Below are 72,089 nucleotides of genomic sequence, written 5' to 3' on the forward strand. Positions count from 1 at the left end.
TGCCTCTATTTTAAAGGCTAGTAGTCTTTAGGTATTTCTGTTGAGACTTTGATAGCTAGAATCATAAACATCTATTTTTAACAAGTTTCATTTAAATATTCATTTATCATTATTACTTTATAGGATGTCTGGAATGGCTTTGGTGCCTGAACAGGATGTGGCACTGTAAGATAGGCTTTGAAAACCCAGGAAGCAGAGTTTCTTCACCTTGAGACCTTCTAGTCTGAGCTGGTGACATGTCTGTACTCCAGCAGCTGCCAACCTGCTGTGAGGAAGATGAAGTGAGGACTAGTGCTTCCTGACAGATTCCTCTGACTGTCTGAGCAGCAGTCTGTTAGTCGTGCAGACCTTGGGTCATATCCCAAACCCGAAAGTCCAAAGTTAGACTTAACTTTTGAAAACACAGTCTCCAGATTGTGCTTACTGTTTCAGCAAACTTTAATCAGCTTGCCTTTTCCTATTGTAATGAAATAACACTCCCTGTTTTGATAGTCTCTGGCTGTATGGAATGGAAAGTAAAAATAAACAATGGAGACCACACTGAACATTCTAATACACAACCTCAAATGTTTACTTAATTCCTCAGCCTAAACTAGACACCTTATCCAAACATTTCCTCCTGTTGATTCCTTCTGTCCTCCACAACATCCTGGGTTACTAGATTTTAGATAGGAGCTTCTAATACACATAACTCAGATTGAAAGCAGAGTTTCATTAGCACAAACTTCCCTATCATAATTGTAATCTACAGTAAATGAATGCAATTAGCCCCACCAGGGTCTCCCCTGAGCCCTCCTCTCCTCTGCCATAATCTCTTGTATAAAAGTAGCACGCTGCATTCACTGCAATAGCAGCAGGTCTACAGGGTTGCCCTTTCCAGGACCATGTCACTGCTTCTCCTTCAGATGTTAGTGCTGTCATGTCTTGGAGCCACAGAGCTACAGAGAAATTCACAGCAAAGGAGAAGCAGAGGGCCATTTCAGCACTTTCTCAACCTGGACAAAAATCTGTTTGAAAGTCAAAGTTCTCCTGAGCGGATAAGCGAGAACCCAGTAGGAATTGAAGAGACCCTGAAAGTACCAAGCTTTTTTGTATCAATTCCACAGACAGCATCTGGAAGTGAGAAGAAAGAGGAGAAAAAAATGTCCAGATTCATACTTCCCAGTGCAGGACTCCACGCAGACCAAAACCCAAGAACCTGGGTTTCATCCAGAGAGACCTCTCCTGTGGAAAACCTCTCTCCACCCCATCATTCCAGCAAGAGAGAGTCTGAAGTTCCCTACAGAAAAGATGCCAAGAAATTCTGGGACCATTTCATGTTAAAGAAAAATTCAGCATCTGAAGAGGTTGTCCTGCCAATCAAGACCAATGAAATGCACCAAGAAAACTGCAGAGCCCTGCCTTTTGCCCAGGTAAGAACAAGCATCCAAGATCAACAAACACACCTTCTCCCCTGTCTCTTGTAATCAGTAACTAAAGGGACATGGGTTATTTAAGTGGCTTAGTCAAAGGGCTTCAGAACACTTGCTCAAAAGTGGCTGAAAGACTGTGATGAAAAAGTTTAGTCTGATGAGGCAAATTGCTAAACTACAGCACTGGAAAGCTGCAGACTCCATTTTTATAGAGTTATTTATTATTTTTATGCACAGATATTGGGACATGGTGTAAACAGGCAGGAAATGGATGAGTAATTATCCATTCAATAAATATACATCTTGACTGTTTGTAGATCTGAATTATGATCTCTCTCTCTCTCTCTTTTTATATATATGTATAGCTATACATATGTATGTGTATACACACACATGCACGTGTGTGTGCATACACAGACTCCCAGAACAAATATTAACAAGAACTGTCTCTCTCTCTTTTTATATATATATGTATAGATATACATATGTATGTGTATACACACACATGCACGTGTGTGTGCATACACAGACTCTCAGAACAAATATTAACAAGAAAAGCTGGTTGTTCTCTTACGCCTAAGCAAGGATTGTTTTCTTCTGTGTTTAGAAAACTGATGCTTATGTCTAATTCTATGCTAAGAATTTTTGAGAACTGGTAAGTTGTCCCATGCATAGATGAAGCTATTCTGTCATATTGTAACATTAAGACAGGCAAACAGTATAGGTGAAAGTGCTGTAATTATTGTAAATCACTGTCAATTCTCAGTGTTTCTGTAATCATGATCTGTCAAGGAACAGGTATTTTCACATCCAAAATGAAATTTATTTCACACAGACATGCATACTTACAGATGTTGCTTAAAAATCTGTACTGTTTGTTCTGAGAAGAAAAAAGTGCAGTAGCTTTTTTTTTTCTCATGCTTTCTAACAAAGTCCATGGGCCATTTCTGCATCAGAAACATTAAACTGCTTTTCTGTTTCAGGGTGTTACACATAACAGCTGTGAGAAGGTGACAGTACAGAATAATCTGTGTTTTGGAAAATGCAGTTCTTTCCATGTTCCTAGTTCAGAAGATCATCTTTATACCTTTTGCTCTCGTTGCTTGCCCAGCAAGTTCTCCATGAAGCGCGTGGATCTCAACTGCACTGATTCTGCTCCAGTGGTCAAAGAAATCATGATTGTAGAAGAGTGTAAATGTGAAAGTCGGAAGATTAAAGACCCAGTGTCTGGATATCTACTGTCAGACTTGTATGAAAATGTACATGAGCACAATTAACATGTGCAAAGTACCTCTTAACTTGATCATAAGAATTTGCCAACAAAAAAATTCAAACAAGTTGTCATCACTCTAGTACAAAAAACCATAAAAAATATCGACTTTCTACATGATCTCTGTTTCAACATAACTTCACCTAAAATGCAACAAATGTTTCCTTGCAGCTAAGGAAAATGAGGTGAAATTACTGGTCTTATGTGTAAAGGTCTTTAACAAAGGAAAACTTTAAAAATTTTCCAACTTTCCTATCTGTTTCTAGGATGTTAGTAAACAAAGACTGAATTAACATGATTTATCTGTGTAAAACCCAAATGTTGACTTGTTTTCCTTGCCTTTGCTTGTGAGGAGTGCCAATATAGCTCTATTGGCAACAAAGATGAGATCTTAGTACATTCTCTACAAAAACAGGTCTACTTTTACAGCAAGACAACGGCAGGAGAGTGTAAAACATAAACGGATATGAGGTACATAGAGAGCTGTGACTGATCGATCTCAGTTGGAGTTCACTTTTCATTGAAAACTAATATACCACACAATTTACACCAATAAAGGGGTATTTTACCACAGAAATCACTTGCTCTCTTTCCCACATGCCTGCATTCACTCTGTACCTTTATTTTTACTTAAAATGTTAAACTGGAGAAGGAGAAGAAAAAATAAAAGATGCTATACTCCTACAGAAAACATCACAGATAAACACACTGTTATTATTTAAATTTGCTGTGGAAAGACAATACACATTTTCCAGCCCGATGAATTTTCACATTGTCACTGAATCTAAGATAAAATTTAAATAATGTTTTCAACTCTTGAACTAAAGCAGAAAAGGCATTTGTGTGACAGAAAATCTGCGAAGGACTTTATCATTATAGCAATACCTTAACAACTTTACAGGAAGAGCTTAGAGAGCCCCGCCAGGAAGCATTGGAGTCTACTGCTAGGAAACAGAGCACTAGTGATTATTAGCTGAACTGCTGGCTTTTGGCTCTCTCCAGCTGCTTCTCCCTGGATTTCTCTTGCAGACCTGGCACACCAGACAGAGATCAGCTTCCAGCAGAAGAGTTCAGCATATTTGTATGCCAGTTTTTTCAGTCCTCTGGAAATCTGCTCTCAGATCTGAGCCACTGTTGTTAAACTGTCTAAGCTCTTCTTTAGGAAATCACTATTGACTTAGATTATTCAAGGGCTGGGGTAAATGATTCCTTGTATTTGAACTGCAATGGAATTAGAAATATCTTAATGTTCTTTCAGAAAACATGTGCAGCATGGCTTTGGAATCCAAGGCCCGTGTTGAATATTTACTAAAAATAGCATCTGAATTATATTCTGATATTGGATGTGAAGCTGTTTTCTTTTGCAGGTCACTTGCAGCGAACAAACTAAAAATTAGTATATAGATAGTTACCTTTCATTACACATAAACCTGTTTGTAAATAATAAAAATTGTGTACCAAAACTCAAGCAAGTCTTCTCTCTGTTCTTTTAAATGAAGGACTGATGTGAAAACTATACTTGGCAGTTTATATGCCATATATGATGCCATTCCAAGTAACTAGATATCAAGGTCTTATAACCCCGGTATTGTGTGTGAAAACTGGTGTACATTTTTAATCAAGCCTAAGGAAGAAAAGCCACACAGCATTAAAGTTCTTGATCTTTTTTCCTTTATTGATGATTTTTTTAAATCTGAATAAGCCAAGAGTGTTCTGAGATGTTTCACTCAGAATTTTTGACATGTTTTAAAGCTGTCTGATTATATAAGAATGTTCATCTTGTTGTTGTTGTTGTTTCCTGAAATGCAAGTATGTTTTTAGGTTTGCAGGCAACCACTTGAAGGTAGGACCTACATATACTCCCAGTAAAATCACATCAATTAGAAGGAAAAATCTTCCAATCTTGTAATTTTGACAAAACTGATGGATACAGTATGAGTTTATCATGACGATGTCTGAATAGAAGCTATACTGTGGACTGCAAAGTATTCAGCCTAATTTTTAAAGCTTCTTCTGTGTGCTGAAGCATTACTGGGGTTGAAGTAAGGAGTTTGCAGGACGAGATTCTTGGTGTGAATTTGCACAGCTTAAAAGTAGGTGAAAAGAGGTAATGACAGCTGTAGTAATTGCTAATTAGATTAGTGCTGTAGGTTTTTTGGATGCATGTTTAATTAACCCAGCAATGACTGGTTGCATGCAATTAGCACAGTATTTTGCAAAATCAATCAATGTGTTAATTGGATCAGATTTCTCAGCGTTTAAAAAATCCAAATTAGGAATATGTTTTATCTAGGGCCTAAAGGGAATTTGCTCTCTGGGCATAATGATTGCCTCTACAAGCAGAACACTGTGGATTAGAAAGGTGAGGGGTAGGATCCACATCACTATATAGATGCTTTCAGTAGTAACGTTATAGCAACAAACTCTAGCTGTGTCTGCTCAGAGCTTGTGTTCTGTAATGTGTTCTGTAATGAAAGCTTTTCCAGTGCAGCTATGCTGACAATATAAGTGCTGCTAATGCAATCTATTTTAGAGCACTCCTTGCGCAAACCTAATTACGGAACAAGACTGTAGTTGCAAAGCTCTCTGAAAATTCTAATCAATTCCAAGCAGAATTTCTACACTTCTGCCCTTTTATTTGTCCCCCTGTCTCTTTTTCAAATGGGTGTGCTTTGTGTAGAAAATAACTGAAGTGCTGTTTTTTCCTACTGCTTCAGCAAAATAAATCTTCAGTCCAGGCTATTCCTTTAAGTGTAGATGTAATGCAACCAGCTTTAATGCCTGTAAAAACATCAAATACCAGGGTGATATGAAACTCTTATTGAATTCTGCACAACCATATATTCTAGGGTAAAGTCTCTGAAGCTGCACTTCATGCTGTGCTTGGTATTTTTTTCATCGCCTATGAAACATTCACAACTAACCTGGCTCTCAGCTGACTAGCTTTTACCAGCAGGTGGTGAAATTGCTTGCAGTGCTTTCTCCTAATTGTACTCACTCGCTCCTTGCTGCAACAGCAAAACAAGACTCCTTACTCAGACAGAAGCTCTCTGCCTGCTGCATAGTCATGTCTGGAATCATAATATGCTGAGATGGAAGGGACCCCCAAGGTTCATTGAGTCCAACTTCTGAGCCTGCACAGGATATCCCCAAGAGTCACACAAAGTACCTGAGAGTGTTGTCCAAACACTTCTGGAACATTCAGGCTGGTGCTGGGGGAGCTGTAGAGCTGTTCCAGTGCCCAAACACCCTCTGGGGAAAGAAACTTTTCCTAATATCCAACCTCAATCTCCTCTCACACATCTTCAGGCCATTCCCTTGGGTCCTGTCAAGGGTCACTACAGAGAAGAGATGGGTGTCTACCCCTCCCCTTTCTTTCACAAGGAAATTGTCTTCTAAAATGAGGTCTCCCGTCAGTCTCCTCAGTCAGGCTGAACAGACAAGTGACCTCAGCTGTTTCTCATAAGGGCTCCTTCCCTCCAAGACCCTTCACCATCTTCACTGGCTTCTTTTGGATGCTCTCTAACAACTTAGTATCTTTCTCATATTGAAGTGACCAAAACTGCCCCCAGCACTCAAGGTGAGGCTGCCCCAGCTCACAGCAGAGCAGGACAATCCCCTCCCTTGCCTGGCTGGCAATGCTGGCAAACCTGGGCCCGGTGCCACCCAGGACAGGGCTGGCCCTCCTGGCTGCCAGGGCACTGCTGACTCACGTTCAGCTTTTCACTGACCAGGACTCCCAGGTCCCTTCCATGGCGCTGCTTTCTCTTGTTGAACTTCATATGGTTGGTGATTGCCCAGACCCCTGATTTGTCAAGGCCTCTCTGCAGGGCCTCCCTGCCTTCCCGGGCATCAACTCCTCTCGGTTTTGTATCACCTGGGAACTTGCTTAGTATCCCTTCCAGTCTTGCATTCAAGTCATTTATGAAGATGTTGAAGAGCACAGGGCTGAGGCTGGAGCCCTGTGGAACCCCACTAATGACAGGTCCCCAGTCTGATGTCATCCCATTCACTGTAACCCCTTGTGCCTTGAGCCAGCTGCTCAACCCTTACATGATGTGTGTGTGTATCTGGCTGTGTGCTGGACATTTTGTCCAGAAGGATCCTGTAAGAGACAGCATCAAAACCTTTCCTGAAGCCTAAAAGGAATACATCGACTGTCCCTCCTTGATCACCTGGGTGTGTTACCTTGTCATAAAAGGAAATCAGGATAAGCAGGACTGTCTTCTCATGAAGCCATGCTGGCTGTGACCAATGACTATGTTGTCCTTCAGGTGTTTTTCAATACCTCCCAGCAAAATCACCATAACTTTACCAGGCACTGAAGTGAGACTGACAGGACACTGCAGTTTCTGTCTTCTGCAAAATAAATTCTTTTCTTGCCCTTCTTAAAAAACAGACAATGTTTCCCAGCTTCCAGTCAGCTGGAACTGCTCTGGATTCCCAAGACCACTCAAAAATCATTGAGAGAGGCTTTGCAATGACATCAGCTAGCTCTGTGAGGATTTTCAGATGAATCCCATAGATTTGCAGGGATCAGTCTGGAGCAGCAGATCCTGTGCAACGTACTCAGAAGTGTGTGCTGTGTCAGATGGTGCATTTTTAAGAGGTGTGGAACTTGGGCTACTTTGGGTCCTCCATCAGACAGTTTACCAGCAGAAACAGGAAACACTGGTAAAGAATTTTAAATATATTGCATTTTCTGTCGTACTAAACCTAACTGTTTGAATATTGGTATGTAACCACCAACTTCAGCTCATCTGAAATAATTCCCTGACAGCTGCGCACACTCCTTCTGCTCACGTAAGAAAGAATGGGGATGAAAAGACTCTGCAGCTGACCCTAATGCAAGAATATTGATAAAAGGTTAACTGTCCTCATTGAGAACAACATTGTCCTGTTTAGAGCATCTCGGGCCCCATGGCATCAGCAAACTGCATTTTCACTTGAAAATTAAAAAAATAACCAGAAGCTAAATGCTACTACTACTACTACTACCACCACTACTAATTTAATAATGATAATGGTAATGATAATAAAAGTAATAATAACTATTAATAATAATTATTATAATTACAACAATAATAGATTAAAAAGGGCAAGCCTGATGTTTCTCTAAGGGCTTTTCTGAGGCATTTTAATTTTTCCTGGTTTAACTGCTCCTTTTACCAGTCATTTAATCTGACATTCTGCTGGTGGCTGCAGCCCACAGTCAGGGTGTTCAAACTGAGAAGGCAAGTCCCTAAGCTGCCTTCTGAACAAGGCTATATCTGCTGAAGCTTTTTCAAACCCACCTCACTGCAGAGATGTGGAAGATTCAAGCAGTCTGTTGCCCTGCCTGGCATTCAGACAGCAACTCTTGGAGGAAGAGAGGCATTATAAGAACTAATATTAAGACATCTGCAGCTGGACACTATCTGAGCAGAACTCCTCACACCACTGAAGTGCCTAAGGTGAAAACTAACTCCCTAAATTAGACTATTGCCTGGTCTACCTTAGTACTCCACTTAATCTATCTGGGCTGCAGGATCAGGAGATTTCACCATGTCCACATTTCATTGAGGCAGGCAGATTACAAAACATACCTTGCATTTGATTTTTCTGGCTATTAAGTAAGAGACAAAATGGAGCCTGAGACATATTTTCCTTTAACACCTACATCCTCAATATCTCACATACTGACTTGTGAGCCACAGCAGGCTTTGTTTCAGCATGCTGTTTCATTGACACAGACTTTTTTCTTCATGATGTAGATCTTCATGACATCAAGAATTCTGTTCCCATTCTAGAGATGAGAACTGTCTTCTATGTATGTCACCAAGGTTTACATGAAAGTGAGCAATGCAGTGCTGCTGCAAAAATGTGGTAGCAACAAATTTTAGAAGGACCCAGGAAACTGAGTACTGCTGAGAAGGCTGACTTCTCAGCTCAGAATGTATCTGTGCACAGAAAATGTCCCTTCTTTCTGCATGTTGGTCAAGGGGCACAGTTGGGCTAAAAATGAATCCTGGAAAACAGCCTCAAGAAGCAAGGGGCTTGCAAGCTGTAAGAATCGTGGGAGTCACAGTGCACACCTCCTTCTTGCACGTGTTCCCCATAACAGAGCCTCAGCTGTTACTGCACATGGCTTGATTTTAGCAGGCTGATTTAATATTTACAGAGTGCCAATAAAATTTATAGGATGACAGCTGGTGGCTCCTGTGGTAATTTATAAACAGCAACAACAACACAACACAGACATCAGAAAATCCAAGAGGAATTCTATGCCATTGTGCAATATTCAGCATTGAAGAAGGTGCATAATTTTGCAGACTTCTAATGATCTTCCTGTAATACATCCATATTGGATTTTATTTAAATCCACATTATGCAAAGCTAGGACTCCCATAGGTATGTTTATCCACACAGAATGTAGTTCATCACAAAGACTCATTATCTATCTATCTTTTGATATTCTGGCAAAAGAGTCAGGTAATACCTCTAGGTCAAGACTTTTCAGTTGGAAAGTCCAGCAGACAACTGCCTGCTTTTCCTCCTGCAATGTGCTTGCTTTCTCAAAAAAAAAAAAAAAAAAAAGCATTTACAAGATAGGAGTGCTGTGCTATGACTAAGCCAGAAAAGACCACTGCCCTTGTTCCACAACCTACGTTTACATAACATTCCTGAATAGAAAAAAATATAACCTGCCTGGCAGGACTACAGGGCTAAAGACTGGACATTAGATGTGTACCACTGCAGAAATGCAAATGCTTGGTACTCAAATGGAAGACAATATTACTGACTGATTCTTTTTCATTCCATATGAAACCTTCATTGATCATACTATTATTCTTTTCTTATACTTCCATTTTACTTACCAAGAACATGGTTTCCTTTAAATTTCTTGTTTGTTTTGTGGGTTTTTTTTCCTTGAAATTAATTCTTTCAGTCAGTAAAAAGTTTTCACAGCTTATTAGGTCTTTTACACATAGACATAAATATACATATGAAAGTTGTCATGGAATAGATCCAGAGGTTGGCTTTTGTTATTTTTAAATATTTATAAAACAACAACTTCTTCAGTTTTTGTTTTCCCCTTAAAAGACACATTAACAGTCCAATTAACAAGTCCATTATTTTCAGTGTTATCTGCTCCTATTGACATATAGATTGTTTTGAAAGATCTGATCTTCTCTGATTTACCTGGAACATGTTTCTTTCTCCTTCCAGACAACCTCCAGTTTCTGCTACAAATACCTCTATTCAGGTTAGAGCAACTTTAGGTTGAAATGTTAACAATTGCCCTGTGTAATAGTTTCTTTTTTGATTTTTTTGGTTGTTGTTGTGGGGTTTTTTTTGTTTGTTTTGCTTTTTGTTTTCCCTCAGAATAATCATGTTATGATTAAGTTTTAGGAAGAATTTGATCAGTAATAAAGGTGAGTTTTTGGCATTGATAATCTTCACAACATTACTCTTCATCTATTTCATCCATCATTGTGAAGGAAAACTGCTCTAAGGTAAGAACACATCAATTTACAGTGGGAACGATGCCACTCACACAGATGGGGTACCTTTAGGTAGCCAAAAGATCATATATGTTCATCAGCAGTAGGTGCTCGAGGCATGATTCCCAGCTGGGAACACTGAAAATTCTGTCTGTTACAAGCTGTCTGTGGCTCTTACCCAAAGGTAATCCCTTGCAGGTCTGAATTATCTTTTCAAAATGAAGATTGGCTTATGTGGACAGGTAAGGGTTCTACGTGAGCAAGGGGCACAGCACAGCAAGTGACCTGAATGTCATAAAAATGTTCCAGCTGGTCTCAGCTGATTGAGGAAAGAGGCAAGGATGCAAAGTACAGAATTACAAGAGTAGCTCTTCATTCACGAGAATGAAGCTTCCCATTCAAATCAGGGCACACTGTGTTTAACAAATGGTTCTTTTATCCCTTTCATGCATTTATATACAACATCATTTGACCACTCACCACATAACCCACATTCATGCTGCTGCTCTGGAAAACAGCAATAAATCAGTGGTGTCACCATCCAGCTGATTCTTTCTCAATTTAGGTGTCCCGGAGCTGGTCTTCCTATAGCCACCTATACCAGATAATGGCAGGGTTTTGCCAGAGGTGTTGAAAGTACCAGGATTCTGATGTTATCTTCACAGTCCAGAGGCATTTTTCTTCTTCATGGGTGGCTTTAACACACTGAGAGACCAGACAGAGGATAAGGGGTCCTTATCTGCAAGGTGGGGGGCGTCTTCCTCCTTGCAGTGAGCTGGGACCTTTCACTTACCATGAAACCATGGTTATGTGGTATGCAAGGTAAAACAAGCCCCTCTTAGGGAACAGAGTGTTAGCTTATACTATTAAGTTAATACAGCTTCAAGCTATGAGGCCTAGCTGGGGCAGCTGCCAGCTTCTCCCAGAAGCAGCCTGGAGACTGAGGCAGAAGCCTTGCCTGCAGGGCTCATTTTTCACTGGGATTTCGAAGGGACGCTGCAAAAATAAAGTACGGGAAAGGGCTCATGCTGACTGCAGCCTGTGCTCGGGAACGACCGAGTGACAGCGAGCTCCAGCCCTGGGGAAATCTGGCTGATGGGTCACACGGGTTTCCCACCGGGCAGGGTAGACCACCCCTCCAGGGCGGCTCCTCCGGCGCTGCACACACTCAGCCGTGCCCGCCGTGGGCGCGCCTCTCCCACTCGAGGCGAGACGCCCACGCCCCGCGGCCGCGAGGGGCCGCCGGGCCGGTTCCGGCAGGTCCGAAGGGCGGCTCTGCCTCCGCCGCTCCCTCCCTGAGGGGCGCGGTCCCGCCCGCCGGGGCGCTCGGAGCGCGCACGCGCGGCTGGAGCGGCGGAAGCCCACGGTTGGTTCCGCCGCGTGCCGGGGCGGGGGGCGGCNGGCACGGCAACCGGGCACCGGCACCGACCACCGACACCGGGCACCGGCACGGCCCCGCAGCGGCGGGCGGGCTCCTGCGGGGCTGCCTCCATCCCTGCACTTCCCCTCCAGCCTTGCTGTTGTCTGTGCAGGGAGCTGGGCGGGCAAACCCTGTGCAGAATTGCCGGGTATCCCCTCGGCTGTGAAATAAGGAAATGGTGCTGTCGCTTTCAGGCAGGTCCAGGGTGCTGGTTGCCCTGCGGAGGAGGCGGGTGTTTGCTGGTGTTGAGGTGGTAGTAGGAGAGGCACGAGGTTTTGATGACCTGTGTGTTCCCGCAGCGCGCACAAGGAAGTGCGATGGCCTTGGCGTCCCTCGGTTTCACACTTTCATTTCCCAGCTCCAGTAGTTAGTCAGATGAAATAGCAGGTCTTCGTTCACCTCGGGCTGATGATCCAAACAGTGGTGTTCTTAAAGCAACATACTTATCTGTGTACAAGTGGCTGTTTGGTCAGCAGTAGGTGAAGATAGTTTTGATGGACTTACGATAAGGAGGGTAAGGTGTGCCGATGTTAATGTCAAGCTATATCCCTCTCCAAGCCCAAATCGCATTTTTTATAAAGGCAGTAGGTGTTTGCAGGTGTGCTTTGCAAGATCCTATCAATGAAAAGTAACTGGGTGGGAATGTCTTGCCTGCCTCCACAAACCTGTCAACAGCCACCTAACAACCGCTTTGTGCTGCAACCATCCATTGTATAAACACGAGAGATGCCAGGTGTGTGGGGTTTTGTCATAGCACAAATATGCTGTTGCTCATTTTGAGTATCTGGCTATTCAGATATCTGTTCTGTTTTGTTAAACAGAAATGTTGCAAAAAGCTTAATGACAATTCTGTTCCGACACTTGATAACGTGACTTCCTTAAAATCTGGTTTGTAGTAGAAGTTTAGTTGATTGCTTGAAGTCCACCTTGTTTTTTCCCATTGAAGTCTTTTTTTTTTTTAGTATCAGTTATCTTTGGCAGTAATTCTTCAGATTTCAGGAAGGTCACTGGTGTAAAAATGCAGCTGGATCCAGAAATTGGGGAAGGCTGTTGATTGTTGCTGCCTTGCCCTAGTTATCACAAATATTATGAGAAGTGTGGCTCTCTTGTGTTTCTACTCTTTGTTCTTTTTTCTGACTTGCTTAGGATACAGCCTTTTTAGAAAGTAGTGTTTTTTCCACTCTCAGAATGTGTATTATGGAACATGTTCAGTTTGTGTGGAGTCTTAAAATTGTCTTTCATGGTGAGCAATAGAGTAAGTTACTGATCTGTGTTGTTCTGCACTTGTTTAAGGACTTGTGAAAAAAGTTCTGCAAGTCAGATTTCAGAAGTCATACTTTTCTTAAGAAGCAGGGCTACAGTGAGGCACAGTTTCTAGTTGTGTATCAGTGCAACACCCTTGAATGTGCAAGAAACAAGATGTCTGCAGACTGACTGTTGTGCTTTTTAGGGTGAGAAATTGAGTACTGCTCACGTTGGGTGTATTTATGGAACGCAGTTTTCTAAGTATGTTTTGGGACATTCTTGATGCAAAATGGTATACTTTTAATTTTTCTAAAGTTGCATTCAAATGAGTCTGTTAAAGCAATTTATATTTCTCCTTAACATTTCTGGTTAGCCCAAAGCTTTCTCATTTCTTGGAACTGACTTTCTGCCTGCCTGACTCATTCTGTGGTCTCATTATTCTCATTATTCTGTGGATGTCACACGAAGTGTCATATTGCAGGTGGTTGTAGTGAACAAAATACTGAGTTTATGATACCGTTGATGGAACTGGGCAGAAAGAAAAGGGTTAGGAAAAAATGCTGTCCAGGCAAGCTGTAATAAAAGTATTTTTTGGAAAGGCAAGAACAATTCCCAGTAACATAGGAGAGACTCAGTCGTGTTCTGGTGCAGCTGAAACTTTCCACAGGCACAGCGACTGTTGGCTTTCAAATTATTTGTATTTGAGTTATTTATGTAGAAGAAATAGCTATAAATTAGGGCACAAAGGAAGAAAACCACAAAAGCTCTGACATTAGTGCTTTGTATTTTCTCCTAAATTATTTAATTAGAAAATTACTTTGCTTGGAGAATTTCATTGCTTTTATGAATCCTGAGTGTATACAGATATAAATCACTTAATTGTTTCTCTCCGTTTATTTGCTGTAAACATTTTCATAGAGTTTTTTTCTTTGCGTGTTTTAGTTTTTCTGATCAGATGTTATGATTTTTGAAGAAAAAAATTATATGAGATCAGTCGTCTCTTTTTTTGGCACTGTGTTTGAAAGAGTAATACATTCACTTTGTTTGTGACTTAAACTTTAATCTGGTACTTCCTAGTTATCCAATTTTTAAGCTCTTTCTTTTTTTTTATTCCTCACACTTTATATATTTATGCATGGTACATAAACCAAGAGAAAGAGGGGAAAAAATCCCCTTGCCAGAGTAAGTCAATATATTGACATCATTTATTTGCTATTGCTGCTGAAGTATAATGAAAAATGTAAAACTTAATTTACCATTATGGAAAACAGGAAGTAAATGTGTGTAACTGAAATACACTGGCACTTCTGCAGTTTTACATAGACCTTTCTCTGAACTCTTCCATCCTTTTAAATATATATTAAAATTGTGAAATGGCCTAGAAATGAGATTTGAGAAATGCTAGTTAAAATTAACATGTTGGTTTCAAGACAGCCCTACTCAGTGAGGTGGGGTTTGAAAAGCAGAATAGAAATTAACCTGTTATATGCTGCCTTTCAAACAAGTGATAATGGTTGTTTGCGTATCACACTGTTTTTTGTCTCTTTCAGGAGATACAGAAGACAGATGAAAAATCACCCTGTCTTGAGAGTGAGGCCTGTATTTGTGTAGTTCTCGCTTAATTCTGGATTTTGCCATCCAAGGTATGGTTTTGAACGTGGCTGATATTTGTTTTGGTTTTCTAGTTATAAAAGTGAATATGGTCATGCAGGCAAAAGTGAGTTACTGAGGGATAAAAATTTGGAATATATTTTGTTGATAGATGTTTTCTACTGAATCCCTCTCACTGCTTATTGCTCACACATCGTACAAATAGGTCACTCAGGAGCAAGTATTTCAGTAATTAAATCTCTGTATTTTTCAGTAATTAAATCTCTGTTTTGTTTGTTGAGCTGTTATTTCCCTTTCTGAGGAAGTGTTGTGAAGTCATGGAATCTCTTCTGCTCTGGTAAGATGAAAAACAGACGGATTCTTCAGTGGTCAGCAGTGTTTGTAGCTACATTAGTGGTTTTTTTGCCTCTATATTTCTATTAGTCTGCATGATTTTCCCTTTGTAAATTCATGGTGATTACTCCCATTCCGTTTCTTGTCCTTCATGTGTCTGATAGTAGTTTCCAGGATTGTTTCTTTTACCTTCCCAGAGACCAGGGTGGGGCTAATAGGCCTGTAGTTGCCTGGCTCCTTCTTCTTGTCTTTGAAAACAGGATTTTCATTTGCACTTACTTTCTTGAATGTCTCTGGTATGTCGTCCATCAGCATAAATCTTCCAAACAAAGAATGACAAAACCAGCTCTCTCAGCACTCAGGCTGGCATCTCAGCAGGTGACATGAAAGTATTAGGTCTAGTTCACTTAAAAATTTGTTAATCTGATCCTCCCTTGCTCAGAGTAAGTCTTTGCTCCTCAACACTTTCTCACAGGTCTCAGGGACCTGGGATTCCAGAAGGCAGGTCTTACCTATGAAAGAGCAAGATAAACAAGGTGCTTTGACATTTTTGTATGATTTTGATACTTTCAGCAGCAGGCTGATGTTTCCTCTGTAGCCATCCTTATGCTGCTCATGTACTTGTACAAATCTCTCTTGAAATTTCATATCCCTCATCAAATTCAACTCTAGGATGACTTTGGTTTTCCTAACTCTATCCTAGTGCACCTAAGTGGTGTTCCTGTGTCAGTTGTGTGCACACACTTGGTGCAGCCCCACTTCACCTTGGTTTGGTTGATTATAAGATCTCTGTTTTCCACATCATCCTGCATCTTTTGCTTGCAAGCCGTGACCACCACTTCCTTGCTCATTCAGAGGTCTCCACCTTCCTTTGTCATCATTCCTTATTTAAGCATTCTCCAAGCCGAATAATTAGCCTCTTGGCAAAGATGCTTTTACCCATATAATTATCCATATAATTTAATATAATTTGTTCCCTTTCACCCTCAGTTTTTGAGCCTCATCAAGGGTTCTATGGATGTAAATGCTGCACAACCACTTGCACATTTGCAGGATCTGTCTGCTTCTCCTGAAGTCCTCCCCCTTCATCAGCAGCATGAACGAGACACCACTTGGCTACTGGACTTTGGTCAGCACCCTGTTGACTGTGTAGTCATGTTTGGTGAACTCCTGGTCTCCCCTCTGGCTCAGTCCATGGTTCCTGAATGGAAGAGCAGCTGAGGGTAATAGTCTAAGGGCCAGACCACTACCAGCCGTGTAGTAGACAGTCCATGGTATCCAGGACCCAGCAGCCTGGCAAGCAGCATACTTTGCCAGGTGACAGGTTGAGCCAGCAGAAGTGTCTCTGTCCCAGGAGCAGGGACCCACCACTGTTCCTTACTCCATGCTGTTGCTCACCCCAGTAGCCCAGTATGGGTACTGCCGTAGGACTCGGGCACAGGTGGCTCAGAGGCTTTCCTTGACAGTTTCCTTTCCATGTGTGCTGCCAGAACTTGCTCTGTAGATCAGAGCTGCAGGCAGAACAGGAACTGTCCTCCTGGTGCTGGAGCTTAGAGGCTTGACATGTCCGGCTTGACAAGCTGAGGCTCTGTCTGCTTCTCTTCTTGTGGTGGGGGTTTCTGTAGCTGCAAGAACTTGGTGGGGATCTGAATAATACGTGGTGGGGATCTGAATAGGAACACTCCTATGTTACATTAGAAAATAACAAACAAAGGGTGATATAAATAACACAAAGGAGAAGTGTGGGAAAATGACAGCTTGTTTGGGTGTGATTTTGATTAAACATCTAACAGAAGAAAAGAAGACAATGAAATTTGTGAATAATTTTGAATTAAATTTTGAATGCAACTTAGGACAGTAAAACATGAAACAAGTAAGCAAAACCCTTGGAAACAGAGATGTTTGATAAACAAAATTTCAGTGCAGCAAGTAGAAGCTGAAAGGAATTGAAACCATCAGAAATGAAACAAGATTCCTGAAGCCCAGAAACTGGGGAAACTAATGGGTAAGAGAGGAGATTGGGATTTGTGTGTGCAGTGCAGTAATAAAATATGTGTATGAAAGTAGTCTGACAAAAAAAATAACAGCAATAATCCCTTCTGTGATAGTTGTGCTGAATGGTGGTTAGGACCTGAGTGCTGTGTTGTTATGGAGAACAGTTTATGAAGCTCGGAAGTTCACATTGTAGGACTTGGTGAGGTTTCTTCAGCCTAAAACCAAAAGGAACCCAGCCCCAGTAAAGGGTAAGGATGGCAACCTTGATGTTTTAAATGTGATTAATAGAAAATGTTCTATTGTGTGATATTTTTAATAATCTGTGAAAGATGTCAGGATAATGACTCCTTTTGACATTGGTTTGCTATTAATGTCATGAAGGACTTTTTAAACAAGGAAACACCGAATTCTTAGTGAAGCTTTTGACTATTTTAGCATAAAAAATTTGTAAGAAAACAACCATGAAATACAGGGGCAGACTATAATAGATAGGTGGACTGAATCTTTGTGGAAATAAATAATTCCCTATATTTCTTATTTGCTTTACAAACTTTTTACTTTGATGGAAGAGTTTTCTTTGCTGCTACCACCTGACTGACAGTTGCTGTATTACCTATTGCTTAATAGTTTTCACAGGTAGTGGTTTTACTTGCATCTTGGTGATAAATGTTACTTTTTAGCCAGATATAACTAATTAATGAATTCATAAAATGTTTTGCTACCTGGTGCTTAAAAAATGTATGTGAAATGTTTATAAGTTTTTATATAATTCCTTAAACCAACAGTTGACAGGTTTTTTTCTTTCTTACTTGAATGTACTAATTTGAATGTATTAACCCTATAGATTGCACTATAATTGTAAATTTACTCTTTTTTAAAAAAATATTTCTTTTATTTGTCTCTTTAGGATTATCTTCCTGGGCCCTGACAATTTATTATCTGTTTGTGTTCAATGGGGCAACGAATTCACTTTGTGGTTGACCCTCAGGGTTGGTGTTGCATGGGCCTAATTATCTTCGTCTGGCTGTATAATACAATCTTCATTCCAAAGGTCATCCTTTTTCCTCATTATGAAGAGGGAAATATTTCAGTTGTGGCAGTTTTTTGTAAGTAATTTTGACTTTTTATCTACTAATAAAACAGTGTTTTTACTTAATATACATTTAAAAAAATCCTATCATAAAATAGAAACTAGCGTGAAAGACAAAAGGTAAGATAAAGGGTAGGAGTAGTGGATGCATCCTGTGTTATTGTGTTCTGAGAAGCTGTGGCACTTCATTTTGGAGGTGTTATTGTAGAACTTGTTTTTGTGGAAACTGGTGGAAAGCCTGAACGTAGCTTTCAGGTCCTGTGGTTAGAACTTATTGACAGGATTTCAGGTTCACATCTGTGAGTGCCTGTCAGATAGTGGTGATGATTGGCAACAAACTAAGTTTTGTTAGTTTTGTCATATGTTCCTGTATGGATTAGCTCATACAAGTTTTGCTGATAGGTTTGCTGAGGAAAAGTCTTGAATTATGGCTGGAACAAACTTCAAGGTGAAGATGCACTATTGGGAATATCTTTCAAATGGAGGCTTTGAGGTGTGGTGTGATTGGTGCTTGTGTGGTAAGATGGGGGAGAAACTTCTTAAAAACTGTGGTATGGTCATAGTAGCACCTGCGGGTACTATCAGAACTGTTTACTACTTTTTTCACTCTATTTATTGGGGAATACTTAATGTTGTGTACTTAATATCAAAAATACATCTGGAATTGAATGAGAAGGCTGAGTATTTTCCCGCTCTGTTCTGGAGCATCTGTATTTTTTGATACAGTGTACTTTGCATATATGAAAAAGTCTAACAAATGCTTATTTATTTTTTTAGGTTATTACTTCTGCTCATTGTTTTGTGTAGCTTCATTATTTAGAGCCTCAGTAGCAGATCCAGGAAAACTACCTGAAAATCCAAAGATATCAATTACAGGTACATTAACTTGTTTCTGTATAATTGAATGAAAGTTATTTTAATATCCTCAAAATAATTAGGAATGAATTTGTCTTTGTGAGATTTAATGGAAACCGTAAGCTGTCCCTGCTGAATAAAATTAATATGTCACTGTTTTAAAGTTGTAAATTTCTATCATTTTTCATCGTGTAGTTTCAAAACTTCTTTTTCTTAAACTTGTATTCTGCCAGAAGGTTGAGTTATGTAGGATCTTCTACTAGGAAATTTTTCCACAGGAAGATTTTTTTTTTTTTTGCATTCTAGGCTTTTAAAACGTAATGCATATGCTACTAACTTGATAATATTTAATGAAAAATGTTTGTAGATGGCTAGGTATTTTAATTCTGTATCCTTTGTCTTAGTAAATTTATACGATGTTGAAAATGGTGGTGGAAGGTAGTCCTATGCTGGTTTTTACCTGTGTATTTTTTGCTCTTTTTTTCCAGAGTCTTATGATTGTATGGGCTGTTAACAAAAAAACCCCAAACCATGGTGCTAGTTACACTGCATTTCTATAAAGTAGCAACTTAATAGAGCAAGTCCTTTCTGTCCTTGCAAATTTATCCCACAATATCCAGTGCTCCAGAAGTTGGAGGAATTTTAAAACCTTAATGACAGTATTTTTATGAACTGTTGGGAGCTATTATCTAATGCATAGAGCTTTTACTTAGGAGTTTAGAATGGAGTAGGGCTGTTGCAGCATGAGCTTTGTCACATTAACAGGTAACACTTCATGAATGAAGAAAATGTATCCCATCCAGTGAGGGTGCATGCTTCAGTCTTGTCTTCAGATGTGGTGGATGCCCAGAATAAAATTTTGTTCTCTCTTCCTGATATAACTGAAAATCTAGGATGATGTGTTTGGGAACATGATCTTTTTGGCCTTAGTGCTGATGGTATGAGGTGCATGAAGTAGACAGCCTATTGTAGAAAGGGGTGTATCTCCCTGGGATTCAGATGTGTCACCACTAATGGCAGAAAATCTCATGCCAGTGTTCTTTCTGCTTCTGGCAGCTGATCCTCTGGTCCAGTTAAATGTCAGGTGTTTCAGACTTGGGTTCTGGAGTCAGAGGTTTTGCTGCAGGAGGAGCAACATGGATTTTGTGACCTGAGCTGGATAATGAAGACGCTCGCTAGTTACAGACAGTTACATTTGTATTGGAGTTTTCATTTGCTTTCAGAATACCAGGGGCAGTGCAAATTCTCTTTGTACACAAATAGTTTTTTTAAATTTAAAGTATCTCTTTGTGTAGCTCTCCAACCTTTGTGTGCTCTATTGAGTCCATATGGCAGTCATACTTAATAAGTACTTCCAAAGGTGAAATATTTAGGCTAGGTCATGACTTTGATATTTTGATTTGGTGTGTGATATATCAGGAGTATTTTACTTTTGGAGGTAGCACTTCCAATTGTCTGGTATTTGCTAGGCTGACAGGAGGATACATTTTTGCATAGTATAAATTGTGTTAAAAATAAGTTGGGGTGTTTCTGAACTCTGCTGGTAGCTACCCCATTAGTGAGTGACACCTTTGTGACCTTGGATTTATGCGAACAGATTGTGAATCAGTTTCCATCTGTCATTATTACTAGTTTAATGATCTCAGATATTTGGTTTCTTTACTTCCAGCATCCAAATGTTATTTTGCAGTAAGAAAGACCAGATTAGAGCTGCCTGCAGGTGGCTCAGAAGTGCTAAATATAACTTTATTTTGTTTACACTGGGACAATGTTTTAAAGTATAAAATTTCAGAATGTCCTACTATAAATATTAAGATTTTTTTCCTTTTATCCCCTCTATCCCTGAGATATGAGAAATTTTTGTGCCTCAGGAAAGATTATTTAGGTAGAAACAATTTGAACAGTCAAAGTATTTTTCAGTCCACCTGTTTTCCTTAAAGACAGAAAATATATGCTTTTGTGACTGGAATTATTTCAGTGTTAATCTTGTTTCCCGTGTGAAGATGAAATTTTTGAACATATAATTTGAATTTTCATTTTCAAAGAATTCCTCTAATTTGGGTGGGGCATTTTGATATAAATAATAGCCAAGCTGAGCAATAGTACTCCTGGTACTGTTCCGCTAGTCAGTATCTCTGGAGAATAGCTTTTAAAGAATGTCACATTAGTAATTTAAAAGTAGTATATATTTGTAAATACAAGCCTATCCTCTATCTCTTTCTTTGATTGTCTTATATCTAAAATTGCATGTGGTGATATGCATGTCATTGAAATGCTTTTACATGGAAGATGCTCCTGAAGTGTTCACTGTGTGTTATATTTTAGTTAGCTAGCAGTAGCAGTATTTCCTCAGGAGGTTCTGGAATAGCAGTGAGGTTGTATCCTGATTCTGTCTAGCAGATAGATAATTTTTCACAGTAGAAATGTAAGGAAATTATTGAGTTGCAGTCTTCCTTGTCTGAGTCACAGCTTGTGTTTTGTAATAATTACTGTGTAGAAATTTATAGGAAGAGAAGGCATTTTGGAGATGGAAACTGGCATGGAGTAGCAGTAATATCTTCCCGTTTAATTAAGGTCACAGTGGGAAAAAGCTTTTTATGTGGTACTTATCTTCTCAGATCATAGTAAGATTTGTTTTTTTAATTAGAGTTACAAGCATAGAGATTTATTACGAGTACACATTACTGAGTTTAAATCTCTCTGACATGTCTTTACATTTCCACCTAGAACGAGAACACTGGGAGTTATGTAACAAATGCAATATGATGAGACCAAAGCGTTCACACCATTGCAGTCGCTGTGGACATTGTGTGAGGAGGATGGATCACCACTGTCCATGGTAAAACCAGGACATTTCTTCTAATTATCTACTGTTGTTTTAGTGAATCATTCTGAAATTTGTGGTCTTGACTGCTGCGTGTTTTTCCTATTTATTTCCCAGTGGTACTTAATCATTTAGGCATTTAAAGCAAGGAAGTAATAAATTTGAGCTTTCCTATATGTACCAGTAAGTGAAAATAAATATTTCTGAAAGCAGTTCTGAGGTATAATTTTTAGAAGACAAACTGTAGAGGACAGGATTCCCTTATGTTGGTTTAGTAATTTTTCAAAGTACCTTTTTTTGTCAAGTTTTTCTACTTCAGAGAATAGTACTAGTATAGTGCTTTTGTCACGCTGGCTTAGCTTGTTGTCTATGCCAATGCTTGTATGAAATTGTATCCATGTAACTTTTGATCTTGTACTTAATACAGATAGAATCCTTGTGTTTCCTTTACTCTTTTCATGTTGGAGTATGCAGAAGGAGTTTCTGAATAGGGATTCCTGTATTGTCTTCTGTGCCTTTGGTTCATTTTTAAGTCATATTTCTTTGTTACTGAGGTAGCCTGTGATCACATTTATTTAAAAACATTTGTTTGCATTGCCAGTTTTTACACTCCTGTAGTTCACAACCTGTGAAATGTATTGAGTAGCAGAAGATAAGACATATTACTGTGAAATTTTGCATACTTTCAAAAAACAATTTTATCACTAGAGTTTTACTTAAAGTTGCAGCAGTATCTTTGCTATATAAAAATAGAGAAGTGTGTCTCCTGTTCTAAGCAATGATCTCAGTAGCACAACCTGTGCTTTAAGTTGTGGTGCAAGGGATCCAGTAGTTTGCTTTTTAAGCAGTCATAAAATCTTTTATTCACAGTATCATAACTTTAGTATTTGTATTTCTGTTTTTATACATGCACACATTGTTTCTCTACAGGATTAATAATTGTGTTGGTGAAGACAATCACTGGCTGTTTTTACAGCTGTGTTTCTACGCCCAGATCCTTAGTTCCTATACGCTGATACTTGACTTCTGCCATTACTACTACTTTTTGCCTCTGAAAAAAGAAAACTGGGTAAGAACCTGTTTTCTCTGTGAAGCAAACAAATAGTATCACAATGTAATTTGTTTTGGCTTCTAGTTAATGCACATTTTTGGTGGCTCAGCTTCACTCTTAGTGAAGAGAGTTCAACTAGCTGTATGTTATTAAGTAGGCAAACTGATTTATGGTAAGTAACAAAATATTTTTATGAAAGAGCATATGATTTCTTTGTGTCAAAAACGCAACACTAGTTCTCTTAGGAATATAGGAAAGGAGGGAAGAGCTTTCTTTGGAAGTGATTGTCAGTACTGGAAAGAATTAAGGTAACTACTTTATATGTATTCAAATTTCCTTTTACTTTTTCCAAGGTAGATTTATGCAAAATATATGCCTATCCTAATATAATGTTTTAAAAAGCTGATATTGCTTTTTTAAGAAAGAAGAAAAACACATGATCATTCTGCAAGAAGAAAAATATACATTGGTTTTGTAGCAGTGTTTTCTATTGCTTTGAAAAGGTTATGTGGGTTAAGGGAGAATTAACTTTGGTTTGTTTCATGAGTACTACATATAAATAGTTACAGTGTTTTGATGTTTTCTTATCAGAAAAAGCAGTTGTATACACAGAAAAAGTGGATTTAGGGACTGGAGTAGAGTAAAAAATCAAGGAATTCCTTCTACTATGAAACTTATATTGTAAAGCTGCTATCTGGTGCTCATTTATGTCTATTATCTCTAATATTCAGAATATTGAAGAAGGTTGCTTGAAAATTGCTCAGTGCTTGAAAGTGCCACAACAACAAAGTTAGAACACTTTCTGTATTAGAAAATTGATATGCTATCTTGCTTATGAAGAATCATAAGAACTTACAGATTAAATCTGAAATGAACTTTGTACTGAACTATAACAAATACAAGTATACTAAAGATAAAAACCTAGAAAACAAGTTTAAAACATTTTCAAAATTAGGTAACATTCCAAATGTCATAAGAGAAAAGATCATCTCAGATATTGCACTCTAAATTTTGTTGAGATTCTTTCCAAATACAGAGGTGCAGATGATTTTTAAATTCTGTGTTGATGTGACACTCCAGCATACTCCCTGCTGGTGATATCATACTCATCTTTCCAGGCTACTAGAACCTGACCCTGCATTATGGGTAAGGCAAGTCCCTTGGAAATGGAAAAGAAAAATTCCATTTTTTTGAACAACTAAAGTTTGTCATATGATTTTGTATCCTACGTTATATAAGAATTTCATTTTGTGAAAAATTCTGCTTCTGGAAAAGGATGGGGCATAGTCTTCCAAGCTTCTTATTTGTTCCTGTGTCAGTCTGAAGTGGGTGTGAAGTTCCCATAAAAGTGTATATGAAGGTGATGTAGCAAAGGAGAGCTGCAAGTGTAGCAAGACTATATTACTTGGTTAATCCAAAACTGATTAAAGTGCTATATTCAAATTCATAGATACCAAGTTTTTATTGTGTAGAATGCTCCAAAGTTGATGATTTTTGTAACTCATTCTTGAAAAAAATTGTATTCTAAAGGAATTTAATTATTTTTTTCCATCTGCATCAATACTTCCCTTTAAATCATTTAAGGGATTTTAGAAGTATGGAACAGAAAATAATTTGCTGTCTGCTTGAAGCATCTTTCCATAGGCACTGAAACAGACTTGTTGGTCTCTAATAGTATAATGTCATTGTAGGGTATTTCCTTTTTATTGTGAATATTCCCTGAATGTATTGCTTCATGTAATTACACTGTATTAGGTAACATGCCAAAGTTCTGTCAGCCTTGTTTTTTAAAAGTAGTATGAGAAGTAACCAAATTATTTGCTTGAGGGCCGTCTGTGCAAGAGAGGGAAATGGAAATCATGTTTACTTCAGATATTTTACAATACCTAAAGAGGTGATGATAAATAATTATTAATAATGACAGTTCAAAAACCAAGTATAATATGTATGAATATGTATAAAACTTTTTCTTGTGAGTATAACTGAATTCATTTGAAGTTGTTTGGATAGAGGCCTAATTTTAATACATATTGCTTTGACAGGTGACAGGTCAGAAGGCAGAATACACGTGCAACAATTATTTTAACCCATTTTAATGTGTTTGCCTGAAGAGGGGATCATGTTTGTGTTTTTGGCTGCCTAAGTTTACAGAGAACTGTGGAAGAAATCACTTACTTTGCTCTGTTTACTTTTGTTTGGTTTTACTTGTGGGTTTTTTTTTGGCTTTATCAACGTCCATATGTGAACACTTCAAATGACACTCTTCCTTTTACAAAGTGGATCTGTGTTATACTATACAGTACTCTGTGCCTCAGAGAGGAAAAATATGTTTACACAATATAGAAAAACAGTAGACACAGCAGATCTGGGCTGTTCAGACTTTTATTAAGTACAGTGTAACACGAAATAGTGTTTAGCTTTCTCAGTTTTTCAGCTGCAGAATAGGAGAGCACACAGTGAAATAGAGAAAACTAAAATAGTTGGCATGCCTAGTCAACATATTTGCCTGGAAGATGACACCAGAGTTCCATGAAGTTGGTTTTTTAAAGAGTTGCTAAGGATGTGATGCTGTATAGGTTTGTGCCACAGAATAATTTGTCAGAACTATGTCTTTTTGGCAGGAAATGAACAGGACTGGTGAAAAGATTGGCTTAGTAGTAGTTAGGGTTTTAGGCTAGCATACTGCAAGATTCTTTTTATCTCCTTTATATCAATTAAAGCTGAGGTACCACAGCATTCCAGAGAGTGCAGTACCTTCAGCCTTTGACAAAAAGCACTGTTCTTTGTTGAAATTTTGGCTGTAACTGAGAGCTTACATTTTCTGAGTTGACAGGGGCTAGTGTTTAGAACAGATTCAAAGAACTGGATGATTTTTTTTTTTTTCCAAACAGCCATCTGGAATAAGCTTATTCTTGCTCATTAAAATACTAGTGAATTTTTTGGCAGTGTGCCTTCATCTTAATTTTTATTCTTCAGATTTAAAATAGTACAAACCGCAGAGGCTGTAGAATTAAAATTGCTTTTAGTGCTATTGTGAGATAATAGTTTTATTACAGTACTGATTAATGCATTATGCAACTTTGACCAGCATGTTAGTATCTTTTTCTGAATTAAAAGTTGTGTTTTTATTTTTAAAGGGTCGAGACAGAAAACCCCCAAAATTTTTAATTAACTAGTCTGAGTTAAGCGTGATAGCTCTAAAGGTAATGGAGGAAGCTGTTTCTCTAGAGATGCAATCTTTCAGCTTCACCTCTTACTACAGAAAATTGCTTCATAATAGTCTTGGTTCTTGTAACTGATACACTGCCAGAAATTTAGGTTATAGTTGTTACCTCTGTTTGTCCAGCAGGAGGAGTGCAATTACTGCTAGAAATAAAGGAGATGGTAATTAAATTGATTATGTGGGATGATAGCACAAGAAAAATGCATTGTTTCAAAATCAGCATATTAGTTCTTCTGCAAGCTTTGGTGATTTACAGAGGTCAACACAGGAATATTCTTAATTTTACATCTTCATGAAAAAATGTCAGGAAGCCGGTATATTTTAGGAAGCAGTCTTCTGAATAGTGTGATGAGAAGAATAGACACTAGACTTATCACTACATAGTTGCTCTGTCCATGGCTGGACTGGCACAGATTCTAGATACAGCTGGTCAAATTGCAAAAGTAAATGCTTTGGCAGTATATTTTACCTTATTTATAGAAGGCTTCTGATCTTTTAAGCGAAAGGAATTCTGCTGATATAGTCTGTTTGCTAGAGATGTTGCTGCAATAATTGTCATAGCCAAACCTTCTGACATACAAAAACCTAGGCACCTTTGCTCTGATTTAGTTTTATTTTATTCCTGTTCCTGCAATTACAAATCATTGTCTTTGACATTGGGAAATTATCTTTTTCAATAATATTAATATTATGCATTGACTAATGTTAAAGAAAATCTGGAAATATGTATCATCCAAAGTCCATTTGTACTGTAGAGAGAGTCTGCAGGAAACTTTTTCTCTTAGAATCACAAAATTATATACCAGACAGGAGAGGTTTTCAAAATGAAAAGCATCAACATTTTTCTTCTCAGCATTCTGCAAAACCAACCCAACCCTGCTGTCCTGCAGTAGTTATAAGGACAGTACATGAATATTAAGTCCTTCCTCTTTCTTCCTGCAGAACCTGCAGTCTGTATTTTTTAGTTTGCTTTCTGAAAAGCCTGGCTTTCTTTTGTATTATACACTATATAAAGTTGATAGACTGACTTCATCAGCGGTCTGAGGCAGACATCCCAGGCATTTACAACTGAGCACAGATAACCAGGTTGTCATGTGTTACACAAAATATCATTCCTCAAGAAAAAAGAGAGCTCTTTTTATGTATTTTCTTGTATATTAATCTCTGTGTGTATCATATTCGGTAAAGACTGAATAAATTAATTTTCCATTGTAAATGAAAAATTATGAAGATTATTGTCTATTTTGGAACAGATACAATACTCCTATGTTTTCTGCCAAAAGCCCTGTCCTCAATACAGTGTGCTGCTTTAAAGGAATACTATAAATCCTTGAAAACAATAACACAATAATGCACGTGGCAGGGACTTGTTATATGTTTTTGAGCTCTTTTTTTTGTTGTTGTTGTTGGTAGGGTACAAAGAGAGTTGAATTTGGAAGCATTGGTCTTACAATGGACTACAGTCTAGAGCTGGACCCATTGTGGTTTTTGACCTCTCCTGTATGGTAACATAAAGCCATGGTAGCTGTTGTCCTAGTCAGTGGTAGCATTCATTCTAGGGGTCATCTATAGTGGTTGGTGCTCACAAATGAAGATGAGGCATGTGTTCTGCTGTGGGGTTAAGGAAGTCTCTTGTTTATCTATCCCAGAGCCTTTTTTCTGTAGAATGTTTCGGTATTGCCTGTTGAGATAAAGGTACCAGATCTCATGGTTTGTAGTCCATTTTGCAACATAATCCTATAGACCTACACATGTTTTGTGACAAGTTCTTATTGTTCACATTTGTATGCATTTTTATGGGTAACTAAGAATCCTTGCAGTTTGCCTGGATGAATAGAAGTAGCAGCTAAATGGAATTTAGAAACCTATAGAAAAAGCAGCAGCCAAAGGGGAGTGCTGTGTGGTGTGGTGTAGGAAATGCTAAATAGAAAGGAAGTGGCAGCTACCCATGTGAACATGCAGTTTTGGCAGGCCAGTTAGGCTGTAGAGCTGACATAAAGAAGATTAGAAAGAGGCTACCTGAAGGAAAGCTCTCATGTTGTTAAGAATATGCATTCAACGTCTGTGCCAAGGCCATATATGACAGCCTGGTGCAATGTAAAAAAAAAAGCTGCTGTGGAACAAAACCCTGTTGTGCTATGATAGCTGAGTGTTCATGCACTGGTGAGGTTAGCTGATCTGTGTGTATGTTGGTGGCTCAGTCTGTACAGTTCTTTCTGTTAGCAGAAGTAGCCTGTACTCCAAACTCCAAAATCATACTAACTCAGTACTCACACTGCACTGAGACTGGTGAATACTATTGAACAAGAGGATCTGTTCAAAGCATGTTGAAAGATGGATTGGTTAATTATTGACTAGTTTTGATTGATTATAGTTTTGATTGGTTTTCTCAGCTGAAAAAAAGTTATTGTCAGTTCTAAAAAGGAATAATAAAACCAACTTGCACGGAGCTTTTATGCAAAGCTGCAGCATCCTAAATACATTATCATTATTATTATTATTACTTTCTAAAATGGTCTTTTCCTCTGTTTTCATGGAGCCATATATTTCTATTTCCATGTAGAATTGTGTAATTCATTCTATTATTAAAGTTTGATTGCCAAAAAACTCAGTTGCTGCATATACTTTGGTTTTCTATAGAAAAATGTTGTTCAGTCTGTACAGATTTGAAGGCCCAGTGTTGATTTCCAGCACATAATTGCTTAGGAATTCATTTGCTAGGAATGTGGAGAAAGAGAGAGGGCATATGGGAGGACTATAAGACTATGGACAGGGAATGCAGAGATACAACAAGGAAAGTCAGGGCCTGTTGGAATTAAGTCTGTTGAGGGATATCAATGACCACAAGAAAGGCATCTACGAGTATATCAGCAACAAAACAAGGATTAGAAAGATCCCCACCAATATGGGGATGCTGCTGAATTTAGATGGGTAACGTGGGGACAGAAGACACAGAAAGGGCAGAGTGAATTACTGCATAGCTTCAGGTTTCACTGCTATCCTTCAGGAATACCAGACCCTGGAGGCAAGAGAGGAAGGCTGGAGAAAAGAAGACTTGCCCTTGGCCATTGAGGGTTTGGTTAGAGATCGGCTAGGCAGACAAAACCATAAATCCATGGGCCCTGATGGGATGCACACACAGGTGCTGAGAGAGCTGGCAGATGTTGTTGCTAAGCCCACTGTGCATCTTGTTTGAAAAATAATGGAGGAGAGGTGCCTGATGACTGGAGGAAAGCCAGTGTCACTTCCATCTTCAGAAAGGGCAACAAAGAGGACCTGGGAAGCTTCTGGCCAGTCAGCCCCATCTCCATCCCTGGAAAGGTGCTGGCACAGATCACTCTGGAGGCCGTGACCAAGCACATAAAGGAAGAGAAGTTCATCAAGAGTGGTCAGGGTGGACTCACCAAAGGCAAATCATGTTTGAGCAACGTGATGGCCTTCTGTGATGGCATGGCAGAACGGGTTGATGAGGGGAGAGCAGTGGATGTTGTCTGCCTGAGCTTCAGCAAGGCTTTTGACACTGTCTCCCATATAACATCCTCATAGGTAAGCTCAGGAAATGTGGATGGGAGGAATGGACAGTGAGATGGACCAAGAACTGGCTGAAGGCAGAGCTCAGAGGGTCATGATCAGTGCAGCAGAGTCCAGCAGGAGGCCTGCAGTCAGTGGCATTGCCAAGGGATCAAATAAAGAATAGTATGACTGCTTTTATTTTGAGTTGATTTGTCTTTGAATTAACCCATTTAAATGAGCAAGAAGCATTAAAATAAATGGAATCTATTTTCTACAGCAGCAGGAAAGGCCATTATAAACAAGTGAGAAGAGAGGGAATGGACTGTTAAAATAGTTCAGAAAAGACTGTTGGGGATTGATTTTGCTTTTAGCTGCTTAACTAGTGATTTCTACTTGTTCATTAAATACTGGCTTTCCTCATAGCTTTAGTAGGCAGTTTAAATGTTTTTTTCCTGGGTTTATATTTTGAACCTTCATGGAAATTATTTAAATGAAAAATCAGAATTTTCTTTTGCTAAACAATTTGCATTAACTATTGTCTGTTTAATTAAAACCCAGTATCCTTCTTTCTCAAGTTCTAGTGGTTGAACATAAGAATTGGTGGGGAGGGGGGGGTTGTTGCTGGGTTTTTTTTGTTGTTGTTTTGTTGGTTGGGGTTTTTTTGTTTTTTCATTCAGTTCTCTTCTATATTCTGGTTGTAATATAAAGTTTACTTGAAAGGTTTTCATACTCTCCTGCCACGATCTAGCTTTTGTAAGTGGAAAAACAGATGTGTATATTCAAAAGACAGCCTTGAGAACATAATTGTGACTTAAAATTAAGAAAATGGGGTCTGAACTCACACCTAATGTAACTGCCACATAAAAATATTCTTATGGGATAAAAAAAGGTGCTCTGTCCTTTGTAGACATTACATAACATTCTGTAATGCTTTTCATATTGTCTGCTGGTTGAGAACTGACTTTCCAATGCAGGTGATCAAATACATCCATATTTTTGTGTGCCCTGAAGCATTTTTACTGTTCACCCTTATCCAAAGTGGCCGTAATCTACCTCAAGGCCAAAATTTAAAAGTTGGAGATAAGTTTATATTGGATAATAGCACTACAGTAAGAACAATCCAGTACAGGTACTTGGACTTTGTAGGTGTCAGTCTCTGTAGGTGTCAGTCTTCAGGTGTCAATCTTGGAATGCTTGTTTTCTTTCAGAAGAGGTGATGTAAAAATGAAATGTGCTGTGCCTGGTAGCCGAGGTATAATAAATCAGACCATTTAACAGAATAGTTGTCCTGTATTATATAGCTTGTGTGTTGTAGTCTGGCACAGTTTGAGATGGAAGATTGAGAAATAATCCATTTGAGTTTGATATATTCCCAAAACCTTAACTACTTGAAGGAGTTTCTTTAACAGTCTGGCAAAATAAACCCCCAACTGTTAACTTGTATTAAGAAAATTTACTGGTTTCTGCTTTTAAAACATAAATAAATATACCAATTATGTGCAACGTAGCTCAGAATCCAATATTTGCCTTCAGCTTTAAGGCTTTGAGAACAGCTTTTACAGGTGTTATCTCCTATTTCCACTTAGTTCAAAGACTTCAATTAGTTTGTAACTGCTAAAGTCTCTCTCTTCTTTCTGTCTTGTTCTAGGATGTGTTTGTATTTAGACATGAACTTGCTCTCCTAAGAATATCTGCCTTCATGGGTCTAATAATATTCGGTGGAATAAGTCGACTCTTTTACACTCAGCTAATGGGTATTTTCACTGTAAGTATCTAATTTTAGAAGTATATATTAGTTTTATTTTCAGTACAATTAGTCAGAGAAGAAAAGCAGATTGCATTCAAGGGAAGACTAGAAGAATACTTGCACTATGTGGCACTTGTTTGATACATGGTCTGTCAAGCTTCTTGACACCAGTGAAATCTAAGAAGCTTTCTGACAAACAAGTGTCTATAATTCCACTTTCAAGTCAGTTTCCTGATTTGTATTAGTAAAATAAACTCATTAGTAAAATAAACTTGGCCTGGAATTGCATAGTGTACAAGATATGTAGTTGATTCCTGTTTTTTATTTTAAACTCTTGTGTAGCCTGGTCAAAATTTATGTGACAGTGAGACTAACTGATAAATCAAATGTGGAGAATACAGCATCTTTGTTAAGTATTTTGATAAATGTGCTTATGTTCATCTTTTTATTTGCTAAACTATGGAATGTAATTGTGCCATTTACAGTCCAGGTGGGTATTCTGCATTTAGATACACAGAAAAAAATACCCTCTGCATAGAAAGATTTTTCAGTTAAATGAATTTGATAATGTAATACTTTCAAGAAACAACCTTCTTTTGGTGTAACATTCTGTTCTGCACCTTAGAAGTTAATAGCTGCCAGCAGATTTTTGAAGTTATCTTGAGAATCCATACAAATGTTTAAAATACTGTTCAACACGACAGAGAGAGTACATCAGTTGGCTATACGCATGTTGAAAGAGTCTATGATATGGCCCACTGAACTTTTTTTTAAAGGCAGTAATGTACAAGATGGCAGCATATTTTTTGCTACAACTGTTGGAGGTCTGCCTCAGATTTTACTTTGGAATTATGAAGGTTTGCACAGTATTAACGTTTGTGGTACTTAATGGAAAACCTCCCAATGTATTGTGTAATTCTTTTGTATTGGATAAAGGAAAAAAAATTACAGTGTAGTTTTAAATTATGTTAGATAAAGTAATAATACTGCTTTTTTGGTTTTACTGTATTATGTTTACATATTTACTGCCTTTTGCTTTTCCTGTCATGGTAGTTATAGTATCTATTATTATTGCCATTATTACTGTCTATTATTATTACCATTCCCCAGCTACTGTACCACAATGTGTTCTACATGTACTCTTAACCCCCAGGCAACAGATTTACCTTTGTGCACCTTTACTGTGTGCCTGATTTCTCTTCCAGGGTCTTGCTGACAGGTTTTGTCTTCCCTGTTTAAATATTGCCTTTATGTCTGCATCATCTAGAGCTGGGGTGTTTTTTTGTATACCACCACTGTGGTGGTTATCTAGCTGATGTGGTGAATTCTGCTCACCAGTAACAGGTGAGGCAGACAGATGCTTCATGAGCCTAATTGTTCAGGTACTGAAATATGAATGTCATTTTAGTTTCTGTTAAATGGATATATATCTGAGAAGGATCAGAAAACCCATCTGATCAGTACTGCACTAAACTACAGATAGGGTACAGAAGAAAACAAGGAAACCAGACCCTAAGTTTATAATTTTGTTCTGTGTGCTGCCAGAAGCTGGACTAAATTTTAGCAGTGTCTGTCAGCATCCATTCAGGTACTATTACGGGATGTGAAATAAGACCTCTCAGACTGAACCTGTTTCTGTCAGATATACCTGAAACCTGTGCTGTTTCTGTTCTGATAAAGGATACCAGCTGCACTGCCACAGTAAATGGCAGTAATGCCCAGTTGTAACTTTGCTGTCCTGAGCTTTAACACTTTCAGGCTGCTGCCCTCTATTTATAAACTGCTGTAAAGTATTTTTTCTCTGTCAGTTGTATGTACTGTGAAGTACATCCTATTCACTTACGAAGCTGGCGGCTACACTGGAACAGGTGTGAGGTAATAGCATTTTTAACTCCAGTTATTCTGCTGAAATCATAATTGCTGAACTGCACTATGCCTGGACACTTCTTTCTGTTGTCTTTGCCAAGCTTTGTGAAACAAACGTGCTACAGTAATTGTGGATGTGGATGGTCTATGAGAGGCAGATGCTAAAAAGTACAGATCTTCATTAGGGCCTCTCACTGCACCCTACCTATCCCCCCAAAAGCAGAGGGGCTATTGTTACATGGACAAGTTTTTAGGCTTGATGGGATTGCTGAGGAAGTATAAATCCATTACTGGTGTATCTCCAATTTTAATTAATTCACACCATGTGGGTGCTGCTGCACTGACTCACTGAAGAATGTAGGTCATGTAGTCCATCCCCCACTCAAAGCATTTCATACCAGCAGCACAATTCTCTTCTCCCTTTTCATTCCCTTGTTTGCAAATACAGAATTAGGAAGAATAAATAACACAGTCGTTTTGAGGAAATCTGCTTGGCAACAATCAGTCAGATTTTCAAATAGACAAAGCAAGTCTGGTGCAGTTGTGCTTAGTCTACAAGTGGTGTCAGAAACTTTTTTTGTACAAATGGTTTTTGATTGCCAGCACTGTAGTGTGGAGACTTGCTTCCTACATAACCACTGACAGCTTTGCCTAGCAACTGGAAAAGGCAAAGGAGAGGCAGCAGGTGAATTAGTATTTTCTGTGCAGGCTCCGGAAATACATACCTGTGGTGGTAAAGTAGGGAAACAACAAAACTGGTATACCCACCCAGAAGCTGAGCACATTGAGTATGCAAGGTGTTCAAGCCCTGTAGAAGCAATGAACCATGAACATAAGAAGCAGTGATGTTTCTACTGTGTACTGTGCTGCAGTTACCATTCAGCATCTAGCCTTTCTGTGTAAATTAAGTAAATGGTATCTGAAATGAGCTCTATATTAAATATGGAATTAGTGATGAAATTAACTTAGTATAAGGTGTAGATTAAAACTTTATAACAGAATACAATCATTAAAGTGTAATATGAAGAAAAGGACCTTGAAACAAACTTAAGATTCTTGGAGGCATGGATATGCAGTTAAAGCATTCATGTCATATGAATTGCTCCATGGCTATTCTTGAAAGCATTAATTCCAGTGATTGCTGAAGCTGCCTAGAGATGTGTGTAAGGGACAAGAGCATGGGCCTTTTGACAGAGACAAAGCAACTCTTGTGCTTGTATGGGAGAACAGGTAATACACATTTTTGTAGTTCATGCTCTTGTGCCTCGTTTTGCAGTTTAACATATACCAAGACTAATTCCACAACTCCTAGGAAAACAAAAAAGATTATTTTAAATAGCAGAGACAGTAAGTGGTCTAAACTTTTAGTCTGTGATCTGAACTTCTGTGGATGCAGTCTGCTGCTGAATGAGTCCAGCAGGTTAAGGTTCATTGGTGTTTAACATTACAAGTGCTGCAAAAATTTTTGGAAAGAAAGATAAATCTAAGATTAATCAAACTTTAACCCTTTTGTAACAAGACTGCCTGATTTTCCATAAGGTAAACTTGCTTGACCATCATGACATAATTTTCCAGAAATGAAGCCTATTGTTTTTGTTGCATTTTAGCAATATAAAGCTAAGGCCCATGTTTTTGAGGAATACTGGATATGCTTGTTAAAAAATTCCGGATTCTTGGTTTGTATTTATATTTACAGAGGTTTATCCTTTTGCCATAGCACCAAGATTGATAAAGTTTAATGTGTAGAATAAATTTGCATTTTTAGAAGCAGAATTACACTCTGCTATAATTTAACTAAGTGCTAGATTGACAAACCATAAAAAGGAGCCAAAGTTTTTCTTAGCTTTTCATAGGATTGGCATTTTCTTCTCCTTGATATATATTTTCAGAAGTTGTAAAATGTCTGGCTAAATGCAAAATGGAAAGAATATATCTCATATCCTACATCATGTTTTTCTGGAATGGGGCAGTAGCTAAAAACTAAGCAAAAAGAAAAGCAAAGCAGCACAATCTGAAGGGCAGGTGAAGTATTCTGCATGTGTGCTGGCACTTCGCAAAATTCAGGTTTGTTGCACAGTTGACTGATCTGTGCCTGTCGTTGTGTAACTGTCATTTGTTATAACAGTAGATCAAATTTTTAAAAGGTGTTTAAGAAAAATATTAATGTATTCTCCATATGTGTGTATTCTGCTGTTATCCTGCTTCATATGTGTTCAATATCTATTGATATTGGTATTGATATCTATTCCAAGGTGCTTGGAAAAAATGTGCTCTCTGGTAAAAATGAAAACTTTGTAAAGTTGTATACTAAAATTTGTCTCTTACAGAGAGAATGTTCCTGAGGCTGTAGTGCTTGATAAGGTGATTAATAGACCTACCACACAGTAATTTCTCTGAGAACATTTGCCATCACTGTGATTGTGGTATCACTATTAGGGTATCATTAGCACAAGTCGATTCATAAGTCATTTGGAGGTCCAGGAAGCCAAAGAGCAAAGGAGGTGACTTCCTGCAATGAGAGGAGAACAGCTGGTTGGCAAAAACTGTCCTTAGAGGAACTTTTGACATGAATTGTTCTGATGAAGAGAGGAGCAGCTGAGGTGGCCTCTGTATACAGGATTAGTGCTTTCTCCCTAGAAACTAGCATATGTGAAACACACTTCTGTCAGAAGGGGCACATGGCTCTTTTTGTCCTTCTTCCCCAGTTGCTTTCTTGAGCTTTATTTGCCTCTAATTTTGTTTTCATCCTGAACTTTGATACTTTTTCTGGCAAGTATTTTACATTACTCTTGAGAAAGTTTTATTTGGATATTCTGGAAATAGAAGTATCTAGGTTCTCTCTAATTCATAAGCCTCTGAAATAGGGAGAAATTTAAAATCCTAATTTAGGAACTCTAGGACTCTTAAGAAGATACTACTCTTAAAATCTCATCAACAATTAGTATTCTTACTTAAAATATTCAAGTTTTTAGAGAACTGGATGGAAAAAACTGGTTTCACCCATGAATTAAAACACAGTCAAAGGTAATTTCCAAAATGATTATGCATTTATGTTGAAGGCCTGCGTGTCTCTAGTTTTTGTTACTTTCTTTACCATTCCTCTGTTCCCTGTAATTTCTTGTAGAGCAATTTAGAATTTTATATTCCTTAACTGGAGCCTGTGTTCTTACATTCTCAGACAGCCTGATTTTTAAATTACATTGTTTGAAAAGTAGATGGAAACTTTTTTAAGTAAGACAGGATCATGCCAGAAAGAATTTTGTGAGTTACACATTACAAGGGTGCAACTCTTTTACTCTCCTACTGAAAGTAACAATTTTGAAGATTATTGTTACTTTTCAGACCTCCTCTAGCTGCTTGTACTGCACAAGTAGTCTTTGGCCTGAATTACTACAGGTAACAAGATAGCGCCAGTGTAGACATATAAAATTCCATGAAGGTAGAGGTGTGTGTTTTTATTGGTGCTTTGTCATACGTCATAGAAGTATGATTTATAGGTAAATTATCACTTGGTCCATCTTCTGGGGAAAAAAAAAATGCAGACAATCTATCTTGTGCAACAGTTGCTTGCATGTAATAATAATGTTGTATTGAAGTGACAAAACCAAAGTTTATCTAGAAAAGAGTGTTTTGCATTTAAGCTAGAAGAAAGTATTGAGAAGGATATATCTGTGTTACTGATTTTTATTTCCATTTGCTTTTTTGGATTTTGTTATATGAAATAATAAAATTTATTGGGAAGATAAATCAAATAGTATCCAGAAACTTTCTTGCTTTCTCAAAACATATTTTCTTGACATGTGTTTTTCAAGGATTTTTCTCTCATTTTTATATGTAACAGATGTTTGTTTTCCTCAAAAAACCCTCCATAACTTGCCTATTTATTCATAGGAAAAAGCATAAATTCACCAAGGAAAAATGTCTGTTTTATCAACCCCAGATTGTTTCTGATGTATGACTGTTGAAGGTACGGAGCTCTTTTAAAAAGAGTGCTGTTATTTAGTCTTTTTAAAAAAGGTGGAATGCCCAGGGTGCTCATGTGTATATTAATAGAAGATTGCTCCTGGATTTTGCATTTCTCTCACTCATATTCCATTTTAGTTTTAAGAAATTATTTCTCTATGTTTTTCACATTAAGAGTTAAATGATGATAAGCCCAGTTCTGTTTATACTGCAGGATTCTTCTGTTAGTTATGCTTGATCTACAAGGCATTTCTACAAAACATAGAAAAAATGACAAGGCATACTGTTTTTTAAATTATGGCTTTTCTGATTATTGTTATATTTGTTCATATCTAGTGAGTTTTTAAATTGTACCAGATACAGCTAAGAAGTATTCAGTTTGTTGACCATTTTTTAAAAGCTGGTACCTTTTGCATGTATGAGATTTTCTTCCTCTCAAGATCTGTAGTATTCTTTATTTTGTTGGCTGCCACCTGTCTGAAGCAATCAGCCACTTCTTTCTCTTTCTCTGTACAAAAGGAAAATCCGGTCTTCCCATGGATAGTGGAAGGTAACAGGATAATCAGTTCAACAGTGATCCTCTGATGTCATTGTGGGAGCCCTGTAAAAGCGGATTATCTGTGACCCAGATAAAATAATTAGAAATTACTTGGACACTTACAAATAACTGATCTACTAATCTCATTTCCAAAGTTAAAAAAGGCCTGTCTCTCAACATAACACTACCAGATGTTTCAGTTAAACAGCATCCTTTGCAGAGACTAATCTGAACCCTAATTTTAAAGGATTACCTTTGATTGTTTTTATCTCAAACACTGAACAGCGTTTTCATTTTTCCATATGTTGCAACAAACTATTTCTATGGAAGAAAAGAAATTTTCTTAATTCTTCCATTATGGTCCATTAAATATGATTTAATGTGATTTATGCTAGTATTGCAGAGGAAAACTTTTCATTGAAATTATTTAGTAATTAACTTGTTTCTCTGGGGCAGAACTATTTAATGGATAGGCTTTTATAAATTTAATAGATACCATGTGGCCTTTGTGCAAGGTAGTGGATGTATTATCATAAACTAAGTGGACAGTGACTTTATTAATTTAATTAATGCTACCAGGGTTTCCTGTTAATTAACTGTTTGAATGGTGTGCAGTGATATGCCAGTATCCTGTTGCATCAGTACTTTCTGGATGTAGAAAAGAGAAATTACGCTTTATTTTCTGTAGGAAGGATAGAAGGGAAAATAGTTTTCAACAGCCTGCCTGGTGCACAATATGGTACCTACCTAGAAGCTTTTCAAAGTGTTGATACTTGTTTTTTATTGTTGCAGTGTTTCTCATTTTCACCTTAAATTAGCAAATGTATTTTACGAGGTAGTTTTCCAGTCTTTTCACAAAGATTGTGTTTAAAAATAATGAAAATGTAGCTGCAGTTATTCTGTTAGTAAAATCAAGAGCTTTTTATATCTTTGTATATTGTATAGTATTGATCCATTGCTCATTTAATATGCCGAGTGTCAAGTGATCTAGTTATGCTGAAATGCTTTCTGTCTTTAATAAGTAACTTGTAATTAAAAATATTTGCAGTCATATCTTTAATCAGATAATCTATTAAATACTATTTTGATTAGTGAATACTAAGGGCTTTCCTGTTTTTTCAAACATGGCAGAAGTGTAATCAAGGAACTATTAATCCTCATAATTAAGTTTAGCATATTAAAAATTAGGACTGGTAGGGGAAATTAGGATTTCCAGGCAGTTGTATTCTTTATGTGGCTACAATATAGAGTAAGCTATAAAATAATTACAGAGGGAAAGCAAAGCATGTATAAACTATAACCCCAAAAGAATAACTGGAAATTACTAACAAAAAGTAAACTAATGTTAACATTATCTGTCTTCCTCTTCCTCATTATTCTTATCCTTTCCCCTTTTCCTGTCTTTACCTTAAATCCACCTATAGCTAGATCTCCTATTAGAAGACTGCATGAAGTTCTATAAATTAAATTGTCAGGAATTGGTAATGTCCTGGTCTTTGAATACGAGTTTGTTAACTGTGTAAATTCTTTTGTATCTCTGCCTTATTTCTCTCAAATAGGTTTGCACCTTGTTTAGCATTTTTAATGAAAGTATTCTGACTTCTCTAAATACATATTTACCATAAAAATAAAATACTCGTTTATTTTTTAAAACCCTCTTTTATGAGCTATTTAAAATGTAGGAATAAATAGAAATGTAAGACATTCCAGGTAGCAAAAGATATCATCACTTTTATTTAGGTCACTGCATGGTCTTACATAAATATTAATATTTTTATTGAAATGAATAATTTACAATATTTTAATTTAAAAGTGCAAGTTAGAAAATGTAATCAGATTTTATATTGTGCAAGGAGTATAAATATAATCAGATATCATGTCAGAATTATCCCTGGTTCACCACTCAAAGAGGAAGTCCATTAACTAATATATTTTCCTAATAGTAAAGGTAGTACCTTTAACCACTTGAAGGTAAGTAACTATAAAAATAATATTAGAATCCCAGGGGCTGAGTACATTTTGCTGGTCAGATTTAGACATCATAAAATGACTTCTCTGTGAAGAAAATCAGCAGCTATTTCTTAAATATTTTTCCCTTGTATTTTTGTCGTATGGTATTTGTAAGGATCAATAAATATAATGTGTTTTGTTGTGTCTCTTGTCATGCTGTCTGCAGAAAACATGCCATGTATTTGAAATAGTTTGAAGTTAAGAGATCTACTTGTAGTGCCTCTGTTTTAGATGGTTTCTTTTCATTGAGTCCGTATCTAATAACCAATAAATAAATAAATTGGAAATCTATTTAACTAAATTAATCAGAACACAGAGGAGTGCAGAACTATTCCTTAGAAGTAACAGAATTTAGCTTTATTTTTCATTTAGCACATAAGTCTGAAATAGGTGTTTAACCTTTAAATAGAACTAATAGTTTTCAGACTGAACATAATTGTAATTAATAAAATTGCCATCTTATATGAAAAGTCTAGATTAAGGAAAGAATGCTAAGAAGTGGCGAGAAGTAAACTCAGTATGTATTTAATGCCAAAAGAAAAGAAAATTTCTCAAATACTATGTATTCTTTCTGTGTTTAGTATTTTATATTCTTGAGTTGCTAATCTGTCACTTGCATGCACACCATGAAATGATGTTAGATAGAAGACAAAAAAAAATCCTTTGTATAAAGGATGTGTTGTCTTGAACTTTTAAATAAAAGCAAAGGCTGCACATCCCGGAAGGCTTGCAAGTTTTGTTTTCTGCTTCGTCATACTTTTCTGCTGATTCATCTACTGTGAATATTCTAAAAGCATGGCATAATGCTTGCATTCTACTACTGCAAGGATTTAATAGAGCTGTAATGATTGCTTTAAGCAAACATAAAAGAAAAACTGAATAAGGAATTATAGCTGCATGCTTTGGAGTTAGTCTGGTAAATTACAAATTGCAGTTTATACTTTGGAAAACATGAATCATTAAGCGAAAAATATCTGAAAACATGGATCAATAAGTGAAAAATATCCTTTGCATGTGCTTTTTTCATGATGAATTAGTTCATGATAAAACCCATCCTACAGGACATTATTAAACAGTGTATGTGATCTTTCTAAGATTTTTTTGGCAGTTGGTTATGCTAAATAGAAGCATAGATGTGAAAGGTGCAGTTCTCTTTGGAGCTAATGTGGATGCATTCATTTGTGAGTGAATCTGAGGTTGGTTTGCAGGACTTTGTCAGTGCTTTTACATACATCCCTTTCTCTCCATTCTTCTCCTTCCTCTTATAGCAGTCTTAGCTGTGGCAGTAGCTTACTTCATTTAGAGTAAGTAAACTGCTCTTATGGATTTGTAGTATATCCTTAGAATGAAAAAAATCCATATTTTTTCTCCCCTCAACAGAGACTTTGCCCTTTTCCTATTCCTATTCCTGTGTGTATTTCCTCTAATTTTTTTTTCCTGTTTCACTAAGGTGTGATTTTTTTTTTCCTGTGGTTGCTTTAAGATGCTTATCATTGGGTATGTATCTCTGAATAACCAGGTGCAGGAGCAATTTTTATTTCCAATCTGGATGACTTTGGGAATCTAGGTGACCCATTGTGTCAAATTAATCAGTTGTGTTGGTCAATTTCATCTTGTATTCAATTGCAAATTTCAAAGTATTTTTAGAGATTACTAGGACTCCATAGATACGTGATGTTTGCTCATACCAAGTTATTTCAAACTTTTGGATGAGTGCCAGTGCTCAAAAAAGGTTTTAACATTAGCTTTGAGTCTAGAAAAAAATCTTAGCACAGTTCTATTTGTATTAATAGTAATCCAAGCTGATAGTAGATGCAGACAGCCAAAGCCTCTTAGGCTGAACACAGTAATTCTGATGTTGTAGCAAAACCTTGGTGTACATCAAATGCATAAGAGAGATGATACTCTGATTGGAAAACATTTATGAGATGTGTTAATGAGCAGACCACCTTTTCATTCAGAAGAATAGTGGTTATTCTGGTCCTTTGTCTCCAAAAGAAAAAAAATTCATGTCTGAGAAGGAAGCCTTAAATAACAGGTCAAAACTCTACTGTGGTACTCTCCTTTTCCTTCATCTCCTGTCTTCTGAGGTGACTTTCCTGGGGTGCTGTGAAGTTTCACTTTCATGGGAAAAGGTAAATTGGTTCACTCTCAAATGAAAGTACATTTCAAATTAGCCTGTTTGGCAGTAATGTTAGGGGAGGGAAGGTATGAGGGGCAGGGAAGGTCTTTTGTTTCTTAAGTTCAGTCACTAGTACTTGTTAAGTAGGTGAACTTCAGAGCAATGTTTCTTTGCTAGTTTGCAGCTTTTAAATTGTGGCTCTAAATTTTTTTTAAATGTCAAAAAAGTATCCAAGAAGGAAAGGACTCACTGCTCAGCCCCAGTTTCTTTACTGTAAAGCAAAAGTAATCTGAAGTGTATGTTGGCATTTTAAGGTAAGGAAGGGAGGGAAGGGAGAAAAGGGAAGACAGGAAAGGGAAGGGAGGAAAGGAAGTAAGTTGGTTCCTGGTTTGGTACTTTAACTTAGTTAATTTACCAAGTTACAGTTTGGAGGGCAGCAGACCCTGACAACCTTTCAGGTCTTGATAACATGCCATGACAATAGTTAAAATGAAATACAATCTTCCATTTCCAGTCTGTGATTTCCCCCCAAAAATCTCAAAACCAGTATTTTAGGGGGAAGTACAAGTGTATTAATGAATAAGCAATGTGCAGAAACACAGCAGAAAGCCATGTTTAAGGTATTTGGTAGTGTTACTTCTGCACCTGAAGCTGGTTTAAAGACCCTTCTTTTGAAATGGTAGAATAAATATTCCATAGCTACATGTCCATTTGGAGTCTGGAGTAGCATGTTACTGTTTTTGCCATTATTGCTTTCAAATATGCTAATATTATTTTGTACTCTTTGATAAACAGCTTTGGGTTGACCAGAGAATAACTCCTAGAACTGAGATATTTTTTGCAGTTACAAAAGGAGCTAAGGAGCATCTCGTGAAAATGGTATTACCACCTTGCTGAAATGCCATGGATGTAATCTCTTGTTCATTTAGTCCTTTTTATTCAAAAAGCCAGGTCTGAATTTTTGTGGTAGGCAAATTTGGTGTTTTCTCTGACAAGCTGAATAAAAAGCCAGTCCTGGGAAGCAGAATATTCCTTGGCTATGAAGTCAGGTCCTGCCCTAACAAGGAGAATGACTTGTGTAATGCCACGCTTGTGGCAGGAGAGGGAAGACAGGCCCATAATGTGAGAGGAGCAGCAGTTTATCTGTGGGAATCAAAACAACAAGCAGTGTTTATAGTTTGCTGCCTCCAGTCCTTTCCTCTGTCATTGCTGCGTGGATGTTAAAACCCACCTAACAATGGGGCCAGTGTGGTTTATGTAACCTTGACTGGGCATGCCTTCTCTACACAAACTTCTGGGCAAGAATTTGTGCATCCTGATGGATTGACATGAGAAAAGGGGACTTCTCTCCTTTGCTGTAGTGCATCTGGGATTCAGCTGGATAGGTCATGGACAGAATTAAGATTTTTGCTGTTTAGTGCGTGGTAAGGGATTTTGTTCCAAAACACTTCAGGGCTGGAAAGCAGAATACAAAAAATTGGCAAGGGAGTTGGGGCCACCCATGTCTGGTGGAGCAGGAAATCAGATTCCTGTACGCTATTTCCCACTCACATTGCCCCCTTCCCCCTTAAAACTGCCTGAAAGAAGGAGCTGGACTCCCAGCAATGCCTGCACTGAATTGCATGCGGGAACAATCAAGGAGCACAGTGTGGTTTTTAGTGCTACATAGTGTTTCCAGATGATGATGAAGTTGCAGCCTAATTAAAGCACAGTCCTTCTGTCAGTATGTGATTGGGACGATTGGTCTTACTCAAATTCTAGTGTAATTTGACAGGTGTGTTATGTGCATGCCTGAATCAGTGAAAACTAAAGGGAAACACCAAACTAGCAATGAAAAGGAGTTGAAATAATGAATAATATTTCAATTTATTGTGTTTTGAACTTCACAAGTGGTTTTGGGATGTAATGAACTATAAATGTGTCTTGAAACCCCCTACATGATACTCACAAAGGAAGCTTTTTTGTTAAATCCATAGCGAAAACTGAGGAAAAAAAAGCACTATTGGTAATTTTTAAAAGTTTTATTTTTGGGGATCTAAGGTAAAACAGATCTGTTACTTTCCTTAATATTTTATAATTAAGGTATGAATTTAAGTTGTTCTTAGTTGCAGGATTACCTTCACTCTGCACATTATTAGCTTTTCTGTTTCAAGAGAGCAATTTTTGTATTTTATTTAATTGTAGGAACTATAGAAACTCGTGGTGTATTTTCAGTTGTGCTGTTTGCATTATAATACTCATGAAGCTATATGGTTTTAAAACTTCTGACTAGTTCCTGCTTTTCAAAATGTTGTATCTGTTAATGACTGCATTTTAGTAGCTTTGTGGTTATCTCAGTGGGATACTCCAAGTCTGGAATGTGTGCTTGTGGAGAGTGTGGCAAGAGTGGACTGTATACACATTGCTTCTAAATGTCCTGTGCATTAATTGTAATATCTGAATTAATTTTAGCTGTAATAATGCTGTAATTTTTTGTTGCCGTTCTTTGGTATTGTAGTCAAACTACACAGTATAGTTTCATATCATGCCTGTAAAAATAATTTAACAGACTGAGTTAAAATTTATATATGTAATCTCACATTCATTTAAAACTGGTATGGCATATGTGTAATGTGCTACCTACTGAACTAATGTCAAAACAGTGTACATTAATAATTAATTCCCTGCTATGGTTACTTGCTTTCATAATGAGATTTTAAAAGTTTAGAATGTAAAGAAGTACTTTTTCATTGGGTTTTTTTCCTCTTTAACAGGACACTACAAGTATAGAAAAAATGTCTAACTGTTGTGAAGACATGTAAGTTCTTTAAAATTCCTACATTACTGAAATGCTAAGGGAGTAGCTGTTTGTTAAGATGATTTTGCATGTTGCTGTATTCTGTACCTCCTATCTGTAGCAGCACCTCACTAATCTTTTAATAGTGCTTGTACACAAAATAGCTGCATCTTGTTCCCTTTCTTTCTCTACTCAAATCCAGTGGAACTATATTTTCTTTTCAAAAGTACAGATCAAAGGATACTTTCTGCAGTGTTTTGACATACATTTCATTAATGTTGAGGCCTCCTGTGCTTCAAAAGTTGCCTTTGTTTGATTGATGACACAGATAGTTTCTGTTCTCCAAAGTTAAGTCTCAACTGTGTGTTGTAATGAAATAAAAATTGTATTTGTGGTGCTTGGACACAATTCATCAGGGTCCAGTATTGGATGCCCAGCCAACCTACATTGTTGTAGCTGACTGAAGTGCACTGTGGGCATGCTGTCGTTCACTAATAATGCTGTCTTCTGTAGATCGAGGCCCCGAAAGCCATGGCAGCAGACCTTCTCAGAAGTTTTTGGCACTCACTGGAAGATCCTGTGGTTTATTCCCTTCAGGCAGCGGCAGCCACTGCGAGTTCCCTACCACTTTGCCAATCATGTCTAAACAGATGGATGGTGGGCACAGATGGGTCCTCCGTGCTGGAAGTGCATTACAGGTTTTATGATAATAGGACTATGACAGTCTTCAAGTCAATTAAAATCCAGTTGCAGGCATCACAGTGTGCCCCGGGCATTATTTTAGTTATGGTCTTGATTTTATTCTGAAATTGAGGCAAGTTAAACAATCAACTTCAGGCTTATTTACTTTCAAATTAGCTTTCCAAAGGGATTCCTGTTGTCTTCGAAGTTAATACCAAAAACAAACAATTGGAATGTAGTCTTCATGCAGTTTGATACTGGCTCATCGTCTTTTTTTCTTCCCTTTTATTTTTTTTTGTTCTTTCTATTTTTTTGTGTAGAAAGCACTGAAGTTAGATTTCTCACTAAGTGTCTTACTCTACCATGAAATTTTTTTTTAGGATTTTTATCAGTAGGTCTGTCTGAATAATAATAATGTCTTTTTTTCCTGCTGCATATGTTTAAAATTCTGTGTTATTCTGCCAGTTATTTATGATATGCAAAAGTAATCCTGCAGCACTGCACTATAAAAGGTAACACTGAGAGCTGAAGCAGAGTACTTCCTAAACCTATCTCACAGAGGTTTTGTAGAGACACACAAATGTGTGTGTTTACATAGAGAACAGCTTACAGTTATCTTCTGGCCTAGATATGATGTTGGTGAAAGTGTTCATGTCTTTATGTCAGTGAGAGGGATTAAATATTTCAGGGTAAACTATGCAGATACAAAGCATGTTTTCCCTAAATCCCAAGGATTTGAATCAGCAATAATCAATAAAGTAGTTGCATGGTGCAAATACTAGAATGATTACTTTTAAAAAATATAGATGTAGTTAGTATAATGTGTCATAAAGAGTATATTGTCAATGAAGTTAAAAATTTTATATTTACTTTTCTTTAGTCTTGATTAACTGGAATTGGTCTGTTTGTATATTTGAAATAAAAGTAATTAAAATATTTGTACATAAATATAGATTTGCTATTAACATGAACAGTGAAGTATATAAACATATTTAATAGGGTAATATGTTGATGTTGATAGCTTGTTTTCCCTTTTAAGTATGGAAGTTGTTAACCAAAGAAAGCGTCTTTTAGATCTGGTAAAATGATAATTATTTCCAAAGTACCAGCTCAGTCTTCTGTATCTGAAAAAGTTTTGCATTTACTTTAGCCCTCTGTGTCTATACAAATATTAACTTCAGATGACTGTGAAAACTACTGTGGATTTCTAGGAGAAATTCACAGCTCAGTGTTTCCAGTTATGCTGCTTACTGTGTTTTTTGAATAGTCTGACAGGACTAGGATCCCCCTTAAATAACAGCCATGCAGCAGGACACAATAAAAGACACAAAGTCAGGATTTTACACATGTAGGTTGTGCATAAAGTAAAAGTTACTTCAAAAAACAAGGGTAAGATTTTTCATGACTGCTGTTTGCAAAAAATTTTTAGATCAACTTTCTTAAAGTCTTAGTACTGTTAGTGCCAATGTTAGGTGTCCCTTTGTTGAATTAACAGATTTTGATCTGCTGTAAGTTCCAAGAATTGCATCTTAAAAACCACTTGAACTTTAAACTTTTGTAAGCGTCTAACATTTGATCCAACTTTATTTTTCTTGTCCTATTAAAAATAGAAGTTAGTGCCAATGTTAGGTGTCCCTTTATTGAATTAACAGATTTTGATCTAACTGCTCTAAGTTCCAAGAATTGCATCTTAAAAATCACTTGAACTTTAAACTTTTGTAAACGTCTAACATTTGATCCAACTTTATTTTTCTTGTCCTATTAAAAATAGATGCAGTGTTTTATTAATTTAAATTTCAAGCCTAATGTTCAGCTATTTTCCTTTTCTTTTTTTTCTCATGCCTTGTGTAGTGAGGTTAGACTTTCTCTCAAGTGGTATAGGCTTATTGGCAGCAATACTTAAGGAAAAAGAAGCTCGAGGAAATGGATGAAAAGACTGAAGCAGTGCTTGAAATTGAAGGGAATCCATACATAATAAAGCAATGGCTCTGTTATTTTCTTTTCCTTCCCCTCACTGTTTTGGTGTCTGGAATATACAGGGAAATAATATTTCATTTTCCATGCCAATATTTAAATGTTTCATGAGCAAAACATAGTTCGAAGTTTTTAATGCTAATCAGTTTTCAGAGCAGATTGTACAGTTCTGAACCTTATTCAGAAAGAGAACCAAGAATATAACTATTTTTGGTATGTTTATCATGGGGGATATAATTGTATGTTTAGCTTCCCAGTATTCTGTTTCAGGCTGGAATAACAGTTATACTTTCCAGCAAGCAGTGAGCATCAAAATCTTGCCTGATTCTCAAACAAAAATGCTAATTTCACAAATTCATGTTCTCAGATGTTTCCATGTTGTTTGATTTCCTTTTAAATCTACTTTTTCTCAGTCTCCTGCTCATCATAACTGATAATATTCATCATAATTGGTGATATCATAATTGATAGGCATCAATTGGCAACATAGTTAAGACTGCTAGTTAATTTTTGTCCCTTTTCTAGGTATTTGGGGGACAAAGGGGAGTCCTGACATTTTAGGAGGTACTAAACTTTATTCTTTGAATAAGAGGCATCTAAAATGGCAAAAGTAGTAATTTTTTTCTTAATTCAGCTGAAGCACCCTATCATGTTATTAGTTTCTCTAAGTAATGTTTCTGAAACTAATTTCCAGAATGAGTTGTTCTGTCAGGAAAAATCAGACTTTTATCAAGCAATTTAAAATCCTCCAGACCTTGAAATTCTTGAATCCTTTGACCATTGCTTTCTTTCCCTCCTTAGGGAAAGAAAGTCTTCCTTAGGATTCTTTCTTTTAGTAGAAACTGCATTTTAAAGTTTGATTAGTGTTTGTCATTTTTATGCATTAAAAATAATCTTATAGACAGTGTTACTAAGTTTCATCCTAATATAATATCAGAACAACATGTACTTTATTGAGAAAAGTGAATATTATCTTCTGACTTGGCAATATTTGATTTTCTGAAAGGCAGCTTGAAGAGAACTTGAAGAACCAATGAACTCCTCCCTGAAAAAAATTTGAAAGTAGCTGGTTTATTTGCAGTGTGGGATCACTTCTGGTAGGACCAAAAAATGTTAACTTGCTATCTTCTCATAATCACAGATTTGAGATTTCACTTGAAAAATGCTGATGTCTAAAATAAAAGACAATGTCTTAAATAATATCTGTGAATCTGTCCTCTGATCTGTTGCTGTGAAGGAGAAGTTTCATCACACAGCTGGTCTAGTAGTTCAGGGGCACAATAATTTTCACTCTTGAGGAGGAGTTATGAGTCTTGCATTTTCATATACATGGAATAGGTTTTCTATGCATCTGTCTTTATTAATATACTTAACTTTTAAAATATGTTCTGAGCTGTCCTTCAGATATTCCTGAGAATTATTTTGATTAAATGGTTTATAAATACATGGCTAATAAAACACCAAGTGGAATGTCATGTATCCTGGTTTAACACCAGCCAGCAATTAAGTACTCACGGCCACTCAGTCATTTCCCCCCAGCAGGATGAGGGGAAGAATTGAAAGAGTAAAAATGTGAAGCTCTTGGGTCAAGATAAAGACAATCTATAGGTTTGATAGGTAAACTAAAAGCCATACTAGCAAGCAAAGCAAAATAAAGAATTAATTTACTGCTTCCCATGGTCAGGTAGGTGTTCAGGCAGCTGTAGGAAAGCAGGGCTGCACTGCATGTGACAGTGACTGGAGAAGACAAACCGTCAGTCCAAACATTCGTGTGTTCCACCTTCCCCCAGCTCTGTTTGATGAGCATGACACCATGTGCTATGGAATATCACTGGAGTCACTGGGGTCAGCTGTCCCCTCCCAGCTCCTTGTGCACCCCCAGCCTCCTTGATGGGTAAGGAGCAAAAAAGGCCCTGTCACTGTGTTTCCTTCTGGCTCAGCTGAAAGGAAAGCATACCTGTGCTATCAACACTCTTCCCAGCACAAATCCAAAACACAGCCCTGCATTAGCTAACCTGAAGAAAATTATCTCATCCCAAACCAGCTGATCATGACAAATCACATTGTTGTTTACATTCAGAATCCAGGATATTTCATTGTTTATGTTACCATGTTTGGTTGATGAGAAGCTCCACATGACCTGGTAACGTGTGCTTTCAGCACAGCAAACCACCTATACCCTGCGCTGCATCATAGGAAGTGCAGCAAAAAGGTTGAGGGAAGTGATTTTCTCCCACTAAGGAGTTAATCTGATTCTAAATTAGAAGTAACCTATTCTAAATTAGTTGAAGTATTAGGATCTCAAAAGTAACAGTGTGATGCTGAATGGTGCTAGGAACTGCTTTTGGGAAGAACAGTCCATACTTTGGTATAATTATACATTGTCCATACTTAGGTAACATACTACATGACTGAATACTTCAGGAAACATTCCTCAAAAGATTTTTATACTACTTTCTTAGTGGCTGAGTATTTGCCCTTAGGAGGTGTTGAAATACTTGTATCTGTGGATTGCATAAGGCCTAGGATTTCAGTTCTGCTGAAATTATCCAGTGGCATCTTGTGTCTTGGCCAGGCTATGGCAGAGTGGTTAAAGCCTCTTGTAGTAATAAGGGCCATCTAAGTATCAACTGTAGACCTGTAAGAATAACTTACATTTACACAAGTTTTCAAGTTAGAAAATAGAAAATTTAATTTCTAATATGTGTGCACTTCTGGGTATTTAAATGCACATTACCAGGACTCATATCTGTATATCAGAGTAATCTGCAGACAGAAAATTAACATCTATCTCTTTAACAGGCAGAAAAATAGTACTGATTTTTGTAAACTAGCATTCCGAATTTTGTAGCTGAAATGTGGGCATGTGATTGAGTTTTCTTCATTTGTTCTTATATCTCTATTCATTTATTCATTTGTTCAAGTTTGATCTTGACTGTTTTCGAGTAATGCTGAATGAAGTTCCTACTGGAGTTGAAAATTATGAGGTCTAGCTCATAATTCTAACTGGTTATGCCTGAATGGTAATGTACAAGATGAATGTCTGAATAATATCAGAACAGGATGGCTTACTCTGGTATTCTTTTAATCAAATCTGAAAATGGATGACTATGTTCAGCTGATAAGCAATGTATTTTTTTAAGTTTATGTTTGTCAATTTCATTCATGTAATGTTTCTGTGAAATTTTTTAAAATTTATTAAAATTATGGTTTATTTTTTCATTCCTACTGAGAATTTTTGTCCTGTATTTTTATGAAATCTTATTTTTAAATAAAAAAATAAAAGTTTTTTCTTTTCACTGAATTTAATTTACATTGATTTAAAATTGTGAGTATTGTTTACTAATATTTTTCAGATCTGATTTCTAATATTTCTAATGATATAATTTATGAATTATAAGTTATAAATTGCTCTCACTGCTGTATATTTTTTATGGTAAGAAGTAAAAAAGCTACAATCCCAAATGACTGTTTTGAAAAAATGAACTGTGAAAAATTGCTGAATAGTTAGTGAGGTACTTACTATCTGACCTTTGCTGGTTGCTTTTAAGAGAAAAGCTGAATGTTGATGGAAATATTGAAAACTTTCTCTGTTAGAAGTAGTCTACCAGCTAATGTTGATATGCAACACTAGTTACAGCATTAGTTAATTTTCTTGCCTAGTTACAGCCAGAGTAGGAACCTCTGATGAAGTTGTCAACTAAGATTTATATAGTAATTCTGTAATTTTCAAATTACAGAAATAGAGTTTGGGATTTTTTAAATATTTTAATATTTGGCTTGTTGGTTTGTTTGTTTGTTTTTAATGTATTAGATTGTTTATCCTTAGAGCAGTTTTTGAGAGAGACAAATGAATCTGAATCATCAGCTCTTCTGCTTTGTGTACATGGGAATTTATGTCAGATTTTGATGCAGGAAAAATTCACATGCTTTGGTCTATTTCAGATGAGATACTGGCTTTAAAGGTGTAAAAAGAAGTGCAGCAGTGGCCACAGGAAAAAAATTTAGAGAGCAATAAAACAAAAGCTGCTGGGTGTGGTATAACCAGTAGTCTCAGCTTTAGAAGTACAGGGAAGGTTTTAGACACCTGGGAAGATCACTGCAAGACTAGTAAACCCAAGGAAAAACAAACAGTGGTTATGTCTGCAAGGAAATTATTAGCTTAGCTGAACTGTGGTACGTCATTAATCAGGAGGCACAAACTACTTGGTGATGGTTTGTGGTACGGGCCTTGCATCTTCTGTTTCAACCCAAGAACCGGATTCTGCTAATAACAGTAATAAAAATCACTTCCGTAGCAATCTTTCCAGGCTTTTATGAGTGCATGCTATCTTTCCAATGTGTGGAAACTGGGATCTATTCCCAGTTGCCCATAAAAGTAATTTTAAAATATACACTCCAGTATTTTTAGTGCCTAAGGTTCCTGAAAATACTTTTTGATGTGTTGCTCCTGAAAAGATTTCTTGATATGTTTTGTCAGTTGATAAACTGAATGAAACAGTATTTTTGAGTCTATAAATTTAAGAGGTGACCAGCTAGTACAGATGAACAAATACATGCAAACATTCCTGTAGTCTGATTTATTACCCATATGAGCCAAAATAATACTGATGTGGAAGGGCAGTTGGAGGGAAAATTTGACCTTATGTATTTCAAGCTGAATAAATAGGCTCGGGGAAGGATGGAGGATGTGTTAGTCTGAATAAAAAGAAGCTAAGCTAAGCTAAAAAAAAAAAACCTGGCCATAATTTGTATTAGTAATAGCACATTTTTTGTATATCTTCTAGTCTCACAATATTTTTCTCATTAGACTTCCCATCTCAAAAACATTCCCTCTGCTGAAGGGTTAGTGTGAGAACAGACATGTGCAGCAAAGGCTTTGTATGGAGTAAGCCAAAAAGCTGTATTTCAGTTGCACAGAGATAAACATACAATAATGGATAGGTGCTGCTGAAAAGTAACAACTCTTTTAAGCCCTAGTTATAATTTATTCCCAAATACAGCATGATTTTGCTGTTTAGCTTATGTTTCCTGACCTTACTTTTATTCCATGAAGCTTGGACTTTGCTGTAGCTGGGGCCCAAACCCCAGAATCCAGTCTGTTGGCTGCCACAACGGGCTCCTCTTTTTTGGTATATATGGTGTAAAGTGTAAGATACGTAAGTGTGGACAGTACAGAGGTTTGAGTGCTGTAGGTGTGGAATGTGATCATTTGTTTTGATAGCTGATGGATGCTAACTCTCTGGGTTAGACTGCAAGTCTGGGGCTCAGAATATCTGCCTTCACTTCTCTGTGTGACCTGTGGTTCTCTTAGCGAAGACACCTGGGCTTCTGACAAGGGAGTGCTGAGGGTGCGCTGCCCATGTCAGAGAAATCTGGATAATCCAGAGGAAACAGCCATATCCCACATGTCACACAAGGAAGGAATTTGGGCCACCTAACATCCCAGCAGTGCATAGGTGACTGGAATTTGAAGCAGATGCATTTTTCAGCTCATTCCCATGAACTTCTTGGATACACCAAGAAGAGAGATCACATAAGAAACTTTATTTAGTTTTCTACTTCAAATTTGGATTAAATTTAAGAATAACAGATATGCATGTCATAGGAAATCAGCTGAGACAAATTTTGCTTTCAAATATTGAAGCTTTATGTATATGGCTTTTTATAGAAAGTACTTATAATGAAATTGAAAATACCTTTTTGAATCTAATTTGGCTCTTTTTTACACAGTTACATATTCACAGCATATTCGTACAAAAACATACATGCAGCGTGTGTATGGATAAATAATAATTCTGGTTATTTATCACTAACAGCCAGAACTGAAAATTTTTATTGCAAGTCTCTTCATTCACCAGTAGTACATCTTCAGCATCATCAGTTGTTCAGCTTTATGTCAAGGTTTTTTAATCTGGCACTGAAAAATCAGTATTTGGTTTCCCTGTTCTACCTCAATACTCCCAGAACAAAAAAGCTAAGTTTTTTTTCCTTAGATTAGTTAAATGATCTCATAGCCTCATAAATCTGAAAAAATATTGCTACAGAGCCAAATGCAATGGATACTACCTTCATATCCTTCGTTAGTGAAAAGCCACAGCAACACGCATGATCTAGGAAAGGAGCTGCAATGCCTTTTCTGCTTGTCCAAGTGTGTTCTTTTATTTAATTTTTTTTTTTCTGCATATTGGAGAGTCAGGAACCTTGTTTGATGAATAAAGCATGTATTTTTAACCTAATGTCGTTTTAAGATAAGGAAGTAACAGCACTGCAGCCACAGCACACCAGGCAGAGATGAGGCTGCAATGTGAGTAGCAATGTGACCCTTCTTTCTTGCTTGTTTTTGCAGATGAACAGAGAGATGTAGCACCATCCTCCATATCTCGAGTAACATCTCCCTATGGGTGGGCGATAAAATTTTTGTCACTAAGTTTCTATTAATTTTCAAGTAATAGCAGTGAAAAGTCTTATTTGGTCTCTTTATCCTTTCTGCTGCCATCAGTTCAGCTGCTTTAGTTCTGTCAAGCACAATTCCTTGGAGCTTTCCTGTGGAATAGCTGAGTTATGAATGGGTGCGTCTGGATAGGACACTGAGTGCACCCTTCCCGAGTCTTACAGCGAATTCCCTAGAGATCTTACTTTTCAAGAACTAGACATTTCAACTGTGTCAAAACTGCAGATACTTGGAAGATGGAGCACTGATGGAATGGTTGAAGTTCAGCCACAGTCATGTCCAATTGATCAGATTTCTCACCTGCATGTCTTTTTCAAAGCAACAAAATTATTCCTTTCTGAATGTACTAGCCAGCCAAATTGATACCTATGTACCTCAGAGTGTGTTCTCATTAAAATAGAAGTGCAGTGCGGTTTTCTAAAAAATTAATTCAAAGGCAGTTGAAAAGCCAGATGTTAATGTTACACTTCAGATGTGTCACTCCCTACATATCTTATCTGCTTAGAAAGAAGAAAGAAGAGAAAAATTTACTTCAATTTTTTTTCAAGAAAGAGAAAAATTTAGAAAAATTGTCACAGTTGAAATCAGTGTGCATGTATGATTCATAGGAACAATTTTCCAGTTTTGGAGAAGTCTGAATGAAACTATTATTCTTACAAATAAATCTTGAATTAATAAACGCAGATGATGCAGAGCAGCATTTAGTTGAAACAATTATCTCAATTGCATTTTTTTTGTTTGAGAAAGTCAACAAATGGCAAATTTTCTGAGTTGTTTGCAGCTGATTCTGACAAAAGATTAGACTTTTTTTTAGCACATTGTTTCTGTTTATCAAAATTTTGGAAAAATATGTGATTGAGTGAAAGAGCAGTTTGTTTTCTCATAAAAGATAGGCAGTAAATATATTAATGTATTGCTTAAAAGGGGTTGGAGAGAAAGATAATATGTCTCCATCTAGGAGAATACTGATGAGCCTCCATATGACGACTTGCCATTACTAGGCCTAACAAAATTTTGGCAAACCTACCTTAAGTGCACTTGCAGTTATAATGTCTAAGGTCTTTGAATGTGAAGGTCTGTATTGTCTTACAGTTGGGTTGTATACAAAACCAATGCTATGAATGTCGAGCTGTATTTATTTATCATGTAAAATGGATAGCAAATATGCACTGTGTAATTGGTTTGTGAGGAGGAGGACAGAAACTCCAGGTTTAGTGAGCTCTTTGCAGGATGTTATCTCAATCCATACATTTTGTGCAGTTATTTCCAAAGGCATTTGAAGGTAGAAGTCTTTATCATTAACTAAATATGTTTCAGTTATTATCACCCAGAGGAGGTGGCTGGGTGGTTTAGAATAATTCATTCAGTTTGTCTAATATGTCCTTAGAATTTTAAGTTGCTCAGATGAATTGAACTACATTATTATATAAAGTCCTTTCAGAAACAAGCTTTAAAAAACAAACCCTGCTGACACCCTGGAGCAGTTTTCAGACAGGTAGTAATTTTTCCAGATGTGAACTGAGTTAAATGTTACAATTCTTTCTATTTATACACAGTTTGTTCTTCTCTGTTGTAGCTTGCTGTTCTGTGCTTCATTGGGGTATAGAAAGATGACGAACTGAAAGAAATGGATCTAGCTTCTTACAGTGCTGTACCACTGAGCTCCCTGTGAACTTCTAATTACCCATGTTGGCTCTTCCCTGCAGGTTTGTGATGTCTAATGGGGCAGCAGATTTACCAATTTGTTGAGTTACTTCATACTCTGCCCACAGTGTTCTAACCTTCCTATGATAAAACTGGACAAAAGAAGATGCACAAACACATGAAAATGAAAGAAAACACCTAAACAACAAGGCATGTCAAAACTTGTATCAAGTTACAATAGCATTGTGCACAACAGCAATAGTCACAGTAGCAGGCATTGATTACTACCAGCATATATAGATAGGTAGCTAAATCACACATCTGTAGTCACAGGAATGCTGATAACTACTCAGTTAAAAAGCTAGTGCTTTTGTTGGGAAAACTCAATCCCCCCCTCTGCCATCAGACAGACACCTGTGTGAGGTCCAGTGATCTAGAACCAAAACTCAAGGCAAAATATGTGTGCATAGACCCTTCACACATCTCTTTCCTACCATGGGCTGCAAACTGAGGAACAGCCTGAAGTGTTGTTTGCTGGAACAGTACCAACCTTCTAGAACTGAGCAGGACAGAACGTAGAAGAGAAGATCATGGCACATGCACGTCTTTTAACAACAGGGCACTCCAGCAGAAAAAGACTTGCTGAGAAATCACAGGTCTTACATTAACATCTCATATCTGCAGGGATTGCTTCTATACCCCTTGTGTGGGACTCATCGTGGTGGTCTCTTGGAGGACCAAATAGAAATCAACCTTATGCCAAGGGAGGCATATACTCAGTTGTGAGATAGCACAGCCTCTGTGACTGTCTGCAGCAGTAAAGACTCACTGTGTTGAGTGTGCAGCTGAACACTGTTTGAAAACCTCATACCTCATTAGCATTCATCACAGAATGGTGCTGGGCCTTACCCAGCCTGGTGCTCAGTGAAGTCAGAATTCTTGCTTAGGATCTGGAGAGAATTATGATTATTATCAACATATAAGGAAGTCTCCTTTTGCTGGCAGATGCTGTCAAAAACATTGATGGGTCAAGTGGAGTTAATAGGAAATAGAGTTCCTAGATGTTTTAAGTAGGATCTTTTCTTCTGGCCTGTTGTCCCCCTTTTCTCACTTCAGTTGAAAATCACTCAGGTGAAATCAATTGCAGCTGTGCTACAATGCCTCACCCTACATAAAGCTAACCATACCTCTGTAGTTTTCTCTTTACAAGCAAAATGGGCTTTCAGATTATGACATGCGTGAGGATGTGGAAGAGCACGAAAATGCTCATCATGGGGAAATCATTAACTGTTACTACCTGGGCAGCCAGGTGGAATGAAGATAACCATAAGCCTTATTCAGAGATAAGCCAGTTAGCTACACTGGTACCACTGGATTATTCTCAGCAGATTATTATGCCCCCCCAAACCAAGGAGACTTCACTATCTGTGCCTCATGTCTAATAATAAACCCCTTTTACATAATTCTGCCAAAAACATCAAAATGAAATTAAGGATCTAATTATAAATATTCTTGGAAGAAATTATCTGGAACAGGGCCTTCCCCTTTCTTTGCACTTCCCCTCTCAGGAGTTTTGTTTCATCAAAGAAAACTGTTGGAGACCATATTTCCTGCCCAGCTGTGCCATCTCTGGTTTGACCAGCACTCAAACCAAGGCACCTGCCATGCCCAGTCCATCTGCACTGGGAGAATTTTCTGTAAGGGCCCAGAGCTGGTATTTAACCACATGGGAAAATCCCTGTCCTTTAGCCAGTTATCCATCACATTCTTCCCATCCCATAGTCTGCCATACCAAGAGGTTACCTGGACAATCTCTAGCTAAGGAGCAATGATTGTCAGTCATAATTCAACTCCCACATCTTCTCACCCACACTGAGGTAAGCAGTCCTCACAGCTGATAGAAGACAGGCAGAATACTCAATATATGTGGTGACTATGGACTCAATGTCAGACCTGCTTGCTGTAGGCAAAGTGGCCCCAGAAGCCCTGTTGTGGGTTGACCCTGGCTGGATGCCAGATGTCTACCAAAGCTGCTCTGTCTCTCCCCTCCTCAGCTGGAGAGAAAATATAATTAAAAGCCAGCTGAGATAAGGAAATTAGTTGAATTTATTACCAATCAAAATCAGAAAATTATAGTGAAAAGTAAAATCCTAAAAACACCTTTGCCTCACTCCTCCTTCCTAGGCTCAATTTTATTACAGATTCTCCACTTCCTCCCCGTCAAGGAATGGGTGTTGTGGTCAGTTCATCACATGTTGCTTCTGCTTCTGCTCACGTAGGGGAGTCCTTTCCCGGTTGAAAGCCCTCCCACAGGAGACGGTCCTCCATGAACGTTTGCATACTCAATCCATCCTTTCAGCTGCAGTTCTTCATAAACTGCTCCAGCGTTGGTCACTTTCCACAGGGAGCAGTCCTTCAGGAACGGGTTTCTCCAGCATGGGTCCCAGAGGTCACAAGTCCTGTCAGCAAACCTGCTCTAGCATGGGCTTCTCTCTCCACAGGGCCATAGATCCTGCAAAAAGTGGGCTTTCCATGGAATTACAGCCATCTTTTGGGCATCTGCCTGCTCCTGCCTCCTCACTTGGCTGAAAGAGGATTTCTGCTCCAGCATGGACCTCCATGAGTTGCAGGGACAGAGCTGCTTCGTAGCTGCAGGGGAATCTCACATCCCATGATTGGAGCACCTTCTTCCCCTCCTTCTGCACTGACCTTGGAGTCTGCAGGGTTGTTTCTTCTGTGACTGCAATTATTTCTGTGCAAGAACTATTGTTTTCTTCTTTATTTTATTATTACAAAGGTGTTACTGCCATTGCTGATAGGCTCAGCCTTGCTCAGCAGTGGGTCCATCCTGGAGCTGGCTGACATTGGCTCTGCTGGATGTGGGGGAAGCTTCCAGCAGCTTCTCACAGAACCCACCACTGTAGCCTCCTTCTTCCAAAACCTTGCTGCACAAACCCAATACAAACCATACAGAACTGCAAAATCACTAGCAAAAGTTTTAAGTCTATCAAATTAGGAGAAAAAGTTGCCACTTCTGATGGGTTGCAAGCAAAGGAAACACCTGAGTTAAAAGGGAAGACAAAGCAGAAAATGTCTTGGAGCTAGCCTCCTCTCACACAAAACTAACATTAATGCTAAACATAGAAAGATATACTGGGAACAATTAAAGTTGTGAAAATGAATGTAAAATGGAACTAAAATAGAGTAGGAATGTGTTGCAGCATGAAAATATGCCAACCTACTTTTGTTTGGAAAGAATTTATTTCCATATCATATTAAATAAGGAAAATCTATCTAGACTTTTTTATGCATTTAATATATCCAATAATAACTGAGTTAACCTGGAGGTGTGAAGAACTGATTAGAAATTGTGAAGTGTGAAAAGAATGGGATAGAGCCTGAGAGGAGAGCAGCAGTTGTGAACTGATATATATGTGGCGTAAGTGGTTTCTCAATAGTGTAAGTGATATGTTTGCTCCAGAGGCTGGTGCTGGCTTTGGGCACCAACAGTATCCCCCCACTCCTGCCCACCTTGAGTGCACTCAGCATGGCTGTGAGGGCACAGTGTGACACTGCAGCCTTTGGGCACTCTTGTGCCAAAGGAACAGCATTTCATGGCAGTGAAATTGCAAGGAGTTGCTGCTAAGGGGTGAGTTTGGCTTCCAAACCTTTACTGCTTACCGTGTCCTAGGAACGGGCAGCAATCAGCTTTGCTGTTTCTAGTACCTAGGCCACCCCCTCAGATTTGCAATGCTCTGGGGTAAGGGCGCTGCTTTCCCTAGAGCCCTCTGCCTTTACTCTTGTCCACGCCAGCTCACAGTGAACACGATGTGAGTGTTTTGGTCTTGGCTGATAGAGCTGTTTTGGCAGCCACTGAACTGGAGATGGGATGTAAGTAAAGTGGCTGCTCCACATCCAGTTACAAAAGTGCACTGTATTTGATAAAGCCTATCAGTATGCCCCTCTCTTCAAAGAGAAGGTGAAAAGAATCCATCCCTTCTTCTAAGGAAATTGTGAGCAGGCAGCATAATGGCCTCCATTTATTACTGGGCTTCTTAGCACTGCATCTCAGGGGATACAATTCAGATTTGTATGATTCTCACATTGCTCATAGGGATGAAATCCAATCCACAAATGAGATGGATGGAGTATTATCCTGTACGGAACATTAAAGGCTACCCTCCTCATGAAACAGGTACTTACTGAATAAAGAATGATTGTGTGAGACACAATTCTTAAATGTCAAACTTTTTTTTTTAATGGCGAGTGTAACTCCACATTTGAATAATGGTTTTCCTTTGGGAAAATTATTTTTAGACATGAAAAAAGTTACCTACTGCATTTTATAAACTGTTTTAAAGAAATAAATGCAAAGAATGCTGGAAGTTTAGCATGTTGATTTATTGTGCATTGGATTTATTATTACACATGGATTATTTTGATGGAAATAATGCAAATGAATAATTTTCATACATTTTTCTTGTACAATTGAATATTCCAGTCTCCATCATTGACTATCTGACTGTCTTCTGCCCAATTTGCAATGTAGCATAGCTCACAAACATATATACATATATACACAAGGTGCATCAGTTCTTTTGACAAAATGAAATTTTATCATTATTCCTTTTTCAAGTTAAACCATCATATTTGCCTCTCAGTTGGACTGATGTGTGCTTTTGAATATAACATCAGTTTTCACTTATTTGTCTTGCTAGTCACCACTTCACATCTATTATTTCCAAAAACTATTTGAAACAAATACTTTAGCATTACTTTTGTTCCTGAGTGTCACAGACCAGGAACTAAGTCTCTAGCCTTTTGGAAGCCAGCTTGTCCACCCCAGATGGTACCTTCCATCTTCTTTCTGCCTGTCCCAAAAAAGTGCTGTGCTAAGATTGGAAGACTAGCAGGCACTTGTGACAGGAGAAGAAGTATAAGTGTTGGAAGAACATTATTAGATGGCCTGCCTGTCAGCCTTCACTTTTACTTTCAGTGGAACTGCTGTGGCTTCTGCTGGACCCTCTGCAAAGAATCATTGTGACTTAACCGTGGAGCCCTTTGCATTCCTGGAAGTATCCTGCCATGTCTTGGATACCCTAGAGCTTCACAAAAGAAGAGACATTTCTACCCATAAGAAAGAGAATGCTTAGAGGGAAGTGTCTGGTTGTAAGATGCCCAGAAAATGGCTTAATAGGAATGATGGCTTTTCATCACTCTGGAAGTCAGCAAAGATGTTTCTTGGGCAAATACTGCCATAGTTTATTAATTTTTTAATCTTTATTTGTCTCTTCACTAATGTCAAATGAGAAAAAATAGAAAGGCTAAGCAAAGTTAACAGCAGTTATACCCCACCCCCATTACTGCCACATTATAAAGGAATAATCCAATTTATATTTTCCAGGGTATGTAACTCAGTCAAAGGCAGCAGATTGTCAGGCTTCTGTAGTCATGCACTGCTCCCTTAGTAGAAATGAAAAGGCCTAATGCCATTAGGGATGTTTCAGTGTGACTTTATTTCAACGGGTTTTGCAGCTGTCAATTATGTTGAATATTTACCAGAAAACAGCAGGAGAAACAGGAAAGGTACATGGTGAGGAGCAATGTGGGGAAGTCTCCTGAGGTTCTAGAAATCAGCAGTCCTTCTGGATTCCCATGAATCTCTGAGGCAGGGCTGTATGCACACCTGGCTAAAGAAAGGAACGCCAAATGGGCTTTCCAAACACCTATCTAAAACCTGTAAAAGCTGTCAATGTAAATAGCTGGGACTGATCTCCCAGCTGCAGCCCGTCACCAAGGAGTGTGTGCAAGTGTGGATGAGTTTGTTCTCTACAATTATTTAAACCTACAATACTAGTTTAGGTCTCTGTCCCAGCACTGTCTGTCTTCCAGAGGAGAGTACTGTGAATTCTTTGAGCCTATTAGTAGGTGTTGAGACCTTATAGAAATTAAAGCATTCCTAAAGGTTCTTCTGGGTATGAAATGGAGCAGAATCAAAAGCTGAGTCAGCCTAGAGAAAACAAACCTTTCAAAAACCTAAACCTTTGGGGAAAAGCCAGATTGGCAATTATTTCTTCATGTGTTAGGAAGACAGATATTAGAAGTGGGTGAACTTGCTTGCATCTAATTTATTTTAAATATTAAACAGATTTTAGTTCTGCCAAATTTTATATTTTCATACATGTCTTTTTTCCTTTGAAAATGTTTAAAAAATGTTTAGCCAAAAGAAATTTGTGTCAAATTCACTTGAAAAATTAATTTAAATAATCCAGCTCACTTGAAAGTTAAAATCATTCCATTAAAAAACCTCCAAACTTATATCAATATGGAAGCCTGAATTACTTTGAAATTCATTGCTGTTATGTAACAAGCCTATTGTACTATATGTTTTCTTCATAAATCTATCTTTTTCTGAGAGGAAAAAGGGTCATCATCTGAAAAAATTTGTCCAATAACATATGTGTCTATGTTGGTTATGACTGTATCTTCAAGCTGCATAGGAGATGTGGTCTCTCCACGTATTACAGCAATTTAAAAAGTCCATCTGCAAAACAGGCACGGCTGGGAGAAAGGCAGACCTCCCAGCAGGCAGGATGAGGCATGGGAGCAGCCTGTGTAGGGGGAGCACACACTGACCAGCAGTGCAGGCGTTGGGTGCCAGAAATCCCCATTCTGCCTTCAGCTAATGCCAGAAGGCAACGTGCAGCAGCAGAAGGGAGGCTTATCATTAACTCTATCTATCCTGGATGTACAAAAGCAAATATTCATGCTTTTTCTCCTATAGCTTGTGGCTATAGGAGATGCATAGTCTTCCTGAAACTTCAGGAGCTTTCTAGGATGGAGAATCTCCACTGCTGACTGACTTAGTAAAAGAAGTTGCTGCAAGATTGGATTTGCTGTAGGCTGGGCATCTGAGAGCAGCTTGAGACCTCTCAGTTAGCTACCGTGTGATAAAACTTTTATCCTCTTTTAAGCACAGTGAACTGGCTCATGATTACCTAAAGTGTGGGCTCACACTCCCAGCCGTCACAGTGCTGCTGGGGATTTGCGAATTGCCCTAGTAAGGCAGATTAGTGGCTGAAGCAATTGGTCTCTTCACCTGTGATCAGACTTCAGTGGATGGGAAATTGCAGAGAATCTCCCTCTTCAACATCAGTCCCATTTTCCCTTGTGCTGGCAAATATGCTTGTTAGCATGTTTGAAGTTAGGGGTTATTTGTGTCCAGGGTTTATGTCACACCCACAGCTTTCTCTAGTCCCACCATGATGAGCCTGTTAGTGAAGGCCACATTAAAGATTCAGCCTCAGGACATCTGCCTGTGCACTGCTTGCCAAAAACTGGATAAAACTCTGCTGCTGCTGCTCTCCATACCTTATAATGTTTATCACAAAGCCAGGGTGTTTGAGCAGGATGTAGGGTACAGAGCCTGAATTAATCCTCCTGTGCACTCTAAATGTGCTGAGCAATCCTGTAGCACCTGATCATAGGCAGATTTTACAGTATTCAAAAATTTTCTCATGTCCCAATTGATCACTGTGACCTAAATGAAATTAAATCTGTCTATTGTACAGAAACGTTTCTAGAAAGAGATCTATGCAAATTTAGGGGATTGAGTTGGCCAAAATCCTGGTTAATTTTTGGTCTGACTTTTTTGATGTTGGCTTCATCATGTGTATTTAAAACAACTGAGAAACTGAGGCTGCAAGCCAGCCTCAGTAGTACACAGAGAGAAGGGAAAACAGCTCTTATCTTTTGATGTACTGAGTGCTAGTACAGAGCTGTTCTGTTTTCAGCATTCTGGACTGGCTCAGGGAGTCATTTCATTAGGTGCTGTCAGTGTTTCAGGACCTCAATAAATGGGCCCTTAACTCAGGAGCTGATCTTGTTGAAACAAAAGAAAAAAAAAGTAGTAATAATAATAATTTAAAAATTAAAACAATTTTTGCTGTTGCTTTGTTGTTATTTCTGTTGTTATTTTTATTGTTACTCTTTTAAAGTATTCATTTTAAGGATAAAATTTTGGAGATGTGGAGAGGGCAATTGCTTTAATTTGGTTTTTGCTAAAGAAAGATTTATTGCTAAAGGACATACAGGATCTGCAATACATCAGTAAAACTGATGCTGATCACTTCATCCAGGACTGGCAAATCCCAGTTCTTCTTTATATAGCTTTTAAATGTAAGCCAGGGTTTATGGATTTCCTCTGTGTGCTTATGTAAGTACTTTTTCTTTTCTGCACCTTAAAACAAAGTCAGAATTATTTGTTCTTCTAAGCTAGTCCTTCCTTCAGGGAATGACAGCTTTTCCATTAGAGAAAAAGCCCCAGAAGGAAAACTTTGTAGGAAGAATGCCTTCTCACCCTGGTGGCAGTATGTAGAAGAGGCAAATTACTTGAAGCTGTGGGGCAGAAGGGAGCCGTGATTAAAATAGTTCCCTGCCCACTCACTTCCCCCTTCTCAGCTAGATCATCCAGAGCAGAGAAAATCAAGAGCATCCATGGGAAAGGGAGGAGGAAAAGTCTGCATCACTGAAATTCTAACTGCACCTCCCATCTCCTCCTGAGGACTTACAGCCTTCCTATTTCTTGCTAAAGCTGATTGCAAAGAGTTAAACTGTTTCCATATGTCCAGTTCCAGAGTTTGTAGCCTTTGGCAGCCCCTGCTGCACCCCGCTGCAGCTGCTACCTGTGTGTTCCCGGGCGCCCGCCCGTGCACGCGTGTGCGAGCGCCCAGATCCACGTGTGCACACACGTGTGCTCTGACCTCTGGGCCAGGGCCCTAATGTGATGCTGAACCCGTCTGTCCTTCTTGGGGAAGATCCTAATTCAGAGTAATTTCTTCCCCCTCCTCTCTTGCACTCAGAGCTGACCATGGATCATGTCAAACAATATACAACTGAGAAGAATGCAAATAAACTTAAGTCCGTGTAGCCCAGCAATGCAGCTAGCCGCCCACTTCTGAGATACTAAACTGGTGTACACATGATACACAAAGAATGCTGGCTGGTTTCGCCAATCCCTTCAGAAAAAAAAGAAAAAAAAAAAAAAAAGAAAAGACCTGATCCTTGTCTTTATATCGGTGAGGTTGGAGTTCTTGCTAATAAAGGAGCTTTTCCCATGATGCAGTGTGATAAGGATTGGCCTACATGTAGCCCAGCAAGCCACTGCTGATGTTTTCTTGATTAGGTGTCTTATCTTCCATTGAGCTGCATCTGATGAAGGTTGCTGACAGCGTAATGGCAGGAAAAGCATCGGACAGCTCCATAAAATGGCAGCTTTGCTATGACATGTCAGCCAGGACCTGGTGGATGGTAAGTTGGAGCGATAACTTTTTTTTTCCTCTCCCTGGAAGCATTTTTTTTTCTTTTCTGAACTCCTCCTTACTGTTGCAATGCACGTGCTGTAAAGTTCAGAGCGCGCAGTTTGCGGCTCCAGCTCAGTGACTCTTCAGAGTTCCTAACATCACAGTGAGATAGATAGGGTTTCTCTGCTGCTGTAGGAGCATGGGCCTTCTCATTAAAACAGCAGCAAGTACAGCATGGAATTTTTCTTTTACTTTCTCAATTTTATTTTGTCTCCTGCTCAGCTCTCTCTCCTCTTTTTTTCTTTTTTTCCTTTTTTTTTTTATTCCCCCTACCCTTGCACCCTGTGAAATGCAAATTTTTCAGTTTGCCAATCTAGTTGGTATGAGAACGTGGAGCTGGAAGCAGTCACGGAAAAAAAGAAAGCAGCCTTGTCATCATGCTCTTGGCTAATTGTTCTTGAGTTGGTCTCAAAAATAGAGCAATCTGCCTCTTTATTCTGTTTCCTCTGAATAATTATTTAGAAAGTGTATTGTATCATGTTGTGAGCAGCCTCCTAATCACTATGCGATTGTCCCCCACGCTTCTCTTTAATTTAGAGTCCTCCTCCCTACCAATGAATGCAGTAACTGGAGCAACTACTGATTAATATGCTGCTTGTCATAATTAAATTTAGTTAATGAGGATATGCATATTCAGTCCATTTTTTCTTTGTTTGGATGAGCATGGCTTTTTTGTTCATATTTATACAGCTGCAAATGAAAGCGGAGAGCTGGAAAAAATTAAAACTTTACTGAGCTCAGGGAAGGGCGGATCCTGAAAGACAACTTTTTTTAATGTTACCAGGCAAAGGAGCCCAAAACTTTACTTAATGAAAACAGTGAGACCAAGAGAAAGTATTTTGGGAATGAAAAGCTTTTCTCCACAGCAGAACTACATGAAATTTTCTCCACATATGGATTTTTTTCACTTGTGGACAATGGTCTCTTTTATGCCATAGCCATGCCGTGAAAGGGACATTTGGCTAGCTTGCATTCCAGCATGAATATTAATTTCATTCTTGGGTTGCTTTGTCTGGTGGCGTATTTTTATCCTTTTCATTCCTTCATTGATTGCTTTTGCTTGTTTGTCTGGATAATTATAATGCTTGCTGCATGCGTTGCATTTTTACAATTAGTACAGTGCTGGGACAATAGGCACTTTATTCTTGGGCAGTGGGTCTGGGGAGCACCAGTGGAGAGCACATCCCAGTGCCTGGACAGAAGGCAGGTTTCTGATTATAACTGCCTTCCTACACTGCTTTGCAAGGACTTCGCTATCTTTCCAAAGGTGGATGTTGATACGTGCCTTCAGAGAGAGTATCAAACCTGAAGGGAGTATTTAATTTAAATTATGGTTATTACTTGTGATTGTTTCTGTGGTTTCTGAGTACAGGGAAGAAGAATTGTTCTGTCTTTGCTACTTGTTGAACTACTGGGGTAACTTTAAAAAGAACAGTAGAATGTAGATGATAAAAAGCTGTTTTGTTAACTTGCTATTTTTCTGGGGGTTACACTGTTTAATATCACCTTTTGATTCAGGTTTAGATCTTTAATCAGATTTTCTTGTAATTTTGTACATTATTGAGTAGAGCTGTTGAAGTGACTGACCGTTGTTTAGACAAAGACATTATGAAATGTTTGCATAGTGTATTTCCTTAATATTGCATGTATGAAGGTTTGCTTTTATTAAGCAGCACTTGTAAAGTTTAATATAGTGCTCACTAAGGATACCTTTCAGTGAGATGGCATTGCTTCCAAAGGGAAAAGAAAATCAATACTTTCACTGCAGTATTTTATCCTGAATGGTAATCTGTAAAATACATGTAAAATAAATGTTCATTGTCTTGAGTGTGTATTTCATGCACACTTTGGAAAAGGAGTTTAAGAATGCTTGACGGTTCTTGATGGGTAAAAATCCAATGATATTTTAGCTCTGCATTCTATTTTGCATCATATTTCTAACTTTCAAATTCGCAGCTGTAAAATCTAAAGTAAACTTGTGTGTGCACTACTAATACAAATTGTTTCAGAAAAGAAAAACCTCATGTTGCAATGTCTTAGCATGCAAAATATTATCACGATTATTGTGTAATTATTTACAGTACATTCCTATCTAAAATATGTAGTGTAAGTAAAACATTAAGACTTCTGAGTGAAAGAACAAGGAAGACAGACTTTATCTTTCTGCTTCTGCTTTTCTTGAATGATTGTAAACACAGAATTGTAAATGCCTTATGGGGAACAGGAAATATTGTATAAGATGGTTACACATAGTTATAAAAAAGTTTATTAACAAATGTTATTATGACAAGCATCATTATTAACTTAGTGGGATTTTATTATACATAAACTGTCTATAACTATTTTGCAACATGTAAATATTAGTATCGACTTCCATTTGAATAAACCTACAATATTGGCTTTTGATAACTTTAAAATAATTATGTTGAACTAGTCTCATCAAGAAAGACAACATTCTATCTTTCTCCTTAAATTAAGTGGAATGACTGTTAAGTTTTTAGGGTGCATTTTGTTTTCTATCTTGCTGTTTATTTCCTTCATATTCTTTTATTTGGCTACAATAAAAACGTGGTTTGTCAGGAAACAACCAAACAAACATATATTACACACTCCCCCTCTGTGTTCTCCTAAACACAGACATATTTACTAAAACATAAAAGGGCAAAGGTTTTACTTAGAATGCAATAAACAACCATATGCAAACAAAAGTAAACTTTTAATATACTAAATAACTGAATATATAGAAATCTGCTAACTGGTTATGTCTTTCTTTTGTAATTGTGTAAATATGACCATCTTAATTGTGCATCATATTTTTGCATTAAACTTTGTGATGAGGGAAAGGACATGAAGTGAAGAGACAGAACCTGTCTCTGTAAAGTGCTATTCAGTGGAGTTGGGAAATAATAAGGAACTTTTTTTGCTGTAAAATCTCCACTTAGAAGTGGGGAGGAATGCTAATGAGGGTGATTGAGAGAATGATACCCATAGAAAAGCTAGATATTTTTTCATTGTCCCTTTATTAATGACAAATGGCTAGTTTGGGATTATAGTCAAAATCAGGTTTTGTGATTGAATTCACAAATTTAATAGTTCATCGCTTTACAGGTCTCGAAATTAAAATCTAAGTAGCTATTTATGAAACTCCATGGAATTGCTAATAGGTTATTAGGTTTTTCTTGTGGGAAAAGATTCCAAATATTTACATCTAGCACGTCTTGAAAGCTATTTTTTTAAATCTGTGCCTAAATCTGAATCAATGTCTCTGGTTTGCAGATCATTTTCATGCAACTGTATTGGGGGGAAAATATATATTCTAAAGAAAAATCTCTTCATCCCAATATCAAAATTCTATATTTGTGCACAAATTTACATCCATCTGCAGTACAGATAATGAAAAAACTGCCTTTTCAAACTCTTGCGAAAAAGTATTGAAATCACAGATTTTATTAAGAACTAACCAGAGACAATGAAAACTTCTGATCTATTGTAAATACTGCACATTTTGTTATGCTTAATGGCTTGATCTGATGATCAAAGACATCATAACAAAATTTCGGAATAAAAAAATCTGTCAATACAAAGTTTATCATGTTGTATTAAGGCGTATTAATAGGGTAAATAATCCCAAGTGGAGGTTAAAATAATAACAATTTAGATGCTATATTTCAGCATTAAAAAGAATTATTCCAATCCTTAATTTTATTAGTAAATCCAGGTTTTAATGTACTTTCTGGTTTAACACAAATGTTAATCACATTCCAGGGGAGTTGCAGTATGTCAATATTTTGCAGCAGCACATCTGCGCTGTTTTCTAATTTGGATTAAAATGATATTCATAACACAACAACTCCATCAGTTGTTCAGAAGTACAGCTTGTTAATGAATCCTTTGTTCTCAATAATGACTTTTAATTAAATGATTTAGAAACAAATGTCAATATAACTGTGGACATATTGAACATGCTGTGCTTATTCGGGGACCTAGAACACTAGATCTTAATTCTATACGTTTCAGGGGAAGGAGTGGGTAGAAGGATATAAGGTTATATCCATAAGCAGTTCAGTTTTCTTTACATAAGTGGCAACAACATATATAACATACCGCAAGATCATTTACTGACTACCTAATGGTTATTCTGAATGATGAGCCATAAGACATTTTTTTGAAGACATGTTTGTTTGACTTATGAGACACTATAAATATGCACTTTTTAGTTCTTGTTCAGAACCATTGAATTTCTGTCTATAAAAATATTTGGCTCAGGTAGTCTGTGTAATTGGACAACTCAGAATAAATTTGTTTAAAATCAGAAAGCTTTGTATGGAGAACTGTAAATACTGAATGCATGTTCAGCTTTATTTTTTAATGCTTTTTATTAGGGAATGGGGGAATAATCTTACTTCATTAAAAAAAAAAAAACCCAACCAACCAACCAACCAACCAACCAACAACAACAATAACAAAATAAATAAAAAAAACCCCAAAAACCAAAAAAACAAACAAACAAACAAAAAAACCCAAAAAACCAAAAAAACAACACAGTAGCAGTACTCTTACATTACACACATACTACCACAGCATGTACTGAGGTAGAATTAAGGTGGTTTTGATCACTTTCAATACTCTTTCATTGCTGATTTTAAAAAATGTGTCCCTTTGAAATATGTCCCAAGAAAAATATATTTGTGCTTACTGACAAGCACATACCTCTCTAACTCCTCTCTGTCTTTAGACACTTGTTATAACTGTGTTTCCAGTTAGATTTGCTACTGTGGGGTGTTTAGCAGCTGCAGCACCTTCTCAGCAAAGTTACCTTTTCTGCTTGTGCTTCATACTTTTATCAGGCACTCTGACAGTGCCTCAGTTTGTCTGCTCACTCTGGCAATGTTAATTGTTTTCTTATGGTGAAAACTGTATGTCAACAGTACTATGAACATTAGTTTGTGTGAAGGTGTGCTTGTGACTGTGTATATAAACATGTGTGCACTGTGCTGGCTTATGGCATTATCCAAAGTTCACCAATATCGGGAGAAAGCAACTATGTAACTCTAAAGCATCTATCTGCAACATGCAAAATGCAATTGTACTTTCAGTAATGTGCTTGAGATTTACACAACTGTAGTATTCAAGATGTAATTAACATCGGTGTTTTGTGTACCTATTCAATTATACTTTTTCTTTGTAACTTCTCTGAACATGTATTATGACTGAGGAAATATGTGTTCCCATTAGGCTATGGCACCTTGCTATATCTGAATCTTCTGTAGGACCTGCAGAAATTCTGTGCAACTCATAATAAAGTTGCTTTTTCTGTTCTGAAGTTATCACTTGACTCTTTCACTTTTCCCCCCCAGATATTTGATTTCTTTGCTCCATTTAAAAACAAAAACAAAACCAAAAAACCTATGTGAAAAAGGTTGTTTTCTAGCTGGAATTTATGGCCTCCAATTTTATTTGATGATGATTGAATCCAAATTATGAAGAAATAAAGCTGATTTTTCTATGCTTTGATACTACTGGACTGAAAATTCTGTCAAAACACAATTTCTCTTTAAGATATATTTTCAGGATTCTAGTGTGAGACAATAGAATTGCAATCTTGAATGAAGCAAAAAACAAGAGAGAAATGGAAAAGCTAAATTAAAGACAGGTGAAGCTTTCTGCAATTTCTTTTTGCAGTTTAATTTAGAAACAGAAATTACTCAGAAAAAAAGCTGAGTAGGTCACTCCTTTAGTAATTGCAAATAAGAGATAGCCAGGTGTTAGCTAAAACTGGCATGTTGCAATCCCAATCATGCAAAGATAGTTTGCAGAAGAAAGAGCTTCACTGAGAAAAAATAAAATCAGTTCTTTCAAATCTTTAAGCCCTATTTGGTTAGAAACTAGCTTTGTTTTCTTTTTGAACTGCTAATAGTAACTTTAACATTTTGTGCTGTGATGCGGTAGTGCAATTAACTGTCTTAAAATTTTACTGCTACTGTTCAGAATTCAAAACAAAACAAAGCCACACTTTCAATATTTTAACAGATCCTGTTCTTTGCAATAACATCAAAATATTCTTCTGAATGTTCAATGTAATCCAAAAATTTTTCTGTCCTTGCAGTAGAATGGAGTGATAGATCTATGTTGCTAAACATATATTAAATGTCAAATGTAATTTCTCAAATTGTCATTGTAGAATAGCATTTTCTCAAAGATATTCAGCACTAATGGAGAGATTTTCTATGTAGCATCATTTTAAATGATGACTCATTTCTTAAGGAATATGGAATATTACCTGCCAGTGGAAGTGAACTTAATTCTTTGCAAGTCAAGGAAAGATTGTGCTTAGATTGGTTAGACTAGATGTAAATTTTCCAATGCTCAAGAAAATGAGACAGAGGGTTTTTAATTTCTTCCATGTAATAAAGACTTCTGATTTATTCCATGTAATAAATTTGAACCAATGAAGTTATATGATCTTTTGTTTAGGGTAAGAAATCTGTAAAATAAAGCTGTTACCAAAACCTATTATCTTGAGAGTCATGGATACAGTATAGAAGCTATGTTCTTCTTAAAAACAAATAGAGGATCAAACTGAATTGTTAATACTGTGTCATTAAATTAAACCAGTTATATACTTGAAATGCTTCATCTTCCTATTATGGCACACCAAGCTGTCCCATTTAACCAGTCGTATTCCATTTGCTCTGACTGACTTGTGTTTGTTTCCTCTAACTACCTTATACACGTTTGGAGAAACTCTGGTTTTATAACACCTTTAAAAATCACCCATTAAAGGATATTAAACAAGATTCTTTCACCAAATAGGTCAGACTGTGCTTGTTCCTTGCATGAAGGCATAATTTTGCTACCTGACAGTAACAGTTCATATAGTTTCAGAAACCACCGAGATTTGTTGCACTATCCTGAAAGTCTGATGAGGTTTTTAACTCTCAGAGCACCTCTGCAGGCGCACTGATGTTTCTTAAGCAGAGTTTACTGCCTCAGCATCCCAGCCACAGCACCGTTCCTTCATGAGTATTTGTAAATCAAGGCTCTTTCAGTGGAATCCTTGAGGATACTAAGGGGAAATGAGGGTTTGTTTTCTGCTGGCCATATTTCTGTGGTCTGTTATTACATCAGCTATTGCTTTCACAGAACTGTCATCTCACTGGCTAGACCAGCAATGTAGCACCCTGTCATGCTAAGAACGGAAAATATGGTCCACATAAGTCTGCATAAACTTTTCGGGTTTCTTATCCTGTCAGTCAAACTTATTTTTGAGCACACTTTCAGAGGCCCAGCATTAGGAGAAGGTATTAAATGGATCTGACCCAAAGGCTGCCATTTTTCCACCCAACAACCATGGCTGAGGCAGCAGCAGCAGCGCTGCCTTTCACTTCACACCTGGGCTTGAATCTCAGCTCTGCAAGGGTATAATGTAGTCTTAAAACCCAAGAGTTTCCCATACTTGGTACTGATAATTAGCAAGTTTGGGAGACAGGTTAGGATTCTTGGGGCAGAATCTGAACTTGGTTAGCCATTTGCTTGATTCAAGTTAGTATTGAAGCCTTCACTAGTGATTTCAGTTCATTCACATCAACAAGCTTTTCACTTTAATCCTGTTAATGATGTGTCTTG

The 72,089-nt window shown here is 37.6% G+C and overlaps 2 protein-coding genes across 6 annotated transcripts; both read left to right on the forward strand.

Annotated features, from left to right (window-relative positions):
- The first annotated feature begins 884 nt into the window (after positions 1–884).
- CER1 (cerberus 1, DAN family BMP antagonist) lies at positions 885–2,689 on the forward strand. Its single transcript, XM_039729991.1, has 2 exons — positions 885–1,412; positions 2,396–2,689. Exons 1-2 carry the CDS (start codon positions 885–887, stop codon positions 2,687–2,689), a joined length of 822 nt encoding a protein of 273 aa, XP_039585925.1.
- Positions 2,690–11,465: 8,776 nt separating this feature from the next.
- On the forward strand, positions 11,466–46,299 carry ZDHHC21 (zinc finger DHHC-type palmitoyltransferase 21). 5 transcript variants are annotated; one of them, XM_039729956.1, is made up of 11 exons: positions 11,608–12,319; positions 14,382–14,474; positions 16,697–16,780; positions 16,884–17,018; positions 17,678–17,876; positions 18,638–18,736; positions 21,443–21,554; positions 22,470–22,608; positions 30,975–31,091; positions 44,326–44,369; positions 44,862–46,299. In XM_039729956.1, exons 5-11 carry the CDS (start codon positions 17,723–17,725, stop codon positions 44,992–44,994), a joined length of 798 nt encoding a protein of 265 aa, XP_039585890.1. In that variant the 5' UTR covers positions 11,608–12,319; positions 14,382–14,474; positions 16,697–16,780; positions 16,884–17,018; positions 17,678–17,722; the 3' UTR covers positions 44,995–46,299. The 5 variants fall into 5 exon arrangements, with proteins under 5 accessions (XP_039585887.1, XP_039585888.1, XP_039585890.1 ...); XM_039729955.1 differs by having other exon boundaries at positions 16,697–17,018; XM_039729957.1 differs by lacking the exon at positions 16,697–16,780.
- Positions 46,300–72,089: the final 25,790 nt, after the last annotated feature.

This window comes from Passer montanus, unplaced genomic scaffold (genome assembly GCF_014805655.1).
Source record: "Passer montanus isolate IOZ18808 unplaced genomic scaffold, ASM1480565v1 scaffold7, whole genome shotgun sequence".
In the NCBI taxonomy this organism is placed as follows: Eukaryota; Metazoa; Chordata; class Aves; order Passeriformes; family Passeridae; genus Passer; species Passer montanus.

Coding starts and splice junctions, on each gene's coding strand:
- CER1 (XM_039729991.1), top strand. CDS start 885: ATGTCACTGCTTCTCCTTCAGATGTTAGTGCTGTCATGTCTTGGAGCC. Junction 1,413..2,395: donor GAGCCCTGCCTTTTGCCCAG/GTAAGAACAAGC, acceptor TTTCTGTTTCAG/GGTGTTACACATAACAGCTG.
- ZDHHC21 (XM_039729953.1), top strand. CDS start 17,723: ATGGGGCAACGAATTCACTTTGTGGTTGACCCTCAGGGTTGGTGTTGC. Junction 17,877..18,637: donor TTCAGTTGTGGCAGTTTTTT/GTAAGTAATTTT, acceptor TTATTTTTTTAG/GTTATTACTTCTGCTCATTG. Junction 21,555..22,469: donor ATGGATCACCACTGTCCATG/GTAAAACCAGGA, acceptor GTTTCTCTACAG/GATTAATAATTGTGTTGGTG.